The sequence below is a fragment of the Dipteris shenzhenensis genome, chromosome 32 (assembly GCF_047967505.1).
Source record: "Dipteris shenzhenensis isolate YYH24624 ecotype China chromosome 32, Dip_SZ_1.0, whole genome shotgun sequence".
Taxonomy (NCBI): Eukaryota; Viridiplantae; Streptophyta; class Polypodiopsida; order Gleicheniales; family Dipteridaceae; genus Dipteris; species Dipteris shenzhenensis.
The window spans coordinates 3,310,551-3,382,639 of record NC_141627.1 but is presented as its reverse complement, the minus strand read 5'-3'; the positions used below and the strand labels follow the sequence as shown (position 1 = coordinate 3,382,639).

The 72,089-nt window shown below is 43.9% G+C and overlaps 1 protein-coding gene across 1 annotated transcript; it reads left to right on the top strand.

The window, feature by feature from the left end:
* The first annotated feature begins 44,404 nt into the window (after positions 1–44,404).
* LOC147880187 (universal stress protein PHOS32-like) lies at positions 44,405–69,774 on the top strand. The gene is made up of 5 exons (XM_087370982.1): positions 44,405–44,879; positions 45,165–45,277; positions 63,926–64,044; positions 69,209–69,282; positions 69,478–69,774. The coding sequence occupies exons 1-5, from the start codon at positions 44,651–44,653 to the stop codon at positions 69,501–69,503; spliced, it is 561 nt and encodes a 186-aa protein (XP_087227108.1). The 5' UTR covers positions 44,405–44,650; the 3' UTR covers positions 69,504–69,774.
* The last annotated feature ends 2,315 nt before the right edge of the window (positions 69,775–72,089 follow it).

Sequence of the window (72,089 nt, the reverse complement as noted above, 5' to 3'; positions counted from 1 at the left end):
CTTTGCTTCTGGATCCCAGAGACGATAGCCCATCTCTCCACTTTCACCATAACCTAGAAAGATTCCTAGACTTAGGATCTAGCTTCTTTCGAAGCTCTTTTGGCACATGTGCATATGCCTCACACCCAAATATACGCAAATGAGAGTAAGAGGGCTTCTTGCCACTCCATGCCTCTTCAGGAATACCACCATCCAAACTCTTGCTAGGTGATCTATTGATCACGTGCATTGCAGTCTTCATTGCCTCAGCCCAAAAACCACCAGAAAGACTTGCATTGGAAAGCATGCATTGCAACCTTTCTTGAATGGTATGGTTCATCTTTTCTGCAACTGGATTTTGCTCTGAAGTACGAGGGGATGTGAGCTCCCTCTTAATCCCACGTGTATCACAGAAATGCTGGTGAGAGAGATACTCTCCACCATTGTCAGTCCGTAGGCATTTAAGCGTTCTAGCTGACTGATTCTCAACCAAGGCCAGCCATTTCTGAAATACCTGGAACACATCACTCTTCCTAGCTATAGCATAAGCCCAAACTTTCCTAGTTGCATCATCAATGAATGTCACATAGTATTCAGCCCCGCCTAATGACCGTGTAGGCATGGGACCACATACGTCTGAATGCACCAAATCAAGCATTTCAAACTCTTTCTTTCCCCTTCTTTTATGGGCTAATTTAGTCTGCTTTCCATAGAGACAATGCTCACAAAATTCAAAATCAAAGAAACTCAAATGCGGTACATAACCCAAACGGCATAAGAGTTTCATTCCATTCTGGCTCATGTGCCCCAACCTGCAATGCCACAAAGAAGTGCTTGGCTGCTCGGTTATTGCAACAACATGATCAAATACCCCTGATACATGTAAGGGATACAAAGTCCCACACTTGGCACCCCTAGCCAAAAGCATAGAGCCCTTTTGAATTTTCCAACTTTGAAAGCCAAAAGTGGTGTGAAAACCAGCATCATCTAGCTGACCCACTGAAATAAGACTCTTGGTCAGCTTAGGCACATGTCTCACATGTTTCAAAACAAATGCAGACCCATTTGCAAAAGAAAACTTTATGTCACCTGCTCCCACTATGTCACATGCATAGTCATTTCCAAGATGCACACAACCTGTCTTTCCACTGTCATAAGTGGAGAACCATTCCCTATGGGGAGTAACATGGAATGAAGCACCAGAATCCAAAATCCAATCCTGGGAATATGCATCATCTGAAGTGGTAAGCAACTCTGCAGATAAACTAGACATGAAGAGAACATCATTGTCACTATCACATGTGACTGCATTGATCTCCTCGATCTTCACTTTTCCTTTGTCCTCCCTTGGACTCTCTTCCTTTTGATTTGCACCCCAATTTGCATTCTTTTTCTTATCCCTTTGCTCTCTTTTCAGCTTGTAGCAATCCTTTTTCATATGGACCTTCTTGCCACAATGGTAACACTCAATGTTCCGTGCCCTGGATTTGCTACGAGACTTCCCTCTTTCTTGGGACTTCCCTCTGAACTGTGATCTGCCCCTTTGCACATTTAAGGCTGCATCCTGCTTGTTGCCATCCATAGACTTCTGTCTAATCTCCTCGGCCAACAAGCTACCCACAACATCATCAAATTTCAGTACTCCACCAGGTGCAGAGTTACTGACAGCTGTACGGAAGGTATCCCATGAGGATGGCAATGAACATAAGAGAAATATTGCCTTAGTCTTCGCATCAAAATTCATTTTCTGAGCCTGAAGCTGGCTGAAAATAATATTGAATTCATTCAAATGAGAAGCAATGGAGACCCCTTCCTTCATTTGTAGCTCAAATAACCTCTTCATGAGGTAAACTATTAGAGGCAGTTTCCTTCTCATAAGTGGCACACAGTTTCTTCCACAAATCTTCCGTAGTCTGCTCATTTACTACTGTGAAATAAACTGACTCTGCAAGATGAAGTCTAATAGTAGACTTTGCTAATGCATCCGACTCATTCCAATCATCCTCAGACATATCCGCAGGCTTAGCTTCAATACCTACCAAGGGTTTAATCTGCTTCTTTTGAATAAGCACATCCCTTATTTGTTCTTTCCACAAAGAAAAGTTTGTCCCATCAAACTTTTTAATGCTGAAAAAATCCTTTTCAGACATGGAAGAGGATGCCATGATGCAAATGAAAGCAAAATCCCAAATGCTAGTGCCTGCAAGAGAGAATCACACCAAATACCAAGTGCACCCAAATGTGTATGCCACAATAGAGTGAAATATTACCAAAAGCTCAAAGCTCAAAGCATCTAAAGATGCATCTGACTCATGTGCATATACTATGCATCCATATGAGCAAATCTGGCCCAAAAGAAAATGCCAATAAGTGCCAAATGACTCAAGCATAAACACCGTCCACTGGCATATGCATTAATAATGTCTCATCCAAGAGAGCATAGCACTATCAATGCATCACCTGCAATGTTTCAAAGCTGTCCCTCAGCTTAAAATAGCATCCATGTGCAAAACGTCCATAAAAAATAGCATCCCACAAGGCAATTTGGGCCTATCAGCGCATCCAACAAGGACCGCAATGCATCCAAATGGCCTATAAATCATCCATTGCAACCCAATGCATACCATGAATGAGCGCACACTGCTCAAACTGCAACCAGAGTGATCTGCATAAGGTATGCTCAAGAAATCATAGTCCCACGGTAATGAGCGCTACTGAAAATAGAACCTGAGATGCCTCAAAACATGGGCGCCATTGCATAATCGGAACCAGCAAGAAAATCTGCAAATATCTCTCTTCTGCCAGAACTCCAAAATCCCAACCGATGAGTGAGAAATGGGAGTCAATACTTATCCACTGCCATGTGGCATAAATCTAAGGTTTCAAAACCTTAGTATGAAAAATGCATAACAGAGAGACGAAATCGAATACACAGAGATTTATAACTCTGAAAATCCTCCACCAAATCGTGCAAGAACTGATAGGTAGGGGTTTTTGGGCGTCCGGAACGCAATGGGACAGACGGTTTTGGAAACCGTGGTCTCAATCACTGGGTCCAACACACGGACTGAAAAACGTTTTTGGAAACAGAGCTATCTGTAAACTCCACCGGAGTGCGAATGATGAGCAGCATAGAAGTTTTAGGACCTCCTAAGTCCACCGGAACTGACAGATCTGCAAATGGTTGCTCCAAACTTGAGTTCCAACACCCGGGCAAAAAACGCAGGAACTGACACAGTGAGTCAGAAATCCACTAAAATGATCCTAGATTCAAGAATGAAGGTGTTTCCAAGCTCCTGAAGTAATGTGGACACCAAAAGCAAGCAATAGTTGCCTCTACAAGTCAATACGGAGTCTCTGTCATCGAACGGAACAGGGAAAAGCTCAAAAAACGACTTTTTCTTTGAAAGCTCTTAACAGGCTCTCAAAACCACTTCGTAAAGCCAAAGTGACTTTTCCAAAGGTTCCTCCAAGGTCTCTGCACACTCGGATGCAAGTAAAGTCACCCACAAAGCTTCTCCTTCCTCCCACAGAGCTGCTGAGCTTCCAAGCATTCACGCACGCTCAGCTAGATCACCCGAGCTCTGATACCAGTTGAGAGTGCTCTCAACGGAAGCAAGAACGGAAGAAGGGAGAGAGAGCGAGAGAGAGACAGAGAGCCACACAAGTTTTGGTGGGTGCAGAACCACCCTAATCTTCTTTTTCATTCATTTATATATGTGTTTGAGTATTGTACATAACCGGGGTTAAGGCACAGTGACCTTTAACCCCCACATAATTTCACTCCTTCTAAAACCCTGGGACCGAATGAAAGCATCAAACTTCTGATACCATTCTCTAGGCGCTTGCTTAAGACCATAGAGACTCTTCTTCAGCTTGCAAACTAAATGTTCTTTGCCCTTTTCTTCAAAGCCTTCTGGCTGTACCATGTAAATTTCCTCATGCAAATCCCCATGCAAGAAAGCTATCTTGACATCCATCTGCATAAGCTCCATATCCTCTGATGCCACTAGTCCAAGATGCATCTAAGTGTGGTCATCTTCAAAACCGGAGAGAATATCTCATCAAAGTCCACACCCTTCTCTTGCTTGAACCCTTTAGCGACCAAATGGGCCTTGTACCTAGGTACATCATCACCTGTGACGATTTTGTAGACCCATTTACATGGCAATGCTTTCTTTCCATGTGGCAAAGAAACCAAGTCCCAAGTCTTATTCTTCATAAGTGAACTCATCTCTGATTGCATAGCATACTCCCACTTGCATTGATCCTCGTGCATCATAGCCTCTCTGTAGCAAGAAGGCTCCCCGCAATCAATAAGCATCACATAGTCTACCCCTAGAACAAACCTATCAGGCGGTCTAGACACTCTAGTTGATCTTCTCAAGGGCATTTCAGCTTGCTGTCCCACCTATATATTAGCCACATTTGGCTCATCATTTCCACCAATAGATGATTCATCATCTACCCTTGATTGTATACCTGTGGGAGTACTTGGTGGTACCATTTCTTGCACATTTGGTGCATGGACAGCTTGCTGTCTATCAACATATGCAGGTGGATTCACATCCTGGAAAGTGATTCTCCTCATTTCCACATCCCTCATGGATGCCTCATGCATCTTCTTCTCATTGAAGACTACATCATGGCTATGTATGATCTTCTTTACTTCTGGATCCCAGAGACAATAGCACATCTCTCCACTTTCACCATAACCCATAAAGATGCATTTCCTAGACTTAGGATCTAGCTTCTTTCGAAGCTCTTTTGGCACATGTGCATATGCCTCACACCCAAATATATGCAAATGAGAGTAAGAGGGCTTCTTGCCACTCCATGCCTCTTTAGGAATACCACCATCCAAACTCTTACCAGGTGATCTACCGATCACATGCACTGCAGTCTTCATTGCCTCAGCCCAAAAACCACCAGAAAGACTTGCATTGGAAAGCATGCATTGCAACCTTTCTTGAATGGTACGGTTCATCTTTTTTGCAACTGGATTTTGCTCTGAAGTACGAGGGGATGTGAGCTCCCTCTTAATCCCACGTGTATCACAAAAATGCTGAAAGTCATGAGAGAGATACTCTCCACCATTGTCAGTCCGTAGGCATTTAAGCGTTCTACCTAATTGATTCTCAACCAAAGGCCAGCCATTTTTGAAATACCTGGAACATGTCACTCTTCTGAGCTATAGCATAAGCCCACACTTTCCTAGTTGCATCATCAATGAATGTCACATAGTATTCAACCCCGCCTAATGATCGTGTAGGCATGGGACCACATACATCTGAATGCACCAAATCAAGCTTTTCAAACTCTTTCTTTCCCCTTCTTTTATGGGCTGATTTAGTCTGCTTCCCATAGAGACAGTGCTCACAAAATTCAAAATCAGAGAAACTCAAATGCGGTACATAACCCAAATGGCATAAGAGTTTCATTCCATTTTGGCTCATGTGCCCCAACCTGCAATGCCACAAAGAAGTGCTTAGCTGCTCGGTTATTGCAACAACATGATCAAATACCCCTGATACATGTAAGGGATACAAAGTCCCACACTTGGCACCCCTGGCCAAAAGCATAGAGTCCTTCTGAATTTTCCAATTCTGAAAGCCAAAAGTGGTGTGAAGACCAGCATCATCTAGCTGACCCACTTAAATAAGACTCTTGGTCAACTCAGGCACATGTCTCACATGTTTAAAAATAAATGCAGACCCATTTGCAAAAGAAAACTTTGTCACCTACTCCCACTATGTCACATGCATAGTCATTTCCAAGATGCACACAACCTATCTTTCCACTGTCATAAGTGGAGAACCATTCCCTATGGAGAGTAACATGGAATGAAGCACCAGAATCCAAAATCCAATCCTGGGAATATGCATCATCTAAAGTGGTAAGCAACTCTACAGATAAACTAGACATGAACAGAACATCATTGTCACTATCATGTGTGACTGCATTGATCTCCTCGATCTTCACTTTTCCTTTGTCCTCCCTTGGACTCTCTTCCTTTTGATTTGCACCCCAATTTGCATTCTTTTTCTTATCCTCTTGCTCTTTTTTCAGCTTGTAGCAATCCTTCTTCATATGGCCCTTCTTGCCACAATGGTAACACTCAATGTTCCGTGCCCTGGATTTGCTACGAGACTTCCCTCTTTCTTGGGACTTCCCTCTGAACTGTGATCTGCCCCTTTGCACATTTAAGGCTGCATCCTGCTTGTTTCCGTCCATAGACTTGCATCTAATCTCTTTGGCCAACAAGCTACCCACAACATCATCAAATTTTAGTACTCCACCAGGTGCAGAGTTATTGACAGCTGTACGGAAGGTATCCCATGAGGATGGCAATGAACATAAGAGAAATATTGCCTTAGTCTCTGCATCAAAATTCATCTTCTGAGCCTGAAGCTGGCTGAAAATAATATTGAATTCATTCAAGTGAGAAGCAATGGAGACCCCTTCCTTCATCTGCAGCTTAAACAACCTCTTCATGAGGTAAACTTTATTAGAAGCAGTTTCCTTTTCATAAGTGGCACGCACTTTCTTCCACAAATCTTCCGTAGTCTACTCATTTACTACTGTGAAATAAACTGACTCTGCAAGATGAAGTCTAATAGTAGACTTTGCTAATGCATCCAACTCATTCCAATCGTCCTCAGACATATTTGTAGGCTTAGCTTCAATCCCTGCCAAGGGTTTAATCTACTTCTTTTGAATAAGCACATCCCTTATATGTTCTTTCCACAAAGAAAAGTTTGTCCCATCAAACTTTTTAATGTTGAAAAACTCCTTTTCAGACATGGAAGAGGATTCCATGATGCAAATAGAGCAAAATCCTAAATGCTAGTGCCTGTAAGAGAGAATCACACCAAATACCAAGTGCACCCAAATGTGTATGCCACAATAGACTGAAATATCACCAAAACTCAAAGCTCAAAGCATCAAAAGATGCAGCTGACTCATGTGCATGTACTATGCATCCATATGAGCGAATCTGGCCCAAAAGAAAATGCCAACTCCATTGGCAATCCAAAATGCCAATAAGTGCCAAATGACTCAAGCATAAACACCATCCACTGGCATATGCATCAATAATATCTCATCCAAGAGAGCATAGCACTATCAGTGCATCACCTGCAATGTGTCAAAGCTGTCCCTCAGCATAAAATAGCATCCATGTGCAAAGCGTCCATAAAAATAGCATCCCACGAGGTAATTTGGGCCTATCAGCGCATCCAATAAGGACCGCAATGCATCCAAATGGCCTATAAATCATCCACTACAACCCAATGCACACCACAAATGAGCGCACACTGCTCAAACTGCAACTAGAGTGATTTGCATAAGGTATGCTCAAGAAATCATGGTCCCACGGTAATGACCGCTATTGAAAATAGAACTTGAGATGCCTCAAAACATGGGTGCCATTGCATAATCTGACTCAGCAAGAAAATCTGCAAATATCTCTCTTCTGCCGAAACTCCAGAATCCCAGCTGATGAGTGAGAAATGGGAGTCAACACTTATCCACTGCCATGTGGCATAAATCTAAGGTTTCAAAACCTTAGAATGAAAAATGCATAACAGAGAGACAAAATCGAATACATAGAGATGTATAACTCTAAAAATCCTCCATTGAATCGCATAAGAACTGACAGGTAGGGGTTTTTGGGCATCCGAAACAAATGGGACAGATGATTTTGGAAACTGTGGTCTCAATCACTGGGTCCAACACACGGATTGAAAAACGTTTTTGGAAACAAAGCTGTTTGTAAACTCCACCGGAGTGCGAATGATGAGCAACATAGAAGTTTTAGGACCTCCTGAGTCCACCAAAACTGATAGATCTGCAAATGGTTGCTCCAAACTTGAGTTCCAACACCCAAGCAGAAAAACACAGAAACTAACACAGTGAGTCAGAAATCCAATGAAATGATCCCAAATTCAAGAATGAAGGCATTTCCAAGCTTTTGAAGTGAAGTGGACACCAAAAGCAAGTAATAGTTGCCTCTACAAGTCAATACAGAGTCTCTATCATTGAATGGAACAGGAAAAAGCTCAAAAAACGACTTTTTCTTTGAAAACACTTAACAGGCTCTCAAAACCACTTCGCAAAACCAAAGTGACTTTTTCAAAGGTTCCTCCAAGGTCTCTGCACACTCGGATGCATGTAAAGTCACCCACAAAGCTACCCACAGAGCTTCTCCTTCCTCCCACGGAGCTGCTGAGCTTCCAAGCATTCACGCACGCTTAGCTAGATCACCCGGGCTCTGATACTAGTTGAGAGTGCTCTCAACGGAAGCAAGAACGGAAGAGGGAGAGAGAGAGACAAAGAGCCACATAAGTTTTGGTGGGTGCAGAACCACCCTTATCTTCTTTTTCATTCATTTATATATGTGTTTGAGTATTGTACATGATCGGGGTAAAGGCACAATGACCTTTAACCCCCACATAATGGCACTATGACATGGAGAATGGAATTGGTGCCAATCTCCCTATGAGTTTGTTTAGAATGACATTGGTGTCATTCAAATGGAGAAGGGCACCAGTGCCATTCTCCACAAACTTACATGTATTAGGATGGCACGAGTGCCAATCTCCATGTGAGTTTATGGAGAAATGGCCAATCTATTGGTGTCAAGCACATGGAGATTGGCACCAGTGCCATTCTCCACAAAATGACATGGATTATAATGGCACTGGTGCCAATCTCCATGTAGATACCATTGAGATTGGCACCAGTGCCATTCTCCACAAAATAACATGATTAGAATGGCATCATTGCCAATCTCCATGTGATTTCATGGTGGAGAGTTACACTATATGACCAAGCACATTGATGTCAAAGAGCACTTCATTAGAGAAAGAGTGTTACTTGGTGACATCACACTGCAGCATTGTGATAGCAAAGAGAATGTTGCAGACATCTTTACCAAACCACTCGATAAAGATCTTTTTGAGAAGCACCAAGAAGCTCTTGGTTTGACGCAGAGAAAGGACATTTCCATTAAAGGGGGGGGTGATGAATGTAATGCTCAGTCCGTCTTCGATTCTCCACAATCATGATCTTGAGGGAACGCCTACTTCATGATTTTGATCTTGAGGGAAGGTGTTGAGAAACCATGCTCAACATCATGTGATCATATGTGCATAGCACTAACCCAATAGAGTGCTATAAAGGAAAGGGTTAGATGCCCTAACCCTAAAAGGGTTTGTATATATTCTACATTTTCAACTATATCTAGTGTATAGTTAGTCATTTGTGGTGTACTCTCTAGAGGCTCCCTCTCTCCTCATCTCCACACCTCTCCTCTCCCCTCCTCATATCTTGTCAAGGTTGTGGTGGTGGCTAGCAGTCATTAGAGATGCACATGAGTTTGCAACGTAATGATAGTATTGTCTAAGAGCCAATGAATGCAGACAAGATGACTCTAAATCCAATTCTTCCATTGGACCCATTCCAAAAAATTGGGCCTGGACTTCATAGGTCCATTTAATCCAACAGCACAGTATACGGGCAACAAGTATGTGATGATGGCCATGTGTTGGCTCTTTCCCATGGCTTCCGTAGGAAGAGTAGGGCATTCTCAATATGCAGGGTTTCGAGGCTTTTGGTCACCTACAGATATATCGGGGTTGTCATTTGTAGTATATGTGTAGTTTAGGACCTCAAGTCATATTCCGATGAGAGACCTAGGCTTAAGTGTGGTAAGCAAACATAGTGCATGCATGTGTAAAAGGAACATGCATCATCATGGTTAAGGTAATGAAGGATTTTCCCTTCATTGGAGGTTGCAAGGTTTAGGAGGAGTTCAAGGGTTAGATGGAGGATTAGGGTTTAGAAGGAGGTTTCAGAGTTTAGAAGAGGTTCAAGGGTTAGAAGGAGCATCCAAGGTTTACGGTAGAGTACATGGTGGAGAACTCATCTCCCTCGTAAATCATGGAGGTTAAGGGTTGAGGAACTAAGGGTTTAGGGGGAGCATAGGAGTGGGAGAGGAAGAAGATGTGAGAGCATGGGGGAAAGAAGAGAGTGGAGGGAGGAGGAGGGAGGAGGAGGAGGAGAAGGGAAGAGGAGGGAGGAGGAGGAGGAGGAGGGAGTGTTGAGATATCGAGCTCCACTCGAGATATGCCAGGGTGACCGTTGGGTACTTATGTCACCGACTTGTTAGCTGGAGATGTGGTTGGTACACCGCCCACGAATAATAGCTGGATGACAGCTATCCTTATCTACACTAGTTCGTGGCTCAGTTAGTATGCCACCTTAGTTAGTTGAGTTTGGTTTGAGACCCACATATAGGGTTCTTCTATTTCTTTGTACTAGTGTTCTTTTGGCTTTCACAACTAAGAAGAGAAAAACTGTTTTCAGCCTCCACCTTCGTGTGTATTCCCCCATTGTGCATGTGAGAAAGCCTCAAGTGAGACTCCTTCCCTCTCTCCCACAATCTTCACAGGGAGGAGGAGAGGGAGAGGATGGGTTGCAAGGTTGGAAGAGGAGTTGCAAGGTTAGGACATGCTTTTGGAAGTGGAGTGCAAGGAAGTGTGGACACTTGAGACAATTGCTTGGAATACCAAAGTAGAACTCAACACAATGCCCCAAAGAGTGTGGGCTTCATTCCATTATGGGGTATTTATACAAGTTGGGGAGCTTCTCTCTCTGCATGTAGGAATTGTAAGACATTCCAACCCTCCATCTACACCCCCCCCCTCCATCTCCCTCCTCCACCCCCCCTCCCCACCCCTCCATCTCCGCCACCACCCCCCCCTTCCATCTCCTCCAAACCCCCCCCTCCATCTCCCACCCCCCCCCACCCCTCCATCTCCACCACACCCCCCACCCTTCCATCTCATCCACCCCCCCCTCCATCTCCATCCTCCACCCCCCCCCCCCTCTCTCTCTCTCTCTCTCCTTTTCCCCCCTTCCCTCTTTTCTCTCTCTCTCTCTCTTTCCCTCCCCTCTTCTTTCTCTCTCATTCTCTCTCTATTCTCCCCCCTCTCTCTCTCTTTCTCTACCCCCTCATCGGCCGCTCCACCCTACCCTACTTCTAACTAAAGGGCTTAAGCCCTTCTATTAAGCAAGGGCTTATAAGCCCTTATAGCCCCACAATGCCTCAAGGCGGTGCGTCTGTAGCGCCAGCCCATGCGGCACACTATCGGTGTAGTGTTGATCAGCGAGGTGGTGCAACCAGCCACCAGCAGCAGAGCCGTCAATGGCAGTGCACCTAAATCCACCTCCAAGCGGTGGCACCCACCACTCAGCAACGGTGCCCGCCCCACCTCCTTTCTCCAGGCCTTTCAAGGCCTTCTAGTACTCCTCTCCAATCTGCCCTTCCTCCCCACACTCCCCTCCCACTCAATCGGGACCCCTCCTCCCTCTCAGAAGCTGCCTATGCCGCCACGCGATGCCCCACCCCCCCCTAAAATTTCTTATTTTAAAACCAAAAAAAAAAGCCCTAACCTAACCTCACCTAGGACTAACACTAGTTAAGTTACTTTGAGTGTAGGTTAGGTTAGATTTAACCTAGGTTAGTTAGTTACAGTTAGGTTAGCCTAACTGCTAGTTAATTAGACTAACTAGACAAGTAGGTTAGCTCAACTAACCTTGGTTAGTTTATCTAACTGTAGTCAGTTTGACCCACAGTTAGGTTAGGCCAGATAATCTAAGTTAAGGTAACTCACAGTTAGAATAACTGGACAAGTTAATTAGACTAATTGGAAGTACCTCAATTACTCACCCTCATTTGGAATTAAAGTCCATTCGCACCAACCTTAAGATGAAGGAACCCCCGCCACAGAAAAGGTCCATTTTCCCCCTTTTTTAACCCCTTGTAACTCATCCGTTTGGGAGCCAAACTAGACACAGTTTGAACCAAGATTTCACACATAAAAACATCATGCTATGGGGCATTTTTCCAACCCATTGCACACCATTTCAGCATCCCTAGCACTCACTCATTCGTGCCCCCGTGTGGGCCTTGTTTTGCACTAATTCGCTCATATCTTTATACCATGACCTATGATTGACGATCCATCTACACCGACACATTTTGCTACACACGTGGGATAATCTTAGGCACATTATTAACACAATGGTACCTACAACACTAACAGCACTCTAACCCTCCAAACAAAACAACATCAACACCTGCACTTGCAGTAGAGACACCCTTTGCAACTCTTGCCCAATCTGCATGCAATTACGCTCTGGCCAACACGTCTGACTCCAATGCTCACCAAATCCACATACAACTCTGCTGCAACCACTGCCTTCGACAATCCTCTACCCCGATTCCCCCCCTAAAATTCAAGAAATCCCTTTAACTCCTCCATGCCACAACATGACTGGATGCCGTCGTGAGACAATGATGGGAATATTGATCTCGATGCAGAAGCTGATAATTTCTTTAATCAAAAAAATAATAACAATTAAGGCAAGCGCCCCCTGGGAAAATTGGAAGTTCCCAAATATAATGGTAGGGGAGATCCAAGACGATTCCTCCAGCATTTTGATGCCACATGCCGAGCAGGTGGAGATCAATCCCATGAAACCAAGGTGGCTTGGTTTCCCATGGCCTTAACTAATGAAGCGTTTGAATGGTACCTAGAGCTTCTAGTGGAAGAGCAAGCCACATGGGACCTGCTTCAAACAGAATTCAAAAGGCACTTTCAAACATAGAGGCTACAAGATGGATCCCGCTCTCCAACTTAGCAAGATCGAACAAGGCCATCGAGAAGATGTGCGCACGTATCTGGGCAAGATGAAAAGATTAATCGCCAAATGTGACCCATGCCTCGATGCAAAGTACCTCACGGCCTGGTTCATTACAGGCCTAAGGAAGAAAATCCAGAAGGATATGAAAAAGATTAGCAGCAGCTATGAAATGTTCAGTACTGCTCATGCAGCAACCATTGACATCAAGGATGGGATGACTGACTCTGATGCCAGCAATGATGATGGAAGATCCAGTGCATAGGATAAGCACTGTAAAAAGGAAAAATCCAAGTCCACTGCCGAATCATCAAATGAAGATCACCTAGAGGCCATGACCATGAAGCTAAAAGAAGACATGCTGCAGGCCATGAAACAAAGGCTTCACTTATCTCCACCGCCAACTCAAACTTATCCATGGGCAAGAGAAAGTAAGGTGTCCACATTGCATGGCCAATCATACAGCAAATGAGTGCCTGATCTAAGAGCTAGGATCACTGCACAAGCAAATCCACCACCAACATTATGGTGCCATAGTTGTGTCATCGGTGGCCAATGATGAAAATAATTGCATCTTCAACATGCAAAACAACCCGCCTCGACCTCAACAATACCAACCAGCACCCATGCCAGTGTACAGGCAACTGACACATGCACAAGTGCCCCCAGCTCCAAGGCTAAATCCTGTTCCCATTTGAACACAAGTTTCAGGAATCTGAATCCACGACCATATCCAAGAGCATCAAATCTAGCTCCTCAGGCAGTTCCAATACACATCATCTCCCGAGCCTCAAATAAAAGAAGCTCCATACCCAAATGCAGAAGTGGGGAAGGCTCATTTTCAAGCACTTCAACAATGGGTACAAAAGGAACAAGCTCAATTTGAGGTTGAGAAACAAGCTCAAGACCCAATCCATGACTTGGCCCCACAAAGTATTGATACTGTACTCAAGCCTTTGTTCCAACAACAGACTCTATAACACAATATACTGCCATGTCAACTTGAAGGAGCCGCACTCTCTAGCATCCTGATTTGACATGTGTCGATTCCCATTGGAATCCTCCTATGGAATTGTCCCAATCTCTAGGAGAGTTTCAAAGGATGGATTGAACTTGCAAATCCCCCTCCACCTATGAACGACATCAAAAATATCCCTGTGCAAATGGGTGAGAGAGATGACATACACAACATTATTGTGCCTTTGATCCACAAGGCATATAATGAAGTCCAAGCCATTGAGGATGGTGGAGCAGGTGTAAATGTCCTATCAAAGGAGCTCTACAATGAATGGGGTCTCCCACAAATGCAAAAGGCTAATTTCAACATATGCCTTGCCGGTGATTCATGGTTTAAACCCTTGGGAATAGTGAATGGCATGTCCACAAAGGTTGCAAGAGTCCACTTCTCCCTTCAATTCACAATCTTGGATCTCCCCAAAAAATCCTATCAAATCTTACTGGGACATCCTTGGTTATGGGAAGCATCAATTCTCCATGACTGGAGAACTGATAGACTGACAATCCAAAATCGTGACACCACAGTCAGGGTGAATGTGGGGAAGGAGCTATTAAAAAAATTGTGCCTAGAGCGTTAGATGACACATCTTCAACAACAATCTCAAGCAAATCAGCTCCCCTGTAATAGCATGCCATAGCAGGTGATTCACAAAGCAATGTCAATAATTGGATGCAAACATTGGCAACCATCGACAACTGCCATTCATTAGACCCCATCTTCTCACAGATAGATGCTAAGGTGCTACAAGTAGATCCTCCACTCACACATGAAGAACCAATCGATCCACAGGTGCCATTCTTTATGGCTAACCTCGAGTGGGATAATGAACCTGAAGAAGGTACCCATAGCAATTATGACTCTAATTTTCCTTGGGACCTTGAAACTGAGGCTGAGAATGCTGAAATTGAAGATCAAATCTTTGACAATGACCTAGCCATTCTTCATGCCCTAATGGCAGTCGGGCTCCCAAAAATTAAACCTCCAAAGTTGAATAATAGAGCAAAAAATCCTGCAAGAAAGTTGAAGAAGGAAATCGCAGAAAAGCCAAGGCCCAATACTTCAATGAATTTGAACGAAGTCCAAACAAGGATCGTCAAATTATATTTTACAAAGCTAGCTCCTTCAAAATCAAAACCACCACCTCTTGAATGGTCCCGTGAGGGACTAGAAGGAGTATGCGTAGCAAATGAACCCTTACTTGGGAACACCTTACTAGTGGAAAAGTTACCCCATAGTTCCCAACGTAAGAAGTTTCAAAATTATAAGCCACATGTGCAAATGAAGCTCGATCAGAAGACTTTAGAAAAAGAAAGTCAAAAAGAGCCTAACAAATTGGTAAATGAAACTATGCCACCTAATACACATGGCACATGTTAAGCTAGTTCAACACCATCAAAGGCCGATCTTTGAGAAGTGCCAGAGCACTTCAAGAATTACACAAGTGGCAGTGTCCCAATAGCAATTTAAGACCACTAAGAGAATCTAAAGTTCAAGAAATAGATAACATTGGAGAAACTCCAATCTATGAGGGACCGGCAAAACATGCACAATAAACCTCACCCTTGAAGGGGAGGAAGAAAAACTAGTTTTCATTGGGTAGGTAGAGAGAGAGAGAGAGAGAGAGAGAGAGAGAGAGAGAGAGAGAGAGGTGGTGGAGGAGGGAGATGGAGGGGGGGGAGGAGGGAGATGGAGCAGGGGGGGTGGAGGAGATGGAAGGGGGGGGGGTGGAGATGGAGGGGTGGGGGTGGAGATGGGGGGGCGGGGGGGGGGGGGGGCGAGGGAGATGGAGGGGGGTAGGGGTGGAGGAGATGGAAGGGGGAGGTTGGAGATGGAGGGGTGGGCGGGGGTGGGCGGGGTGGTGGAGGAGGGAGATGGAGGGAGCGAGGGGCAGGTGGAGGAGATGGAAGGGGGGGGGGGGGGGGGGTGGGAGGGGTGGGTGTGTAGGAGATGGAAGGGTGGTGGGGTAGTGGTGGAGATGGAGGGGTTGGGGGGGGGGGGGTGGAGGAGATGGAAGGGGGGGCGGGTGGAGGGGTGGTGGTGGAGATGGAGGGGTGGCGGTGGAGATGGAGGAGATGGAAGGGTGGTGGGGTAGTGGTGGAGATGGAGGGGTTGGGGGGGGGGGAGGAGATGGAAGGGGGGGGTTGGAGGAGATGGAAGGGGGGGTTAGAGATGGAGGATGGGGGGTGGAGAGTGGAGGGGGTGGCTGTGGAGGGGTGGTGGTGGAGAGGGGGGTGGTGGTGGAGATGGAGGAGGGGGAGGGAGAGGCGGGGGGATGGAGGGGATGGTAGAGGAGGGGGAGGGGGAAAAAAGAAAAAAAAAACACCATTGCTAGGGCTTCTCTTCTGTGGTAGTATAGTTGATCTCTGCATCATTGAGTTGTCGACTGGCAAAGTAGAATGGGTAGTCTTTCTTATGTTCACCAGGGTGACAAAGCGCACTCCCAATTGCTTACTTGGATCCATTAGTATGAACATGAAAATCAATATTCCAATTGGGAGATATAATGATGGTGTTGTGATTAGGTGCCACTTTAAAAGCTCAAAGGCTTGGTTGCACTCTTCTGTCCATAAGAATTCCACTAATACTTTGTAAAATGGTCTAGCTATCATGGCATACCACAATATAAATCTTCTATAATAGCCAGCATGTCCCATAAAGACCTGTACACCTTTGGAATTTGTAGGAGGAGGCAATTCCATGATGATTTTCATTTTGTCCATGTTAGTTGCAATCCCATGTTGAAAAACGATGTGTCCCAAAACAACTCCGTGGGTGACCATGAACTCACATTTTGTTGGATTTAGGGAGATGCTATACTCCCTGCATTTGATTAGTACTGCTTCAAGACATTTGAAGTGGTCTTTTTTGTTTGAATGGATACACAAATCATCCAAGAACACCTATAAAAACTTATTCAGAAATGACTTGAAAGGTATGAACATGACTCGCTGGAATGTGGCCAAGGCATTACAAAGGCCAAATGGCATGACTCTATATGCAAAAAATACCCCATTCTGTAGCAAATGTTGTTTTTGATTGGTCTTTAGGAGCAATTTGCACTTGGTTATAGCCACTGAAGCCATCCAAGAAGCTATATATTTCGAAACCTACCACCCTTTCCAATTTCTGAGCTTCTTGTTGCCCTTAGGCACAATGACAATGGGCAAAACCCAATTAGTGTGCTCTATCTTGTAGATGAATCCGGCATCTAGGACTTTTTCCAACTCATCATAATCCATGGTACCATACTTAGGATTAGTGTGATAAGGTCCACATACCTTAGGGTGAGCACCTTCCCTTATAGGTATCATGTGTATAGCCATGTCTGGTAAAATTCCTTTCATCTCTTTGTATGACCATGCTAGGCAGTCAGGTATTCGATTAGGAGTACTTTGAGTTTGGTTTCATCTTCCTGTCGAAGCTATTTCCCAATCAAAACTAGTTTTTCTTCCTTCCCCTCAAGGGTGAGATTTATTGTCCATGTTTTTGCCAGTCCCTCATAGATTGGAGTTTCTCCAATGCTATCAGTTTCTTGAACTTCAAATTCTCTTAGTGATCTTGGCATTGCTATTGGGATGCTGCCATATTTTATTTTTTGCAGTCCTCCAACACTTCTCGGCCTCTGATGGTGTTGAACTAGCTTGACATGTGCCATGTGTACTAGGTGGCATAGTTTCATTTACCAATTTGTTAGGCTCTTTCTTTTTCTGAAGTCTCTTGATCGAGCTTCATCCGCACATATGGCTTATATTTCTAAAACTTCTTACATTGGGAACTGTGGGGTAACTTTTCCATTGGTAAGGTGTTCCTAAGTAAGGGTTCATTTGCTGCACATACTCCTTCCAGTCCCTCAGGGGACCATTCAAGGGTGGTGGTTTTGATTTTGAGGGAGCTGGGATTGTAAGATATAATTTGATGATCCTTGTTTGGACTCGTTCGAATTCATTGAAGTGCTCGGCCTTGGCTTTTCTACGATTTTCTCCCTCATCTTTCTTGCGGGATCTTCTGCTGTTATTCAACTTTGGAGGTCCAATTTTTGGGAGCTTGACTACCATAAGGGCATGAAGAATGGCTAGGTCATTGTCAAAGATTTGATCTTCAATTTCAGCATTCTCAGCCTCAGTTTCAAGGTCCCAAGGAAAATCTAAATCATCATGTGAAGATAGTGGGAGAGAGGGAAGGAGTCTCACTTGCGGCTTTCTCACATACACAATGGGGGAATACACACACAGGTGGAGGCTGAAAATAGTTTTCCTCTTCTTAGTTGTGAAAGCCAAAAGAACTCTAGTACAAAGAAATAGAAGAACCCTATATGTGGGTCTCAAACCAAACTCAACTAACTAAGGTGGCATACTAACTGAGCCACAAACTAGAGTAGATAAGGATAGCTATCATCCAGCTATTATTCATGGGTGGTGTACCAACCGCATCTGTAGCTAACAAGTCGGTGACATAAATGCACAACGGTCACCCTGGCATATCACGAGTGGAGCTCGATATCTCAACACTCCCCCTCGAGCTCAATCCCAACTCTTGCACACCAAGCAGGTCTTTCAACTTGCGTGGCTTCTCTGTGCCCAATGCCTTCGTGAATATGTCAGCGACCTGATCCTCTATGCTGACATAAACTAGATCAATAAGACCTAGTAAAACCTTCTCCCGCACATAGTGATAATGCACCTCAATGTGCTTTGTTCTAGCATGATAGACAGGGTTATTTGCCAAGTGTATACTGCTCATGTTGTCACAATAAATGACAAATGGCCCATCTGTAGACTGATGCATATCATAAAGTAGCTTACGCAACCAAGCTACCTCACATGCAACCATTGCTGCACGCCTATACTCAGCCTCTGTGTTCAATAAGGCAATTGCAGGCTGTTTCTTGCTGCTCTAGGTGACTGTAGCGCTCCCAAAAGAGAACACATATCCACTGGTAGATCGTCTATTAGAAGTACTACCAGCCCAATTAGCATAAGTGTATCCATGCAACTGTATCTGAACCCCAGCCTCATAAAATAGTCCATATTGCAATGTGGACTTCACATACCTGAGTATGCGTCTAGCCGCATCCAAATGCGGGTTCCTTGGAGCCTGCATAAACTAACTTACCAATCCAATAGCATAGCTTAAATCTGGCTTGGTAACAGTCATATAAATCAAACTTCCTACTATGCATCTATACATAGTAGGGTCTTCCAGAAGCTCACCTACATCCTTGCTCAGCTTCACATTCTACTCCAAAGGAACTAAAATAGTCTTACAGCCTATCATCCCATATTTGGATAGCATGTCCAATCCATATAGCCTCTGCAAGAGCTGTATCCCACTTGGTGATCTAATCACCTCAATGCCCAAGAAATAACGCAGCTCTTCCAAATCCTTCATCTCAAACTTCTGCTTCAATAGCATTTTCACATGAAGGATATCTTCATCACTATCACCTGTGATGATCAAATCATCAACATAAATGACAAGCAGCATAATACCTTTCTCTGTTTTTCTCACATAGAGTGAGAAATATGCCTTGGAAATCTAAAAGCCAATAGTGACAAGATATTGTCCTATCTTGTCAGACCATGCTCTAGGTGCTTGCTTCAAGCCATACAAGGCTTTCTTCAACCTACAAACAAACTCAGGATGAATAGCATGAACATAACCTGGTGGCTGCTCCATAAAGACCTCTTCTTGCAAATCACCATGCAAGAAGGCATTCTTTACATCCATCTGATGTAAAGACCATCCCTTTGATGCAGCGATAGCAATGACTACTCTTACAGTTGCCATCCTTGCAACCGGACTGAATGTTTCTTCATAATCAATGCCATATGTCAGTGCATACCCCTTGATAACTAATCTTGCCTTGTATCTGTTCACAGAACCATCTCCATTGTGCTTGTGATCTTATAAACCCACTTACAACCGATTGCATTCTTGTATTTAGGCAAAGGCACCAATTTCCATGTAGCATTTGCTTCCAAGGCATCCATTTCTTCATCCATGGCTTTCTCCCATTTTTCATTTCCCATGGCTTGCTCAAAAGAAGTGGGTTCTGGTTCCTGTATCACTTTGACCATATAGGCATAGTGAATGGCTGTAAATCCATCATATTTTAGCCTATCCATAGGATACCTAGCTCTGGTAGACCTACGCAAAATAGGCTCACTTCCAGGTGCTCTCAAAACATCCCTGGTCTTCCTTATTCCAGGTGTAACAACAGAAGGAACACCCAACTCATCATCAATGCTCTGTTCTGAGCCACTGGATTCACCATCCACATAAGAGTGACCTACATTCACATCAAACATGGGCTGATCTACCTTCTCTTTTCCTTTTTGTGATACTTGCGTACCACTATCTACATTGCTTTGAGGAGATTCTCTTGATCTCAATCTGCCTGTCCATGGCGAAGTATGTGAACCACTGCTAGAGGACACTGTAGGTCCACTGATATTTTGTGATTGTTGCTGTGAAGTCTGTGCAACATTACCATTTTGTGCATCTACATCAATCATCACATTTACTGGTTTATACCAGCTGCTCATCTCATCAAAAACAACATCTCTGCTCACTATAAACTTACGAGTAGAAGGGTTATAGCATCTATACCCTTTCTGCTGCAGAGAATAACCAATAAAGACGCACTTCTCAACTTTTGGATCCAACTTGGACCTCAACTCATCTGGCACATGAACATAGGCAATGCAACCAAAAATTTTCAAATGAGAAATGTTTGGTTTCCTACCAGTATACATCTCCTCTGGCGTCATGCCATGTATTGCTGCAGTGGGAGTCCTGTTCATTATGTAAACTGCTGTAGCAACTGCTTCAGCCCAATACAATATGCCTGTTTTTCCTTTCTGCAAGTCCATTTTGCTGTGGGGTATGACTGCATGAATATTGCTGCTTTATGCCATGCTCCTGCAAGAACCTTGCAAACTCATTTGAGAGGTACTCTCCCCCTCCATCTGACCTTAGGCATTTTATTTGCAGGCCTGTTTCTTTTTCAACCATAGCTTTAAAAGCTTTGAAGTGCCCAAACACTTTACTTTTTTTTTCATAAAATACACCCAAACTTTTCTACTGAAGTCATCAATAAAAGTGACAAAATAGTGACAGCCTCCAATAGATGCAGCTTTAGTAGTCCACACATCAGAGTGGATTAATTCCAATGGCTTTTTACTCTCTTGAACATGCGTAGGAAATGGTTTCCTTGCCTGTTTTCCAAATTGATAGGCTTCACAAACCTTATGCATTTCTGTAACCTTGAATTTAGGCAATCCTGCAACAATATTTTGGGCTTGCATTGATTTAAGTCACTGTATATTAACATGACCAATGCGTTTATGCCAGATATCAATATCTGCAACTACACCGGTCCCATGTGCAAACATTGCTGCACTCAATTCAGGAATGTTCGCATCCAACGTAAACATCCTGCCTTTCTTCTTTCCTTTTGCTATCAAGCAACCGTTATTTTTCATATCCTCAACAAAGCATCCATGAGGATTAAATCTGACCTACAAGCCCTGCTCAACCATTTGACCAACAGAAACTAGGTTCTTGGTGATATTCGGGACATGAAATACATCAGACAGGTATTTCTTTTTCCCATCCTGCATAGACAAAGGAATTTTACCAATCTGCACAATAGGATGTGCATTATCATCACCAGTCTCCACAAATCCTGGTTTTTCCATTTTCCTTGCATCCTGCATCCATTCTGCATGACCTGTCATGTGGTTTGACGCACCTGAGTCAACGTACCACACATCATTTCGTTCTTCTGCACTTGTCACAGAATTGGTCATGTGCTGTACCATAAATAGATGCTCATTTCTGTCATCACCATGTCTACTGGATGATGCATAATTGCCTTGCTGCAATTTTCCATTCATAATGTCATTCTGCTTTTTGTAGCAGTCCTTAGCCATATGACCCATTTTACCACAGTAGTAGCATTCAACATTGTTGTTTGCATTTTGGCCTCTCTGCCATCTACCACGGCCTCTTTGGCTCCCCCTGCCTCTAGAGTTACCACGTCCTCCTCCATAGGACTGGTTTTCTTGAGTTTGCTGCATATTCTGATTCCTACCATGGCCTGCAGATCGGCCTCCTCTACCTTTGCCTCTACCTCTTCTAGCATTTGAGTAGAAGATAGTTTCTTTTGAAGTTCCTCATGAAGAAGATGCACCCCCATTTTTCTGCTCTTCAGAAATTAGAAGAGCAAACAACTCTTCAAAATCAGGAAATTTTTCATGGACAGCAATGGATGTCCAGAACTGTGCATAATCCTAGACCATTCAAGGTCACAGAAACTAGATCATCATCTTCCATTGGCGACCCAATGGAAGCAAGTGCATCTACAATTTTCTTGATCTTCATGTGGTAGTCATTTATGCTCAAATTTTCTCTCTGCACATTGTGCAACGCCTGTTTGAGCTGCATTTTCCTGGCTTGCATATTTGTGCTGTACATTTTTGCCAAAGTATCCCATACCTCCTTTGGCATACTTGCATCTTGAATATGCACAATCATAGAATCCGAAATACTGATAGATAGCCAGTACATAACTTTTCTGGCTCTCTCATGCCATCCTTTAAATGCTTGCATTTTTTGTTGATTGGGAACATTAGGAAGAACTGGTTCTTCTTCATTTCCTGTAATGAACTCCCAATAGCCTTTTCCCATAAGGAAATTCGTCATTCTAAACTTCCATGCCTGGAAGTTGTTTTTGTCAAGCTTTTCAGTGACAATCTGTGAAAGAGAATCAGACGCCATTACAGAACACTGCTAAATATTCTGTCACTGCAAAAAGACAGCTTTTGCCTCACACGGGCAGATCTGCAAAACTGACGAAAGTGGTATTTGACCACACGGTCACTTCCTAGTGGCGATTTTGCATCAATAGGCAACAAGCATGATTTTGCAACTCCTAATATCTCTGCACACAGGCATACGATGCAATTTCTGCGACAACTTTTCATCGACCAGCAGAGCAATGGTCGCACAGCAAAAACAGGGCCTTTTTTTTGAGTGCCTATGAAGAACTTCCGCCTTCAAAATGGGCCCTGAAACGGCCTCGAATCAGAAAAATAAAGTCACAAAGGGCATCTCAATTTGAGACAGTGCACTCTTGCACTTCTGGTTGTGCTACCTGCAGAGATTTGCTCCCAAACTCGAAAAAGGAAAGCAACACTGGTCCTCTTACCAGGACACCGTGAACTTGGTTTCCTTTCTTGAGCTCCTTACGAACAAGGCTCTGATACCATGTGAAGATAGTGGGAGAGAGGGAAGGAGTCTCACTTGCGGCTTTCTCACATACACAATGGGGGAATACACACACAAGTGGAGGCTGAAAACAGTTTTCCTCTTCTTAGTTGTGAAAGCCAAAAGAACTCTAGTATAAAGAAATAGAAGAACCCTATATGTGGGTCTCAAACCAAACTCAACTAACTAAGGTGGCATACTAACTGAGCCACAAACTAGAGTAGATAAGGATAGCTGTCATCCAGCTATTATTCGTGGGCGGTGTACTAACCGCATTTGCAACTATAACAAGTCGGTGACATAAATACACAACAGTCACCCTGGCATATCATGAGTGGAGCTCGATATCTCAACACATCATTGGTATGGGTACCTTCTTCAGGTTCATTATCCCACTCGAGGTCAACCATAAATAATGGCACATCTAGATTGATTGGTTCTTCATGTGCAAGTGGAGGATCTACTTGTAGCACCTTAGCATCTATCTATGAGAAGATGGGATCTAATGAATGGCAGCCATCGATGGTTGCCAATGTTTGTATCCAGTTATCGACATTGCTTTATGAATCACACGCTATGGCATGCTGTTGCAGGGGAGCTGATTTGCTTGAGATTGTCATTGAAGATGTGTCATCTAATGCTCTAGGCACAATTGTTTTTATAGCTCCTGTCCCCACATTCACCCTGACTGCAGTGTCACAATTTTGGATTGTCAGTCTATCAGCTCCCCAGTCATGGAGGACTGATGCTTCCCGTAACCAAGGACGTCCCAATAAGATTTGATAGGATTTTTTAGGGAGATCCAAGATTGTGAATTGAAGGGAAAAGAGGACTCCTTTGACCTTTGTGGGGACATGCCATTCACTATTCCCAAGGGTTTAGCCCATGAATCATCGACAAGGCATATGTTGAAATTAGCCTTTTGCATTGGTGGGAGACTCCATTCATCGTAAAGCTCCTTTGATAGGACATTTACACCTGCTCCACCATCCACAATGGCTTGGACTTCATTATATGCCTTGTGGATCAGAGGCACAGTAATGTTGCATATGTCATCTCTCTCACCCATTTGCACAGGGATATCTTCCATGTCGTTCATAGGTGTAGGGGGATTTGTGAGTTCAATCCATCCTTTGAAACTCTCCCAGAGATTGGGACAATTCCGTAGGAGAATGAATCGACACAGGGCAACTCAGGATGCTAGAGAGTGCGGCTCCTTCAAGTTGATGTGGTGGTAGATTATGTTGTGGAGTCTGTTCTTGGAACAAAGGCTCGAGTACAGTATCAATACTTTGTGGGGCCAAGTCATAAATTGGGTCTTGAGCTTATTTCTCAACCTCAAATTGAGCTTGTTTCTCAGCCTCAAATTGAGCTTGTTCCTTTTGTACCCATTGAAGTGCCTAAAAATGAGCCTTCTCCACTTCTGCATTTGGGTATGGAGCTTCTTTTATTTGAGGCTCGGGAGGCGATGTGGATGAGCTTGGCTGCTCATTGCTTGGCAAAGGTGGAGGCACTTGTGCTTTCTTTTTAAGAAGTTGCTTTGGTTGGATTGGAATGTTAGGGTCCTTGGTGGCCTCCTTTGCTAGCATGTAATTACATTCACAGGTTGCCGATTGAGATGTCAAGCTTAACCTCTATTTCTTGTGGGACATTATATTTCATGGGACAATCCATACAGGCATGTCCTATGCCACAATCTCTGCAAAGTGGTTGGAATGTAGCGGGGCTACCACGATGAGGGCACTCTGTGATTTAGTGATTTTCTCCACACCCGTAGCACTTGATTGGTGCTCAATATGTATTGGGTCAAACTTGATTTGGATAGACTAGTATTGGACCCTCTGCGCCTTCTACTTTCCTTCATACTTGAATGGCGAGTCTACTTCCTTGGCGTGCAGTTGATATATTGGAACTGCCTGAGGAGCTGGATTTGGTGCTCTTGGATATGGTCATGGATTTGGCTTCCTAAGTAGTTGCGGGACTTGTATCCGAATGGGAACAAGATTTAGCCTCGGAGCTGGGGGTGCTTATGCAAGTGCCGGTTGCCTATACACTAGCATGGGTGCCAGTTGGTATTGTTGAGGTCGAGGCGGGTTGTTGTGCATGTTGAAGATGCAACTGTTTTCATCATGGCCACCGACGACACAGATATGGCACCATAACCTTGGCGGTGGATTTGCTTGTGCAGTGATCTTGGCTCTTAAACCGGGCACTCATTTGCTATATGATTAGCCATGCAGTGTGGACACCATACATTATCTCGCCATGGATAAGTCTGAGCTAGCAGTTGAGATAAGCGAAGCTTTTGTTCCATGGCCGGTAGCATGTCTTCTTTCAACTTCATGGTCATGGCCTTTAGGCGATCTTCATTTGATGATTCGGCAGTGGACTTGGATTTTGCCCTTTTTAGAGCCCTTATCCCGTGCATGGATCTTCCATCATTACTGCTGGTGTCAAAGTCGGTCATCCCATCCTCGATGTCAATGGCTGCCACACATGAGTAGCATTGAACATTTTATAGCTGCTAATCTTTTTCCTATCCTTTTGGATTTTCTTCCTTAGGCTTGTAATGAAGCAGGCCAGGAGGTACTTTGCATCGGGGCATGGGTCACATTTGGCAATTAATCTTTTCATCTTGCCCAGATACGTGTGCACATCTTCTCGACGGCCTTGTTTGATAGTTGGAGAGCAGGATCATCTTGTAGCCTCTGTGTCTGAAAGAGCCTTTTGAAGCAGGTCCCATGTGGCTCACTCTTCCACTAGAAGGTCTAAGTACCATTTAGACACTTCATCAGTTAAGGCCATGGGAAACCAAGCCACCTTGGTTTCATGGGATTGATCTCCACCTACTCGGCATGCGGCATCAAAATGCTGGAGGAATCGCCCTGGATCTCCCCTACCATTATATTTGGGAAGTTCCAGTTTTCCTAGGGGGTGCCTACCTTGATTGTTATTATTTCTGCGATTAAATGGAATTGTCAGCCTCTCCATCAAGGTTAATATCCCCATCATCGTCGCGACAACATCTAGCCATGTTGTGGCATGGAGTTAAAGGGATTTCTTGAATTTCAAGGAGGGAATTGGGGTAGAGGATTTTCAAAGGCGGTGGTTGCAACGGAGTTGTATGCAGATTTGGCGAGCATTGGAGTTGGAGGCGTTGGCCAGAGCATAACTGCATGCAAATTGGGTGAGAGTTGCAAAGGGTGTCTCTACTGCAAGTGCGAGTATTGATGTTTTGTTTGGAGGGTTAGAGTGGTGTTAGTGTTGTAGGTACCATCGTGTTAATAATGTGCCTAAGATTGTCCCACATGTGTAGGGAAATGTGCCGGTGCATACGGATCGTCAATCAAAGGTCACGGCGTAAAGATACAAGGGAATTAGTGCGAAACGAGGCCCACATGAGGGCATGAATGAGCGAGTGCTAGGGATGCTGAAATGGTGTGCAATGGGTTGGAAAAATGTCCCATAGCATGGTGTTTCCGTGTGTGAAATCTTGGTTCAAACCATGTCCAGTTTGGCTCCCAAATGGATGAGTTACGAGGGGTTAAAGAAGGGGGAAAATGAACCTTTTTTGTGGGGGGGGCTTCCTTTATCTTAAGGTTGGTGTGAATGGACTTTAATCCCAACTGAGGGTGAGTAACTGAGATACTTCCAGTTAGTCTAATTAACCCGTCCACTTATTCTAACTGTGAGTTACCTTAACCTAGATTAATCTGGCCTAACCTAATTGTGGGTCAAATTGACTACAGTTAAATAAACTAACCAAGGTTGGTAGAGCTAACCTACTTGTCCAGTTAGTCTAACTAACTAGTAGTTAGGCTAACCTAACTGCAACTAATTAGCCTAGGTTAAATCTAACCTAACCTACATTTAAAGTAACCTAACTAGGGTTAGTCCTAGGTGAGGTTAGGTTAGGGCTTTTTTTTTTTTAATAAGAAATTTCACGAGGGGGGGCATTGCGCGATGGCACAAGTGGCTTCTGAGAGTGAGGAGGGGGTGTCGCGACCGAGGGGGAAGGGAGTGCGGAGAGGAAGGGTAGGTTGGAGAGGAGTATTAGAAGGCCTTGAAAGGCTTGGTTGAAGGAGGCAGGGCGGGCGCCGCTACTGAGTGGCAAGCGTCACTGCTTAGAGGCGGATTTAGGTGCTACGGGTTATAAGCCCTTGCTTAATAGAAGGGCTTAAGCCCTTTAGTTAGAAGTAGGGTAGGGTGGAGCGGCCGGCGAGGAGGTAGAGAAAGAGAGAGAGGGGGGGAATAGAGAGAGAAAGAGAGAGAGAGAGAGAGAGAGGAGGGGGGGAAGAGAGAGAGAGAAAAGAGGGAGGGGGGGACAAAGAGAGAGAGAGAGGGGGGGAGGTAGAGAGAGAGAGAGACAGAGAGAAAAGAGGGAGCAGGGTGGGAAAGAGAGAGAGAGAGAGAGAGAGAGAGAGAGAGAGAGAGAGAGAGAGAAAGAAAGAAAGAAAGAAATTTTATTAAAGGTCCACGAAAGGCCATACATGGCCTATGGGACACAAAATCATCCGAAAGGAAAATACATCATCAACGATGCGCCAACTAGGTGGCCTCATCGTAATATAGCTAAGATGCCAAAAATGGCTACAAAAATCCTAGATACAAAATGAAATGAAATAGAGTACCAAAAATGCCTAGATACAAAATGTAAAATATGAAATATGAGGAACATCGTCTTCCCTAAGGGGTCTGTGATCCAAAGAGAGAGAGAGAGAGAGAAGAGGGGGGCTAGGTAGAGAGAGAGAGAGAGAAGGAGGGAGATAGAGGGGGGGGGGGGGGGGGAAGGGGGGGGTGGGTGGAGATGGAGGGGTAGAGGGGGGGAGGAGATGGAAGGGTGGGGGGGGGGGGGGGGGTGGAGATGGAGGGGTGGGGGGGGGGGTGGAGGAGATGGAAGGGGGGTGCTGGTGGAGGAGATGGAAGGGGGGGGGGTGTGGAGATGGAGGAGGAGGGGGGGGGGTTGGAGAGTGGAGGGGGTGGTGGTGGAGGGGGGATGGTGGAGACGGGAAGGGTGGTGGAGATGGAGGGGGGGGGGGGGGGGGAGAGAGGGAGGGGGATGGAGGGGATGGTGGAGGGGGAGGGGGAAAAAAGAAAAAAACTTGATGAACGGAAAACTTTAACAAAAATCCAAACAGAGGAAGAGATGGTCACCTGAACGCTCTCCAAGTCTTTCTCGATGTAATAGGATTGTTGAGGACGAATGGACAGTGGGTGGATGGCTAGGTTATTGCTGCGAGATGGGCTCGAAGTAACTCACCATGTGAGGATGGGAGTAGGGTGGTGGTCGATGGAGAGGGAGGAGTGTCTTGCGTAGGGCTCGGAATAGGAAAGAGAATGGAGGCAAGATGTGAAAGATGAAGTATGAGGGGGTGGAGTGGGTTTTTATAAGAAATGGATGTAGGTTTAGGATTAAACCCTAAACTCTTCCCGAGTCAACTTTTCATGGTTAGCTTGGTTTGCTCTTCTGCAAAAAGGTAAAATGATCAAAATTGCAAGCTCTATGCATTCATGTCCACTACCTAGCATGATTGTTTATCAAGTGGCTTCGTTTTAAGAGATAAAGAAAATTTCTTAAGGTAGTAACCCAAGGTTGATGCTTGGGGTTGATATGTTTGGCTAGAGTTGGAAAAAAAAATTTACTCTCCTTGCCCTTGAGTGTTATGTTCGTGAAAATTCGTAGTAGTTTGTTTTTTACACATACCTGTGTATGTTTACTCGTTTATTTAGACACTAGTCTCCCTGACAGTGGCACCAAATGTTAGCTCTTTCCCACTACTTCTGCAGGAAGAGCAGGGTATTCTCAGTATGCAAGGTTTCGAGACTTTTTGTCACCTATAGATATATCGGGGTTGTCGTTTGTAGTATATGTGTAGCTTAGGACCTCGAGTCATATTCCAGTGAGAGACGTAGGCTTAAGTGTGGTAAGCAAACATAGTGCATGCATGTGTAAAAGGAACATGTCATCATGGTTGAGGTAATGAAGGCTTTCGCCTTCATTGGAGGTTGCAGGGTTTAGGAGAAGTTCAAGGGTTACAGGGAGGTTCACGGTTTAGAAGGAGGTTTGAGGTTCCAAAGTTTAGAAGAGGTGCAAGGGTTAGCAGGAGAATCCAAGGTTGAGGGTAGAGTACATGGTAGAGAACTCATCTCCCTCGTAGATCATGGAGGTTAAAGGTTGAGGAACTAAGGGTTTTGGGGGAGCATAGGAGTGGGAGAGGAAGAAGGTGTAAGAGCATGGGGGAAAGAAGAGAGAGGAGGGAGGACGAGGAGGGAGGAGGAGGAGGAGAAGGGAGGAGGAGGGAGGAAGAGGAGGAGAAGGGAGGAGGAGGAAGGAGGAGAGGGAGAGGATGGGTTGCAAGGTTGGAGGAGGAGTTGCAAGGTTAGGACATGCTTTTGGACATGGAGTGCAAGGAAGTATAGACATTTGAGACAATTGCTTGGAATACCAAAGTAAAACTCAACACAATGCCCCAAAGAGTGTGGGCTTCATTCCATTATGGGGTATTTATACAAGTTGGAGAGCTTCTCTCTCTCCATGTAGGAATTGTAAGACATTCTCTCTCTACATGTAGAACTTGCATATAGAAGTTGCATGTAGGAATTGCATGTAGAACTCACATGTTGCATGTAGTTGCATGTAGAACTCTATAGAACATGCATGTAGGAATTGTATGTAGGACTTGCATGTAGGAGATGCATGTAGGAATCGCAAGTAGAACTTGCATGTTAATGATTCCGAAGAGAGATTATTCCTAGCCTTATGCAAGTACAAGCGGAGCTTTTCTGCTACTCTACACACACATTCTATACTACCTAAGTCCATGTTGGCACAGAGACAACACCATGCAATATCTAACTAAATGGATCAAAGCACAGGCATTAAAGGATAATATGGTGGCCAATACAATAAAGTTCATATAGCGAAATATCATCACAAGGTTCGGCTATTCGATCGAATTGGTGTCGGATCAGAGGACTCATTTTCTCAATGCAACAATGAATCAATTGTTGACAAATGTGCATATGGTAGTTCACAAGATGGACATGATGTATCATCCTCAAGGAATGGAGATGTGGAGAGCAGTAACAAGACGATGAAGTGAATCCTGAAGATGACCGTATTGGAGAACCAAAACGATTGGGATACAAAATTGGACTCGGCATTTTGGGCATATAGAATGACTTTCAAAGTCACCACCACAAGCACAACAACATGCCGGTTAGTAATATACAATTTGGAGATGGGTCCGTTGGCACTGCAGGGAGCTTGTTGGAGTTTGATTTCGTGGGTGAGCCACTTGGAGGCTGACATCCCGTTTCAAGAGGGGCCTGTGAGTCATAGACCGAGGAGTAGAACTTGATCACTAGCTTTCAAGATCTACTTGCTACAGTTGCGCAATCATTGAGCAATCACAATTGGTTGGTTGCCTAGCTTTGCATTTGAATGGCACCAATGCCATTCTCCGCTATCTCTATTGGTAGTGAATTAGATTGCACTGGTTGCAATCTCTATTGTGAGTTTCAAGAGAATTTCACATGTGCAATTGTCCAAGTCAGTCATATGGAGAATGACAACAATGCCATTCTAATTCAGATTCTAGAGAGTGGCATTAGAATGGCACTTGTGACATTGTCCATATCAATCACATGGAGAATGGCACCAATGCTGTTATTATTTCAAACTCTAGAGAGTGGCACGTGTCATTGTCATTGCTATCTTATGAGGACCTAGAGAGGTAATGGCACCATTGCCAATCTCATTTGAAGACCAAGAGAATGGCACTAGTGCCAAACTCATATTACAAGCTAGAGATTAGCACTAACCTGATCCGAGGACCTAGAGAATGGAACTAGTGCCAATATCCATTTGCATTTGTGAATAATGGCACTTCTACGATTGTACATGTAAGTCATATGTAGATTGGCATCAATGCCGCTTTACATCAAACAATTGTCTTAGAAATTTGGAAATCATATTCTAGAGAGTAATACTTGTATGAATCTCTCCCAAAGTAATGCGGACGTTGGCACACTAATTTGTTATTGAACTTTTATATTTATTGTTTTTCAATGGCAATCATTCATCTCAAATTCATTAATTGCAAATCTCTTTAATTGAATATGTAGGAATGGCCAAGGGAAAGAGAAAGGCCTCAAAGGTGACACTTTTTGATGGAATCTCTGTTGGAAAGGGATGGTTCTTCAACATATTCAACAGTGGACTGCAATGGCTCAAGAAGATCCATTGTTTTGTTAATCTCCAAGAAAATTCATTTGAAGATGTGGGGGAGGTTAAAGAAACAGTGGACACTAAAGTACAAGAAACAGATTGGCTCAAGGTTGGTAGCAATGGTGTCATTGTGCATCTTTTGGATCCCACTTGTTAAGACAATGCCAGGATGATATCCAACATGGATGGCTTGATGGAATCCAAGGGTTGGATTTTTGGCCATGAAAATTTAAGTGGCTTCAAGAGGGTTAAGAAAGCTCAAACATCCCTCTAGGCTGCCTACCGTAACCAGTCGATTCGACCTCTAAGAGCAGCTTTAGACGGTACTCAAGTAGCCTCCTGAAAACTCACCTCCGATATAAAACTAGTAGTATTGAGAGATGCTTTTGTCATTCCCACCACGATGGGTTCATAAAACATCGACTTCTTTAATACACGATTCATTCGCTGCCCTTGTGATGATTCAATAAGCTCTCCAGGTGGAAAAACATTAGTTATTCCGTCTTCCGAAGTTACTACTCTCGATGTCAGTTGTCGAATGATAATTTCTATATGTTTATCAGATATTTATACTCCTTGAGATCCATAAATCTTTCAGATTTAGTCAATCAGAACCAATTGACACTGTTCCACACTTATTCTAGCACTCAGAAAATGACTCCGAAGATTCCCAATTAGTCGTATAACACCCCTATTCCATTTTCTAGAAATATCTTCGATTCCCGCTGAAATAGAAGCGATCGAACGAGATTCCAACAACTGCTCAAATTTCGAAAGACCTTGAATGATATCCCCAGATCTCAATCTGTCATATAGTAATGTTATTAAAGTATCTCCTTCTCTGATTATATCACTGTAATCTTTATGAATAGTTGCAAACATCAATAATTGTTGCGATCTGATCAAAGTTTGCAAAAGTGTCAATGATAACTATTGCCAACTCATAAGATCATGGACATAGTGAATCATTTTAGATATAATAAGATGTTATTTATACGCACTTTTATATTTCCATAGTCGTAATTCTTTGGAATCTTGCAAAGGCAAAAATTGTAACTACAACTGCTCGAAGATGTGTGAAGATGATTACCTTGATGGTTTTAACATCTTTGATCGTTGGATTGTGTATAGCTTTTGTGCTTGAATTTATCATCTTTAGGAAATTGCACATATGCTAACCAACATATCCAAACATGCAAAACATGAGGAATGCATATTGACTAATCATGATTGTTTTTCAGATTCCAACATTCCAGCAAAGAAATAGGCGACTTCTCATCGAGTTGTGGACGTCACAAAGGATACTCCACGTAAGTAGAATGTACGGTCATTTCAATTCTGAAATGTTTCTGCACTGTCTGTTGCTCTGGTCTGCATTAATGCGCTACACCTCCAACACTGGAGGTGACTATTCGAAACGGGGGGATGGCACGTTCCCCTATGATATATAATTTTTGGAGAGACATGTGCCGGCTCTCCACCATACATTACGTATGGTTTTTTTTTTTTACACCTCATCTTGAGCACGCACACTTCTTCGCACATTCTGTTTCCGCAAGGGAACATTACATTTGCTTGGTTTGACTATCAGAGGATTGTCTAGAAGTGACCTTCGATCGAGTGTGCCACGAGCAATCACATTTGCAGTCGTGGTAACTGAAATGGATATATCTATGATGCTTAGCAGTTGCGTGTGGAGGTGGTTTGTTTTAAGCAACTGTCGAGAGTACTGTGGCATCAACCGCACAATGTATCTGCTCCGCTGGGCATCTTGTGTGCAGCTTTGGCATTTCCAGTAAGTCACTTGCATGCCCATATTCTCGCAGGCATCCAAAAGTATCATGTTTCCGAGTGCGGTGCTGTGGCTCGAGATGCCTATGCCTTGCGAAGAAACGATCCTTTGGTTTGCAGACAGTAGCTTGGTTATGCCACAGACACCGCAGATTTGAAGGCTAGAGAAAATAGCCGTGCAATTACTAACCCATTGCTTGTATCTATCTGCGATGGTCAACCACGATGACGTAGCTGGCCTCAAGGACATCTTTCTTGATATTATATCAAGTTGAATAGCTCGACCTCTGGCTGCTCTGAGCGTTGACGAATGGTCATGTTCGAAGGAGTTTTCGGTGGTCATTTCTACATCGTGACATGAACCGATGTCTTATGTTCGGGTTTAAACACCTACAGGGATTAATAATAAAAACCATCCGAAACTTTGCTACAATTTCACTCACGTGGTCTTGTCTAAACGCAATAGGAAAAACAAAATGGACTGAACCTCTATCTTTAGAAGGTGAAAGAATTGATAAAATAACTTGAATTAAGCAAATACATTTTGTTGTGCGTACCTTTAGGAGAAGACACTCGTTTGGAGGCTGCAAACATCTCGAAAACAGAAGTGTTGCAGACATGATTAGTATGTTGAAAAGTGCCACGCATTCAACAGGACAGTCCTTCCAAGTGAATTGCGCATTATAATGTGTTGCGATGCTCTCGATCACATTAATTTCTTACCACCGTGTATCGATGACCTCGTCTGCAGTGAATGTCAGAAAGAAATCTGGGAGGCCCCAAGCATCGACCATCGTTATGAGGTCCTTCAGTTGCCGTCAATGCCACGATGGGGACCCCGGCATTGTTGATGGCATGCTATAGCGAAGCACGTGTCTCATTGCATCTTCATCGGTCGTGGTAGGGTTGGCTTTCCTATATTGGTCGATGTCTCGTTGCAAGCATGTAGAGTTGCTTGAATTGGCAATCATCACTGCCTGTTTTAACTAGAACATGATCAACAAGTACGGCTTGTAGAGCGTGTAGATAGAGAATAAGGTGCATATTCTCATTTTCACATAGTTGCTGAACTGTATGCAGCCATCATAGTATCCCCGTCCGAAAGAGAACAGGAAGGGGAACACTGCTGACTCCATGGTTATGTCAACGCACGCACTGCTAGCTGCTGCTACTCCGTCGACATGGAATGAAGCGACCCTCTTTGAAAGCATTTCTGTACCCCGTAGCTGTATGGAGGAAAACTCATGCTTGTCCCTTGCATCAAAGACGCGACGGTTCACGGGGTCCACCATGTTTTGCAAAAGCAGGAGCTCAGGCTGAGATTCCGCTATTGACATTAACTCGAAGGGAGCTATCTCATCGTGTAGTTCCAAGATACCTGCAATGGTTTGAGGACTCAAGATGCACATACCCATCTTGATGTCTGCACGCTCTGCTAAAGAATTGTACTTGCACAATATTGGATTGTTCTCGATGTTGTATGCGAGCACACCTGACAGCTCGTTCGTCACGATTTCTTGAGCCGAGCTTAGTGGGAACCACGCACGCTTCCACATGTTCATGCGCAAGCATTTGCTTTCATCCGACGGTCTGCTTGGCCGAATACAACACCATGTCGTTCGTTATGAGATACAAAACAGGGGCTCCCTACACGCCCATGTCATATTGTGGGTCCACCATGATGACTGTCAGCGAATTGCAAATGAGATTGCGGCTTACGTCCCCAGGGACGAGGCCCTGGATCCTCGAAACACAAGGCTGCGAGAACTAGTTCTCAGGAAGCAGTTGCACGTATGCAGGAAAGCGTGCTACATCAGACCGTCACACCACAGTTGCAAGCATGGCTTCCCTTTCACAACACAGCCAGAATATGAACCCATCCTCGACCCTCTGATGCAACGCTGGTTGTATTACCGGCCGGGACATGAGCACCGAAACGTCGTCCCTTACCACCCTTCCGTGTTACTGTTGTGGGGTGCACACATGAACATACAGCGTGTGACAAACTCTTCAATCTCTCACTACCTCCTCAAGTACGCGATGAAATCTAAACCAATGGGCAAACTGAACATCCGTTCAGAAGACGCCTCGCGTTTGGGGTTGCAACATCTCGACGAAGTAAAGCTGAAACTCATCGCCGCGAGCCTCCTATCAAAAACAACCTCTCCAACAGAGGCCGCGCTAAACTGCATGCAGATACCAACAATCACAAGGAGCGAGGCCGTTCACTATGTCGACTCCTCCCCACCATCTCTAAGACAACGCATCATCTCGCGAAACAACAATGTCACCCTGCACCCGGTCGACATATACTGCGGGAGACCGAGCGTCATTGAGGATAGCACGTTCTACGATAAACGTAGGCAATATGTGATCCGAAAGCCCAAGGAAACGCAACGTGGAACGGTCGGTCTTGACCTCTTAGGCAACAGGATCGCAAAATGTGAGCGAGTAGTCAGATTCACTGACTACCACCCTGGACATCAACCAGAGGGGTACTTCTACAACGTGCTCTTGCAAAAACTCAGCTTCAGGAATGAAACGGAGCTCATATCACCTGCCAACACAGCTGGATCCTACTTTGTCGAATGCCAAATGCGCGGCCTCATATTGAGCAACGAGGACCTCGAGATGTATGTGACCGAATACACGCAAAGAAACTTGCTAGCGACTGACCACACGGACGAGTTGATCAATATGATATTGCAAAAGGTTGCGATCATCCGAGACTGCCCAATGGAAGTGCCTAACATCGACCAGCAAACCGTCGAAGGGCCAACACGCGCGAGGATGTTGGGAAAAATGGCCGAGTTTCGCACCGTCGCCAATGCCGCATTGACAGTAGAACAACAAAGAGTCTTTGAAAGCCTAGCTTCAACAAGCTCAGGGCTGCATGTTGTCTGTGGAACACCAGGTAGCGGCAAAAGCTTCTTGATACGGTACTATGTTTCACATCTGGTAGCGCAAAACAAAACGGCAATACTCTGTGCATCAACAAGGGCGGCTGTGACGCAGCTGAGCGGGATTGCAACCACTGTACACTACCAATTCAAGATCCCTGTGTGCAGCAGTCAGTACCCACTGAACATCCATGAGACGGATGAGCGACACCTCGCAATCAAGGAAGCCAATCAAGGAAGCCAACACGATCATCATTGACGAGATGTCCATGCTAACAAGGATGACTTTCGATCTCGTGGTAAGACAAATCGTCAATGTGACTAATGGCACATTGCATGAGCCATTCAGACACAAAATGCTCATAATTTTTGGTGAGCTGGCGCAATTACCGCCAGTCTGCAAACACCGCGAGGATCTCTGCGAGCCGTGCCACATCACGTCCTCCGCGCACTGGGCTCAAGCAAAAATGCACCACATGCAATTCTCGGTGCGACATGCACGAGACATGCCGTTCCTAGCATTCTTGCATACCATAAGACTCAGGACGCCCACAACTGACGAGATTTCCGACTGTTTGGGGCAATGCATTGTCGACAAGGAAGGTGCATGCCACTTCATTGATGCCGAAACAACGATCATTTGCACGCACAGAGTCGATGTCGCTACTTCAACGATGAGCTTGTGGAGAAATTCAACACTCCCGAGATGATTGTGCATGTTCAAATACACAGTAACGCCGCGAGCGAACCAGCTCTCAAAGAATGGTTGGAGGACAAAAGCTTCAACGAGATAGGAAAAATTTGCGTGGGGGCGAAGGCAATGATAACGGAAAACATCGACCTCGCAATAGGTGCCGCAAATGGAGCAATGTGCAAAATCAAGAGCATCAATGCAACTAGCAGGGGAGAAATCAATGGTATCACTGTCGTCGTGGACACAACAGCTACCGTGCTCACATTACGATGCTCGAAGCATCAGCGAAAGGCAATAAATGGAAAATGGTTCCACAAGTCCACATTTCCACTAACGCTAGCATACGCTATCACGGGACACAAATCCCAAGGCGCAACCATATCCAACAAAGCGCTGCTCATATTTCGAGGAGTGTTTGCCCCTGGCCTAGCATACGTGATGTCGTCCAGAGTGACTGAGAGAACGAGGCTGCGCATACTACATTGCCCACATCTAGACATATTCAGGCCAATTCCACGAGAGTTCTCACAGCCGACAACACAACCACGCGCACAAAGGTATTCACTACCAGAGATTGAAAAAGGCAGAGGCAAGTCATGAATATGTTACGTCAAACATGCGTGCAAGGAAAATGGTTTTAATATCTTGTCTGTTGTCGAGAACAAGTGCAGAGAATCAGAAAGCTCGGGACATTGCAGCACATGGACACAGACAAGGTAAATTCCACCAGCATGAAAGAATCTTTTTTTCTTGAAGATTTAAAAAGACGGCTCATTTGAAAAGACGGTGTAATAAGTCATGCCTGCAAGCAGCTATTTGAGCTATACAAAAGCAACGCGAAAGCAACAAAACCTCCACCAGCAAAGAGGAGGTTCTTCCTAACCACAAAGCAATTCCGGCTAGCAAACAATGCAGGAGAACGTCCGGGAGCTTACATCAGCGGCTTCAACACGTATGCGGAACTACGCGACTTCATTGACAACTGTAATAGGCGTTTGCCAGCTAAAAGACAGCCGGGAGGCTTGAGATTCGCAAATGGTACGTAATGCTTCCGAAAATTAAAAAAAACCGCAACAGTTGAGAAAAAGAATTAACGAGTTGCAAGAACAACAAACTCATCATGGATTGCACTTCTCCTGCAGGACTCCTCAAAGAGATCCTTGTCGAGCTTGACATTGAGTTCGATGAGACCGATAGGATGATGGAAAGTTTGGAGGGGCAGAAGCTACTAGACACGAAGATGAAAGGGATCATAGCGTATGCGTGCGAGCTGCTGCATTACAAGTACAACGTATCCTTGGAGTTGCTGAGGGACACGACGTGCGATCAAGGAACGGCTATACTCGAATAATTCATGGAACAATTTGGAGGGACGCATGACGCGACGCACTCGGTGATGACAATGGAGAAGCTTACGTATATTTTCGACAGGGACTTATACGAGGAGCGCTTCGGTATTGGAAAGGATCCTTTCATGCCAACAGAGAAAAACCAGGGCAAGTAAATAAATGCATTCTATTATGGACCTCAAACGAAAAAAAAAAGACCGAAAACCTCGATGACTAACATAATTGTCAATGTTTATGCAGGTACGACATTGAAAGACGTGAGCCTCGAGATGAAGGAGGAGCCTCCACTGAAGCGCCCGCACAAGGGAATCGTGCTAGCCTCATCGTCTACTGCATCACGTGCAAGCCCAACAATAGAAGATACATAGGGAGCATGACGGACCTGCCGCGGAGGATCAAACAGCATAATAAAAAACCACCGGCGAAAATGAAAGAGGACTTACAGCGTTACAAGCCCTTCAAAGAAAATTTCGAAATCAAAGTTTTGGAAACAACAGACACTGTAGACAAAGCACGAACTTTAGAGCAGTACTACATAAGGAGCCACAACACAGTAGGTCCATTAGGTTACAACACGCTCGAGGGCCATCCGGCTAGAGCACGGAAGTACTATTTCCTAAAGCGCAGGAACATAATTTGACCCAAAAAATAAACATTTGTGCCTTCGAAAAAAGGGATCCAATGAAGTTGAAAATGGTGCTGGAACTTTTGTCGTACATGCAATGCAGCTTTGGGTTTGGATTATTCCTGTCACAGTTGCATGCTTCTGTCTCAATTTGGTTTTGATTTATTATTTATACATTTCTGAAATACATCTCCCCGTCATTCGCTCGAAGTGGAATGACAATAGATTTGCTTACAGTGCAAAGAATAGGAATTTGTCTGCCTTCGAAAAAAAGAAAAACTACGTTTTACTGTCGACATGAACAACATCAAGTGCAAGCAGGACTGGATGATAACGCAATCTCTACAAAATGTTGCATGCAATTGAACATCAATCTTCTGCATCATTTCTGACAACGTGACTCATGTGAACCTCAACAAGATAGCAAAAGAGAGAAGTATTCATCAAGAGCCCAGCTGGCCAAGCAATCTAGTTTAGAAATTCACCATAACCTCATAAGGGAATGATGTTATATATATATATATATATATATATATGTATGTATGTATGTATGTATGTATGTATGTATGTATGTGTGTGTGTGTATGCATGCATGCATGTATGCATGCATGCATGTATGCATGCATGCATGTATGTATATATATGTATGTCATTCACTGAATCTAGAATGGTACCTGTGCAATTCTCTACCACTTCGTATATTGAGGTTGTGCAAAATAAGAGCAATGTCATTCATCTCATTTGTATTTTTGATATTTATTTTATCAACCTTTATTGCATTTGTATTCATGTCCATTTCCTACAAGTTTTAAAAGTTTTGCAATGCATGTGTTGTGTTTTATGTGCTTCATTGTTGAGAAACCTCGTGATGTCGAGAATGGCACCAATATCATGGGGAAATGCACAAATGCACTCTCGATGAGGTGATAGGGGATATTACTTTTTGTATTTGTCTATCTCATGTGACATTCTCCACTACCTCATAGGAAGAATGACACTACTGTCATTCTCTACAACTGCATAGGGAGAATTGCACTAGTGTCATTCTCCATAAACTTAGAGGGGGAACCACGATAATACTATAAGTAATGAATGAATTTCTTGAAATTATACTCCACAAGATTTATTGATGCATGGAAGGAGAGGGGGGAAAACACTACAAAAGAAAGCATAATACCAGAAATGTGTACATTGTTGGAAGTGGTATCAAGAGAGAGCAACTTTGAGGTCAGTAAAGATATTGGAATCAATAATGCAAGGAAGGAGACGAAGACAATAAATATACAAGAGGACATGCCACAAAAAATGGGGACAACTACAAGCAACCTCATTAATAATATATTTTTGGAAATGGTGTCAAGAGCTATCAAGTTTGAGGTCAACTTGGATCTTGATGATGTTGGAATCCATGATGCTTGGAAGAAGGTGTAGACAACTACTACACAAGAAAACATGCCATCAAACATGTGGACAACTGCAAGCAACTTCAATAGCAATGCACTTTTGGAAGTGATGTCAAGAGCTAGCGACTCTAACGTAAAATTGGATCTCGATGATGTGCCAAACATAAATGAACACATAGAACAAGGCAGCTCGGAGGAGCTAAGATCTAGCAACTTTGCGGGCAGTTCAAATGTAATCCATCCAATTCCATCATCCCTAGATAAGCCAAGAATCACTGTGATATTGGATTTGAATGGCTTACTATGACCCCGTTGCTTCTTCAAATCACCAATATACATGTATGTTATGTAGGGCCACAATAGTTATATGGTTATTTGACCTAGGTGCATCAAATTTCTGAGGATGTTGCCACAAAAAGTTAATGTAGGTATTTGGTCAATAGTAATGGAGCATAATGTCACTGACATGGTAAAAAATTTTTGTATATATGCAAATGAAAACATCCCTTTCTTCATGATATGGGCTCAATAAGGATGCTAACTTCTCGCTAACTTATAGTAAGAGGAGGATAAATAGACCCGACAAGGTTGGTGTAGAGGCTATGTTCAAAACCTTATCAAAAATCTTGAAGGCATTTGGATGTGATGCTAGGAGGACAATACTTATTGATGACTCTCCATGCGATGCTTGCATCAATCCTCTATCAAATTGCATATGTCCTCATACGTTTAATGTGCAAGACAATGAAGATAACATTCTACTAGGAGAGTTGATGCCTTATTGACTACATCTTGATGAGGCCGATGACGTGTGCATCATGATCGAGAGTAATCGTGGTATGGACAATTACCGATGGTGGAGGGCCATAAATATTTCAATCTCATCCAAGAAGTTCTTGAAAAAAATCATCAATGGTCAATAATGGAATACAATATAGGAAAGCTTCCTCCTGTAGACCAACTAAGGTAGAGGGCTAGATGTCATAAGAGAGAATCAGAGGGCGCATCCCGTATGCCAAGTCACAGTGGTGGTGAATTCTTGACTCAACTTAACGTGTCACAAATAAATATGCTAAGGGCTACTCCACCCATCGGTAGTATGGGTGCTATGAAAAATTTTCATCTAGCTATAGATCTAGGATACAAAGGTCGCTATATCAAGAAGAAAAATGCTAAGGACTTTCTAAAGAGACTTCTAAATGCATATTTTCCATGAATGTACATGTGCCAATTTTCCTTTTGATTTTGTCTCAGGTTATTGTGGTTTTTGGGTTGATGGGGTTGTCTTTTGTCATTCGGACATATATACTTTAAAATCATGCCTGAGTATGTGTGCTCGAGAACAAAAATGCTAAGGACTTTCTAAAAAGACTTCTAAATGCATATTTTCCATGAATGTACATGTGCCAATTTTCCTTTTGATTTTGTCTCAGGTTATTGTAATGGTTTTTGGGCTGATGGGGTTGTCTTTTGTCATTCGGCAGATATACTTTAAAATCATGCCTGAGTATGTGTGCTCAAGAATGTGACCCACTTGGAACACCAAAGTTTCCTATCCCCATCAAGGAAGCCTTTAAGATTAGAAATGTGGATTTTGAGGTGCATGAGTCATCTATTATAGGCACTGGCCATGGCTTATTTGTGCATGATTCCATTAAGAGAGGGACTACTATACTCCATTATGAAGGTGACAAACATGCATATAGATATTGGAAAGAATTGTGTGAAGTTACACCAAGGATAAAGAAGTACTCTATCCAAGAGGACCCTTATGTCTCTATGGAAGATATGGTGTACATTGTTGGTGATGTTTGGCATGGCAATATGGCCGAGTTTATCAATAGCTGTAGAAATACAAATTCAAAGCCAAATGTTTGTTATGTATTTTTCCCTTATTTACCACCTTGGTCCATCTCCATGAGAAGAGCATACATTGTGAAATATGGAAACATTTGTGTTGAAACCATAGATGATATATGTGTAGGAGAGGAGCTATTTGCGAACTATGTTGTATGATTTTTTATGAATGATATTGTACTCATTTGTACATTCAATACTAGTCCAAATCATTTTTTTTCTTACTAATCCAAATCATTTGTACATTCAATACTAGTCCAAATCATTTTTTTCTTACTAGTTGTGGATATTGGGTCTTAAATGTTGTGAAGTACAAGTACATATCTGAGCAATTTGGTTGCGAGAAGCCCACAACCTGCCATTTTATAAGGCAGTTTACCGATGCATTGAGGAGACGAGCATCTCATGCCATTTGATGGCCCCAGACACAATCAAAGACAGATGAGGTGAAGGCAGGACTTTGTACATTTTGTGGGTTTCCAAATTATTGTGGCTCTATTGATTGCATACATATTCTATTGGACCTGCCACCAAATGAGAATAGTACACAACACTGATATGATAAAGATAAGAATTATAGTATGATCTAGTGCAAGCAATAATGGACTCCAATATGAGGTTCATGGAGATTTTGGCTAGGTGGGTAGGGTGCAATTATGACAACAAGGAGGTCCTTTGCAATAGTGCTTTCTTTAGGAAGTGCCAAGTTGGAGAGAATTTGGACGCCCTCGTCATTGGAAGGCACCATTTTAGAGAGTACATTATCAGTGATGGCTGGTACCCTTTACTATTGTGGTTGATGATACTGTTTAGGAGCGACCGTTTGCAAGGTGATGGAAAACGAGCACAGTTTAATTTTCTCCTTTACTGACACTAGAGCATGCTTTTGGACGGATGAAGAACATTTGGAAGGTGTTAATGTACCCAATTGAGAATGGAGGTGTGCCGTAGTTGCCAAAGTTCATACATGCATCAACTTGACTCTAGAATATAATGAGGAGTGCGATCAAGCTCCAAAGTTGGACATAAATGATCCTCTCATTCAATGCATGAATCTTGGCTATGTTGTAGACGAGGACTCACTAGAGGCATCCCAAATGTGAGATGAATTGATGCAGTATGTGCTAGGATTGGCACCCTGAGTATGTATTGTGATCGGCACCATGGAAGATGTGTTTGATTGACTTATAGCAATATTGTTTCATTGAAACCAATATTGCGGGGTGTGGTCAATTAGTTCAATTATGCCCCCTATTTCATTTGTGGCTATGTCAAGCCTCCAATGTCTGGCCAATTTGCATTACTTGTAGTGTTAATTTGTGGCATAGTTTGTGCGCAGCGTGTGTTGGTAAACTAATTTATGTTAATGTGTGTTAATTTTTAGTGTGAATTTGTGGCCGATTTGTGGTCAATTTACAAATCTGGGTTGCGAGTATTTTGAATCAATGGGGTTCGTTTGCTAAGAGGCTGATGGAATTGGTTTTTACATAAGTGCATCACCCTTCGATTTGTGTTGACTTTCATTTCCACATAGTGGGGCTTATCTATGTGAAATAGAGAAAAGATGTTAAGAGATAGGCTGACTTCGTGCTACACATAACAAGCTCATAGAGCTATATTGTGTATGCCTGCTTGTGGAAGCTTTTGTGGGTAGATGAAGGCAGGTTCCTAGAGACATTAATTAATTCATTTATAGACAAGACGGGCCCAACATTCAGAGTTTTGGCAGGTGTGTGGCGTAACATGGTCGTCATGGGGACGACTGCCAAGGAAGGCTAGGATGTGCTAGGGGGTTGGCCTTCTCTAAGAGAAACAAGGTGGGAATCCCACTAAGGCCCTGCCTTTTGAAATGTTATTGTAGGTATAAGTGTTAGTGTGCATTATGCGTAAATGTATGCAATGCAATTGTATGTCTAGTTTGCGAATGAGTAATTTGTTGGTTCTTTAAATTCTAAGTTGAAGCAAAAGTAGTCCATCAAGATTTGTAGATTTGTTGATTGTGGTGTTTTTTGAGAGGTATCTATGCCGAAGTCACCACTACGGCCTTGCTTTCAACAAGGGGTCACAATCGCTAAGTCCTCGTTTAGAGAAAATGTAAAGTAGTTCGGATAGATACTACAATAAAATTTTTCGATAACTTATAAAAGGGACATGAGAGGTTACTAAAGGGAAAGAGAAAAATGCACGTAAAAGTGAATGAATATGGGGAAAGATGGCGAACGGAAAGCTCTAGGCTTTTTTGCTGATCGAGGAGAGAAAAGAGATGAAAGAGGGGATAGGCCAGTAGATATAAGTGGGGACTTGTCCATTTTGGCAAGAGACCCTCATTTCACATGCTTTTAATAAGGTGGTGTCATAGAAGCTAAATGAAAAAATAATTCGCTACCTCTCATGGAAGGCCAAAAACTTAATCCACACAAAGCGACAAAATCATTTACAGCCTCTTTACGCGGGAGGGAGGGTTTGAAAACCACCGTGTTCCTATTGGGAAGTTGTTGCTCCTTGAGCCCCTCCTCTTCATTAGGGGCGAGGTGGGTAAATGAACCGGTTTGCAACTAACTGCCCCCTTAGAGTGAAGAGGCTTTTCCTAACGAAGGTCCACCTTGAGCATCTAAAGCAAACCAGCCAATGAGAGGCTTCCAAGCGGACACACACACAACTCAGCAGGATTCTTTACAAAGTCAACGAGAAATTTATATATTGCTGTGATGACGAGATGGCGCCTCGATGTCGACTGAATTTTAAAATTTGGATTTGATAACATGCAACTATTTGGAGTAGGATCGCCGTGGGAGAGCTTCAGCCAAGGTTTTTGAAAACAGTATCATGGAGCAGTTCACGGACGCTGAGTCCCAGGCGGGCCACACGCAGCACAAACTGCTTCCGGAGGAGCTTGTTGGCTTAGAGTTTACCCGGGAGACAGGCGAGAGACGACGTGGGCGACACATTCTTGTTGCCGTGGATCACTCTCCCAACAGCAAACATGCATTTAATTGGGCCATCGCACACCTCTGCCGTCTGGCAGACACTCTTCATCTTGTACACGTTCTTCCAAGTTAATATTCCTCTCCCCTCGGGTTTTGCATGCGATGCATTTGTATCCCACCATGGATCGTCATGCAGCGGCCTCCACAATGGTTTTCCTTCACCACTTATAAAGCTTCAAAGCATTTTCGGAGACAAGCTTTTTAGTTTCATAACGCCATTCCTTGGATTTTATCTGTAGAAAGTTCTTCTAGAACCAGTTCAATGAGGTGATTTCTCAATCGGGGCATGCCATATGCTTTTTAATGTTCTTTGGATGCAACTTTGCTGACAATTTGCCTATTACATGCCACAGATCCCCCAGGAGACACATTATGCAATTCAACTCCAGAATCTCTGCAAGCTCTGTTTGAGGAAACCTCTACATTGATGGAGAAATTAGCTGTGGAGGCATATGAAGTTGCCATGGTAGGTGATCTCCTTTTTTCTTGAATTAGATTTACATAAAGAATCATATTTGGTTGTTCAACAAGAATGGTATTTAAGTAGTATAGAGTTTTAGAAAGTGAACTCTTTAGTCTCACAAGATCTTGAGGATGCAGCAATAATGTCAATTACTGTGGGCAGAGAGGAGGAGTTGGTTGTTAGTTTGCCCGGGACAAGGAGGCACACAAGGCACGGGAAACGGCGAACAGTTTCAAGAGAGAGGCGCACAAGGCGCAGTGGAGTGGCTGTATTAGTTTTGTCCTTATGTTACCATGGGTGTTTGGGTTTAGTAGGGGACTGCATCTTCTTATTGTTTTCTTTTAAGTTGAGTCTATCTATTAGTTGGCTCATCCATTTGTTAGTTTTGCTAGTCAATTCTTGTTAGAAATCGACCAACAGAGGGTACGCACAGCGGAAGACTGATAGAATAGCCCAGGAGCTCACACATTGTGTGTGGGAGTGGAATCACAAACATCTTTAACTTATGTGCATCAAGTAGATGTGCAGACTCATCAATAGACAATAATCCAGCCCTATATAGAAACCACCAAAACAATATATTTCAGTCCAAAGCTATGGACAAAAAGAGATAGATCCAAAGTCCCACTAGAGCATGGTCCTTTGATCTTACCACAAGGTACTTCTACTATCTGCCGGATATCTCTAGGCTTTACCCCGCATGCTCCACCTCAAGCGTATGTGGACTCTCTGTCCAGATCACAACACCTTGCTGCCCTAGAAGACAGCCAAGGTCCAGCCCTTGATAAACTCAGTCTGCAGCAACTCCTAGTCTCCTCTGCCTCCCAGATGTAGGCCCGAGGGTGTGAGTACAGCTGCTCCTGCTGCTCCTCTGATGGATGAATTATGAGGCCCAGGGCCTCTCCTTTTATAGGCCCAAAGGCCTGGTCAAAATAGCCGACCAGTCAGGCTGCCTCTGGCTGACCCAAACAGGACGCCATGACCTGGTCTGCTCTATAAATGCCCCTTGGGGGCTCTCATTTCTAGGGCCTTTGGCCCACACTTCCAGGCATGGCCTGGCCTAGTACCAAGCCTACAAATAGGCCTGGTTGGCTGGCTATTCCCTGCCCAACCAGCCCACTTACACAGGCCACTTGTCTGCTGGTTTCTCCCGCCATCATTGCGCCATATTTTGGCTCTGTTGCAGGTCGCCTTCCTGCCCACAAACTCCGTCTTTTGGCTTGCCACACAGGCGCTACTTCCTTGGGATATCCTTACCATGTTTGCTGCTCCAGATCTGCCTCTTCCAGGCCAGATCCATGCTCTGTGCATCTCTTTCTTCTCCTGGCATTCAGCTCCATCTGTTACAGCCATTATGGTCCCTCCAGGTGCATCTCTTTTCTTTTCTCTTTGACTCTTGCCCCCATGGCAGACATAACCCTGCCCATGTGTCAGTCTCTCAAGACCCAATTTCACCCCCTCCCATGCTCTCCTCATATGGGGGCTTACAGATGGGGAGGTGACCTTTCCAACAATTCTTTCATTTTGTCTGTTGGTTTTAGTAGGTTTAGTTTGTCCAATTAGCTCTTTTTAGTTAGTCTTGTTAGTAGAATGTGATTTTTTCTGTCTATTTGTAAAATCATTGTTTATTAGCACTAGCTCTCCTAGAGACAGTGCTTTAGGATTGAGTTGGGGGGTTTTGTGATTATTCTTAGTTTTTAAGGAATTTTAATTAGGAATTTTTAAAATGCTTAACCTCTACTTTTAGATGGCTGTTGGCTTTTCAACTTTTAGCTTGTGTGGGGATGTTGGCTTTTCATTAGCTTGTGTGTGGTTTTTACCCCTCTCCAAGTCACTTCAAGCTTTCCGATCACTCATCTAGGTCTCGTGGGCGCTAAAGCCGGTTTGCCTGTTAATTGCTGAAGCCGTTGCCTGAAAAAATATTTGCTATCCAGAAAGCCGTTTGCCAGAAAAACAAGTTCGCATGTTTAAAAAAATCCGTTTTTCTTTTTAAAGGGCTTTATGCCAGCCAAACGGGCTTTATGCTTGCCTAACGGGCTTTATGCTTGCCGGTGAAGAGATTGTCCTCTATTGGATCTATTTATAAAAGTAAAGCCAAAAAAACCCTCAGAAAGTTGACATCAAAACTTTGCAGGTATCATTCGTAAAACCTTCAAGGAAAAATAACGTCGATTTACCTTCCAGCTTTAATTTATAGTTTTTTATAAAAAAGGCAATGGCTTTGCAGTCAATGTGAGAGAATGCAAATAACTAAAGAACCTTGGCAAATCCTAATGGATCTTGTGAGTCCTCAAAGCGTTTCTTTTTTATTATTTCTCACTCAACAATTGACAATGTCTAAAGACCCGTAAAACCCACAAGTTGGAGCCAAGTGCTTTTGTGCATACATGCACCCTTGTTAAATATTTTTCATGAATGCCTTATTTTAAACAACTATTTTAAGTGCTCCTCCACCTTTCGCTGATTCTCCTTAAGTATGTCATCCCTCACTACATCATCAATTGCCTTTGCATACTTTCCACCCTCACAAGGGTACCCTAGTGTCTCTCTTTGTCGCCCTACTAAAAGTAGATTCCCATGTGTAGCCAGTCACAATAGGAGCCCTCTCTTTGGGCTCTTGTGTGTATGTGTGTCATGGGCATCCATCGACCATGGCATGCTTCCTACAGGCTGCAGCACCATCAAATACGGCCAGGAAGCCTCATAAGACAGCGCAGTTCCGTTGTGCCTCGATTATCATCAAGTGTCCCAAAGCTTGCTTTTTGTGTATTAGGTGAGATCTCATCTCTTGGCACTCAGCATCAAATATGGGTCATGGGGCGTCTTCCTAGCTAGGGGGCGTGATGCAAATTGAGTCATGCGTGGATTGATCTGGTGGCAACATCTTGAATTGTTGTTACAAGGGTGTTTGAGGCATGGGTGAGGTTTGCATCATCTCCAAGGGAGGTCGGTAACTCTCGAGTGAGGTGGCTCGCATAGATTGTATTGGCACCAAGGGCATGGTCAAAATGTATTTGAACATGGGTAGGGACAAAAGGATTGTGCCTTGTGTCTGGCATAGCAATCGAGATGTTGAATGCCAGGTAGGAATGATCAGTGCCAATTGCGGGGGAGGGACTATAAAGTCATGCACCAGTGACACAGAGGCTAGGAAACCCATCAAATAGTCGTCCCTTCACCATGCAAGACACAAGTAAGCCTTTCTGATAACGGCCATCTTTGAAGGCCGTTATGTCATCTCTAGTAGATGCCTCACTATCATGAGAACTGTTGGATCCATCTTTGGTACTATGTGGGGATTTGATTCAAAGTCTAGTAGATCCACTTGTCTGCTCCTTGTACATGCATTGAAGTCCCACCTAGGAGGAGAATCTCCCGTCTAGAGAACCCCACGATTTCATCATGTATTGTCTCATATGGGTTGTGGCCCTCTATGGTGATCTCATGCGCATAGAATGATGTATCCGAGGGAAAGTAGCATACTGTAATGAAAATCAGCCATGTGATCATATCAAGTGATTGAACACGTATCCACATGTGTCTTGCATGCTTCTCCTTTCACATCATAGATATGAGCGGTCTTAAATGCAATGTGAAGAGAATTGCTATGCCCCTAGAGCCTCATATCCCACTCTCTCTCTCTCTCCTCATCTCCTTCCTGTGAGCTGACTCCCCTCATCTCCTCATCTCCTTCCTGTGAGCCGACTCCCATGTGTATCGCGTCACTATGGGTGGCACTCTCTCTGGACTCTCGTGTCTTAGTGTAAAAGACAACATCCATGTTAGTGTAAGTCTCTAAAAACCCTCCTAGATTAGACCCCATCCCGTAGGTCCGACACCATCATGTGCTGTCTGCATCCCTCTTTCTTCTTTCTTCTTTTCTTGGGTAATCTTTACTGTCTCTATATGCAGCCCACATCCCTTCCCATCTTGCTACTTGAGAGAAAGAAAGAAAGAAAGGTGTATTAACGTCTTTAGGAGACCTCGCGGGTCTATGAGACAAGGTACAAGATATATGTAACCCCTACAAGCCACTGTGGGCTGAAGCAAAGGGCTCACTAAGGCCCTTGCTAAGTACTAAGTGCTTAAAATGCAAAAAGCTAGTACAAAATATATAGGCAATCAATTGCTAAGAAATAGAGCTCCAAGTACATGTGGAGGCTCTATAGAACCCGGCTCCCTAATGGTCCTCTGATGTGATGCAAAGAGCTCATGTATCTATGTCTGTTGGGTTGTCTCCTGCGGTGGCGGTGGGCGCACTCTCCTGGATCTCTGTATCTGATGGGCTACATCGAGAGTAATGCCTCGTTTCTGGCGGTCTCCTCTGAAGAGGGCTGAGATAGGTCGAACCTCGATCGTGCGTGCTCTGGTCATCCCACGTGTCGTGTGTGGTCTCCATGTCTCTCGTCCAGCCACATTGTGGTGACGGGCCTCACTACTAATCCATAGTGCTCTCGTCTCCTCGAGCTCCTCCCCCTTGATCTCATCTGGTGCTGGCTCGTATGCGTAAAAATCAGTGACGCATGTCTGTGCTCGGTCTAGCTCGGTGTCTTGAGGCATTGATTGTAGCTGATCTATGGCCTGCCGCACAAGGGAATCTCTGTATCTCTGCATCTCAATCAAGTAGAGCCCAATGCAAACCTAGTCGGGGAAATGTATCAGTCGAGTGAGTGGTCCGAAGCCGAGCCCCTCGTAAAAGGGACAGTGGTATCGCCCTTGGATCTCATAGTAGGCCAGACAAACACATAGAAAATGCTCCTCTGTCTCGACCTCCCCCATCATGCATAATTTGCAGACCCATTGCTCTCTACGTATGCCGGTCGCTCTCCTAGCCTCAATCCGTAGTTGGTGGAAGCATCTCAATTAGGTAGAGCCCAATGCAAACCTCGTTGGGGAAATGTATCAGTCGAGTGAGTGGTCCAAAGCTGAGCCCCTCCTAAAAGGGACAGTGGTATCGCCCTCGGATCTCATAGTAGGCCGGACAAACACATAGAAAATGCTTCTCTGTCTCGACCTCCCCCATCATGCATAATTTGCAGACCCACTGCTCTCTAGGTATGCTGGCCGCTCTCCTAGCCTCAATCCACAGTTGGTGGAACGAGACTCATATCTGTCTGATAGCAATCCGCAAGGCGTGTGAGACTCTCCTATCCTTGAGGTACTAGGGCCTTGATGATGAGACCATGCTCCGATATCCTCAAAAAGTGGTCATGATAGAATTGGGTCTTGGTGGGGAACACCTGATCCCCCCCCCCAGCCCGAGATGTGTGAAGTTGGAGAAGGTCTAACCGTATGATACGGTTAATCTCATCATGTGGAAGGAGCTTCGGTGGTGCATCCATGTTGTACTAAAAGGGGGGGAGCCTATCCATCTGGATACTGTGGCTATCAAACCATGTGGACACCCACGCATACCATGCTGTATCAAAGCCTCTCTCTACTAGGCATTGGGATGACTCTAGTGCCAATCTCGGTAATCTCCACTGAGGTGTCATGGCGAACTTTGCTTGCATGATCTGATGGGGGAGGACTGAAGGCTTACTTTGAATCATCCTAGACTCCATGATCTTGTGTAGCCTCTCAAATCCCTTCCAGTCAGTAGCTGAAAGGTCACTCCCCCAAAAAGGTGCTGCATACATGGCAATCGGCCTCATGAGAGTGTCAAAAAGCCAGCCCTTCATTGGTGGATCTTGAAAATGCGCCTGGAAGTACTGTCTCTCTAATCGGGCCGGGCCCCCTCCCTCGTGTGAGTCGTGTTGTGGCAGCATGGGTCATCGTGAAGCCTGGTCTCGTGAATACTCCCCCTAGGTACGTGTAGGACTGCACTATCTCCACTGGCTCCCCACGGTAAGTGAAACTATGTTGACGTCAATGTTGATGAAGCACTGCTTTGGATGTGTTGAAGATCATAACCTTGGTTTCCCCAAGGTTGACTGTTAGGTCCCTCTTTCTGCAAAACATCTCCAAGGCCTCCAAGTGTTTCTGCAAACCCTTTGCTGAGGATGAAATGAGGACTATGTCATCTGCATAAAGTAGTATCTGTACCATCAAATCAGCCAATAGGGAGCCCTCTCCTCCTAGGCGATCATTAAAGGATGTGATCTCATCAATGTATCGTCCGAAGAGAGTCCGTGAGAGGGGGCAGCCCTGCTTCACCTCTATGATAGTCTCAACCCAATCTGATAGCCCCCCAAGAGTGCGGACTCGCCCTCTGACGGACTCGTATAGACTCATCACTCCCTAGATCATGATCTCTGGGGGATGCAGCTCAGGTAGTCGCCTGATCATGCGAGAGCGAGGGATGCTATCAAACGCTTTCGGAAAGTCCACAAAGCAAGTGTAGACCTTCTGGCTTCTCGACTTCGCCTCCTCGATGATGGCTCTTAGGGTAAAAATATGGTCCAGTGTGGAATGCTGTCTCCGGAAGCCTGCTTTGGGCTCTTGTGTGTCTCAATGTAGAAGACCATATCTCTGTTACTGTATGTCTCCAAGAACCCTCCTGGGTCGGACCAAAGGGTGCGATTACAATTTCACACTACCATTTTCAAATTGTTTTGCATACTCGTTCCATTGTTCAAACACTGTCATGTGCTGTCCCCTTCTCTTGCATCTCGTACTTCTCTTTCTGTGCTCTCTCGAATGATCACCTTGCCATCTCTGTAAACTGCCCTTTTCCCCTCTTGTCTTGCAGCCATCACCCGCACCATTTCTTCCCTTCTATGCTCTTGCTGTAGGAGTGTGAGGTCTTAATTAAGATAGATCTTGGTCCCTTGAGGGCAGATCTATCTGTGGCTGTCCGTAACTTTACAACCAAGGGCCTCATCGGTGCATCTGCTTTACCCACTCTCCAAGCTGATTCACAAGTAAGGTTGATTCCCATCTTGTCAAAAAGGGTTTTGGCATCTGACATGGGGCTATCACCTTGTTACGCTCTAGCCGAGGTAGCATGACCTCGGAAGAATCAGTCGACATTTCCCTTAAAGGATCTATATTTGTAATATATTTATTTGCGCTTTCTGTAAATGATCGGGAGGGAATTAATGTCAAGGTCCTAGGTGAGGGTTGATAGCACTAGACTAGGTGGATCTAAGGCTAAGGGTCTAATGCAATAAATGTGCCTAGGGGCAAAGGAAACTAAAGCATCCCAAGAGAGGGGTGAAATGTTGCATTAGTAAGGCCCTATAATGATGACATGTGGCATCTAGGTCCATCTAGGGAGATGGGGCTTGTTGAAGCTAGAGAGAGATGAGAATGAGCTCTCACGTATGTTTTGAATTGGAATTCTCAGTTGGCTCTCATGTTTCGGCAAGGTTGGCTGGGTGGAACAATAGTGGTGCTTCTCCCGTGATTTGTCTGTAGTTAGAAGTTAGTGTGTTACAATTGGTATCAGAGCCAAAAGGCTAGGAGAGAGAGAGGATCTGGGTGACGGAAGATAAGAGGTCAAGCGATGGACGAATTTTGATCTGACAGAACGGGAAGGGGTTCGTGAGCTGTGACGAGAGCTACGAACGTATCGTTGATTGTTTGTAGCGGACGAAAGACCAGAGCCCTCAGGTTGAACGAGGGGTTGGGTGAAAGACCTGCGAGACAGGCAGTGATTGGATGGGATGCGTGAAGTGCATCGTGAGCGTGATCTCTGCAGCGTGATCGGAAGTGGTGGGGTACAAGGAGTGCGTGACGGTTCATGAGGTTCGATCAGACTTCTAAGCTGTTGCTGGAGTGGAGGGTTCCCGCAAGGATGGTTGACGAAATCAGACAGATGAGGAGTGTGGGACGATTCGGCTACTCGTGACCTCCACGCGATGGGCAGATTTGATCGGCGTTGACCAGCGAAGTGATACGTGAACAGTCCACGATACGTGATCGCGAATTTAGGTGAGGATTGATGGGAGACCTTCGAAGCAATTCGTGGTCATGGAATAGCCCGTGAGCAAGGTGTTGGCGTTGCCCGTGTTTTACGACGGAATGAAGACCTTCGAGGTGTTACGTGGCTGACTGGTCTGAAATAGGTGTCGACCTGCTTCCCTGGTGGACTTACAGTCAGAGCCCTCCAAGGCCACGCAGACAGCTTGTAGGCTCAGACAGATTTCGAACATAGAGTTACGCCTTGACAGAGAAAAAAGAGGAGCGAACAAGACCAGGGAGCACTTTACTCATTTTCCCCTTTGTTCTGTCATTCCTGTTTTGTCAGAAGCAGATTAGGCTTTTGTGGTTGTAGCAGTGTTTGCAGTTTACGATGCTATAGCAGGGAATGATTATGCCTGTGTGCTTCAGTCAGAGTTAGTTTGCAGGAATTTCCCTAGTATAGGGAAAAGCGCTATTTGGGTCATGCATGTGTCAAATGCCTAGTCAGTGTGCATGTGGGATTACAGGTATTCCCTAGTATAGGGAATTGTGTCGGAGTATCAGTACACTGAATCGGGTCAGTTTGTAAATACAGTGTTTTAGCGGTGTTTAAAAAAAAAAAAAAAACCACAAAACAAAACAAAACACCTATTGAACTAAATGGAAGCAGAAGAAGGGGCTTCCAGGAGAGACCCTGGTGAGTCAGGAGTCCGGCCGACCCAGCAGGTGTCGCGCCCACGAGCTCACACCTTATCTGGTAGGATTGCATTACTTGAGGATGCCTTGCAGCAGTTATTAGTGCAACAGCTACAGACAAATGTAGAGCAGTCTGAACTTAGAAGAGCAATACATAGTATGTCTGCCAGACCTTCGCGAGAGGAGAAAGGAAAGGCTCCAATGGAACCGGAGTCTAGTGTCCATACGGTCGAGCCTAGGAAGGCTAAAGTACCAAATATTGCCAATTACAGGCCGGAAAAGTATTTTGGTCAGATGAGCGACCGTAGTTCCGATGTCATTGAGACCTGGTTACACAAATGGGACGAGGCGTTCGCCATTTGTGAAATCAGGAATGATATCAAGAGGATCCGCGAGGCCACCCATATGTTTAGTGAGGCAGCGGATCGGTGGTGGATTAAGCAACAAAAAGATGGTATAGCATCCACTACCTGGGAGGGGTTTAAAAGAGAATTCAGGAAACACTTTTTACCTCCTGACGAAGCATCCCGAGCTTGGGATCAGTATAGGAACCTTCTGTCAGTGGCAGAATACACTAATAAGTTTCGAGAGAGCGTAATGAAGGTTGATGAACCCTTGTCTCAATCAATCCAAGTGAAAGATTTCATATTTGGATTGAATGATCGGATAAAAATGGAAGTTCGGGCTAAGTACGCGAACACGTTAGATGATGCAATAGCCATAGCCCTGAACTATGAGGATGCCAAGGGTAGTAGGCCAAGTGGGTTTGCACAGGTCGGAACCCAGTATGGGTATCCGAAGAAATCTGGGTTTAAGAAAAAATGGATTAGTAAAGGGAGTGGTTCTCAGCCGAGTGGTCAAGCCAAGCAGGCGAAACCAGCTGAAACTCCTAAACCAAGTACCACCATTGGAGTGAAGAGGAAAGTAACCCCAATGGCAGCCTGGGCTTGGTCTAAGTCTCCCTTAAACTCAGAACAAAGAGAAAAGGCGAGGAGAGAAGGCTTGTGTTTTGGATGCCTTCAGCCTCATCAGTGGAAGGATTGTCCACGGAATAAAGATCGTCGGATGGCTGAGATGGTGGTCTCAGAATGCGACGTGGAAATGGAGGGAAGTCCCAGAGCGGAAGAGATGCAGATTCAGCTAGCGGGATCTTCTCAGAGGTCAGTACCTTGTTTGTTATGTGTGTCTGTTGCTAAGCTAGTAACGAGTGCACCTGATAACATCCTATCTAAGCCCGCAGCAACGGGATATACAGCCTTTAATGATACGGAGTTAATTAAAATGAAAGGACAAGTGGCCAATCATGATGTCATTGTGTTGTTTGACTCGGCGTCAACTCACAATGTGATTAGCTCCAAGCTCGTGAAGAGGCTGAAGTTAAAGACAAGTCCATCCGACTATGCGTATACAGTCAAGATGGCAGATGGAAGTTCAACTGAAGTATGGGACCAAAGGGTTACCCAGTTGGAGCTTCGTATTCAGGACTATGCTGAGAAGCTTGATTTTGAAATGACCAAGCTTGCTCATGCAGATATAGCCCTGGGTATGGTGTGGCATTCTAGGAAGAATCCAGCCATTGATTGGAAAAATCACGTATATCAATTCAAGATGAATGATGTGCTTTATGTCTTGTGAGGTGAGAAAAATATACCTCAGGGACCGTTGGTTTCCGTGATGGAAATCCGAAAAGCTCAAGAAGAGTTTTTATTCATTTGCACAGCATCAGTAGAACCGGTTGATGATTCTTCGGCTAGCACTGATGTTACGCAAAGTGGGGAGATGGCCAAGCTGGCTAAGCTTATAGTAGAGGAGTTCTCTGAATGTTTTAGGGATGAACTACCTTATGGGTTACCTCGAGTGCGGAATGTTCAGCATAAGATTGAACTGACTCCGGGGGCAGAACCTGTAAATAGACCTCCCTATAGAATGAGTTTTACTGAAGAGGTGGAGGTGCGTAGACAACTGGAAGAATACCTCAAGTTGGGGCAGATTCAACCAAGTTTCTCACCTTTTGCTTCGCCAGTGATATTAAAGAAGAAAAAGGATGATACGTTTCGCCTCTGTATAGATTACAGAGCATTGAATAATATCACTGCTAAGCACAGGTATCCGATGGCTCGGATTGATGATTTGCTAGATGCATTACATGGAGCCGTGATTTTCAGCAAGATAGATCTTAAGTGTGGCTACCATTAGATCTGGATTAGAGCCGAGGATGTGCATAAAACTGCTTTCAGAAGCAGGTTTGGTCATTATGAGTTTTTGGTAATGCCCTTCGGACTTACCAATGCTCCAGCGACATTTGTCATGCTTATGAAGGATTTACTACGTCCGTATATCGGAAAGTTTGTAGTACATTTTATTGACGATATTCTAGTGTTTAGTAAAAGTATTACTGAGCATCGTGAACACTTGAGAATAGTGTTCAGTACTTTGAGGAAAGCCAGTCTTTATGTAAATAAAAATAAAACTATACTGTGTATGGTTAGGCTTGAATATTTAGAATTCATAATTACTCCAGAGGGGTAGAAATGGATCCGAAGAAAGTGGCTGCGATACTAACTTGGCCAATCCCTCGGAGTTTGACTGCGTTGTGATCATTCTTGGGATTTGTCCAATTTTATAGAAGGCATATCAAAGGATATTCCGAAATAGTATCGCCATTGACCAATTTGACCTCAGATAAAGTACCTTTTATATGGAGACAAAATCAACAAGAAAGTTTTAACACCATAAAACAAGCTATGGTCGCTGGACCGGTGTGAAAAATAGTTGATTCCTAGAAACCGTTGTTCCTGGAAACCGATGCAAGTGGCATTGCGGTAGGAGCAGTTCTCCTTCATGAGGGAAGGCCAGTAGCCTTTGAAAGCAAGAAGCTTTCTCCCTCTCAAAGGAATTGGCCAACTCATGAATTAGAGTTGTATGCTGTTATCCATGCTTTGAAAACATGGAGGCACTATTTATATGGTTCAGAGTTTTATGTGGATGTGGATCATGATACTCTGAAACATTTTTGTAAACAGCCTGACTTGAGGGGCCGCCAAGCTAGGTGGGTAGAGCTCATGCAGGAGTTTAATTTAATGATTCGGTAACGAAGAGGGAAGGATAATAAGGTTGCTGATGCGTTGTCTCGCATTATGCACAATATGAGTTTTACGGTATTAGAGAGTGCTCTAATGACCGAGATCAGAGAAACTCAAAAGGTGGACGAGTTTGTCTAGAGCTTATGGCCTAAAGCTCATGTGTTAAAACCCGAGAAAAATAAAAAGGATGACCTGGCATCCAGAAAAGGCCAAACTTATGCACGATATACCATAAGGGATGGTATGTTGAAAAGAAATGGCAAGGTTGTAGTACCTAGTCAGAATGATCTCAGGCAAAGAGTCATTTGACAGTGCCATGATGGCCCATGTGCAGGACATCCAGGGGTCGAGAAGACATATGATCTCGTGAAGCGAGATTTCTTTTGGCCAAAGATGAAAAAGCATATTCATGAATAAGTGACACGGTGTTTCTCGTGTCAGGTAAGTAAGGCCGAGCGGGTGAAGCCACCCGGACTTTTACAGCCCTTGGAAGTACCACTAAGTAAGTGGGAGAGCATTTCCATGGACTTTATTGTAGGGCTGCCTACAACACAAGGAGGGTATGATTCTATCCTTGTGGTCTTTGATCGTCTAACCAAGATGACTCACTTCATTCCGACTAGAGAGTCTGTTAGTGCCTCGCAAGTAGTGGATTTGTTTATTGGACATATATTTCGTTTGCATGGACTGCCTCGATCCATAGTGTCAGACAGAGATGTCAGATTTACCGGTCATTTTTGGACAGCGGTATTTGAGACACTAAGAGGACTGAGTTGGGAATGAGTAGTGGGGATCATTCTGAGAGGGATGGTCAGACGGAGAGAGTCAACCAGACTTTAGAGGATATGCTGAGGGCATGTGTCATTGAGGCAACATACATGGGACAAGTGGTTGCCATTGTTAGAGTTTGCCTACAATGATAGAAAACATTCCTCTACCGGGTTTAGTGCGTTTGAGCTGAACTATGGTTATAGACCAGCAAATCCAACTATAGTTGGAGTACCTCAGAAAGTGCCTAGTGCCGCGAACTTTGTGGTTCAGATGCGGGAGATGCTAGCACTTGCGAGAGCTAATATCCGCCAGGCTATGGATAGAGCCAAGGTGTATGCGGATGAAAACCGGTCTATAAGAGTATTTAAGGAAGGAGAAAAAGTTTTTCTCAGAGTTCCTTCGCACTTGAAGTCGTTAACTTCAGGAGAGTGTGCTAAGTTATCACCTCGATACTGCGGGCCGTGGTTAATTCTAAGGAGAATAGGCAAGGTAGCCTATAAATTAGAATTGCCACAGGGGTGTAAGGTGCACTCGGTTTTTCATGTTTCGCGCTTAAAGAAATTTTTACATACAGGTGACTCACTAATCGAAGGTGTGGTTTTGTTTGAGGAGATAGAGGATAATGCGAGGCGCAAACCAACAAGAATCCTGGACCGAGGAACAATGCAAATACGAAATTGGAAGATACCCACGGTGTTGGTTGCATGGCATGGTCAGCCTCTATCCGAAGCTACCTGGGAATCCGTATACCAGTTGCGGAGAGTGTTCCCAGACTTTATCATCGAGGACGCTGATGTTTGAAGAGGGAAGGAATGTTACGCTCTAGCCGAGGTAGCATGACCTCGGAAGAATCAGTCGACATTTCTCTTAAAGGATCTATATTTGTAATATATTTATTTGCGCTTCGTGTAAATGATCGGGAGGGAATTAATGTCAAGGTCCTAGGTGAGGGTTGATAGCACCAGACTAGGTGGATCTAACGCTAAGGGTCTAATGCAATAAATGTGCCTAGGGGCAAAGGAAACTAAAGCATCCCAAGAGAGGGGTGAAATGTTGCATTAGTAAGGCCCTATAATGATGACATGTGGCATCTAGGTCCATCTAGGGAGATGGGGCTTGTTAAAGCTAGAGAGAGATGAGAATGAGCTCTCACGTATGTTTTGAATTGGAATTCTCAGTTGGCTCTCATGTTTCAGCAAGGTTGGCTGGGTGGAACAATAGTGGTGCTTCTCCCGTGATTTGTCTGTAGTTAGAAGTTAGTGTGTTACACACCTACAGGTTAGGCCTCTGACCAGTACATTCAAAGTCTTGCTGCCCCGTCGTTTTTCTTCTTCAAGTGTTTCAGAGATGAGCTCTCTTTTCTTTGGTGTTGTGTCTTTCTTTAGCACATCTTTCCATGCAAGCATATCTGCCCTCCCCTTCGTAATTTGTTGTATGAACTCAGCATGTTTCCCTTGTACCGTTGTTTGCAAAGCTGCCATTTCCTTTTTCAGCTGTTCATTCTCTGATTTCAGCACATCAATGATCTTGCATCCTTCCTCTGGCACCCCTTTTGCATCTTTGAGCCTATGCCCTTCCCCTGCTCTCTAAATGGAAAAAAAGAAGGGAGTGCGAACCATAGGCTCAAGTGTGCCCTCATTAATTGATACAATGGAGCTGGATGTATCTAATTAATCTACCTCTAGATTGATCTTGAATGTTGAGGATTTTAGAATGTAGGCCGATGGACTAAGTGAAAGATATGGTGTCGTCCTTTCTTTAGAGAATGCCTGCGATTTGCTGCTATCATCATGCGACCCTTTGTCTATGACACGCTTGTGGGCATTTTGCTGCACTAGCGTGTTGGATGCATTGATGCAAAACCCTCTATTGGCTGATGTGTGAGGATAGAGAAGATCTTGGCCATATACATGTGGATGAGGCAGTGCATGAATAATTTTCAACCCCCTCTTGACCCTGGGGTGGAGCCTATGTGGACATCAACACCAATACGAATAAAAAATAGCCATAATCATAAAGACCCAATATACAAAGAGAAATCTCTGAGCTCATGGAGAAGATGGGAGCTGGCAGCACCATGATGGTCATCTGGAAGCTGGTGGAGAGGTCAGGCCTAAGAGGGGGTCAACGATGTGTGAGGCCTTGGTGGCATAATCCTGTGATGGAGCGCTGATGGCTGTCTATATGTGGTCCGTTGTGGTCTCCTAGCTATGGCCCTGCATTGAACAAGTGCCATTGTCACTCCCATTGGCCATGTGTCTGTTTTGGTGAGCATGGAGTGTCTGTTTTGGGGAAGGTCCCCTAGTCTGATCTATGGCTCATCTTGCCTGTTTCTATGTCTCTCGCTGTGGTCCTCGGGATCCGTTGTCTCCATGAGCTCTATTGTGTTTGTCTTGTTAAAACTCAATGATTATGATCTGAGTGCAGCTTGGCTGTACACCGTGATCTCACTTGTGTCCTGAGCAAATGCTCCCTGTGTCAGACGGCCTCATGGATGAAAGTTGCGATGCATCTCTGACCTGGGTATAACCATAATCATTTGGTAGTCCCTATGGGCACTAATTGTGCTGTCTTTTTAGCGAACTTTTATCTTTTCACTTATGAATTTGAGTTTATGCAACGTCTTATGTCTATCAATACCTGCCCCATCATTTTACATAAGCTTAGCCAAGCTAGGCATTTTATAGATGATTTAGTTGTACCGGATGTTCATGACTTTCAAGACTTTATGTACAGAGACGCTTGTGCTTTTGGAGAAGGAATCTATCCTCCTGACTCTTGTGAACTGAACTGCACTTCAAGAGGGGACTCTTGTGTCTTCTTAGATCTTAGACTTTCTCAATCTATCAAAGGATTAGAGGTTGGTATATATGATAAACGTGAACAACCTGAATATAGTGGTTTACACTTTATGAAAATGCCTCACATTGACTCAAAAATTTGTGATTTGGCAAAATATGGAGTCGTTTCTTCCCAAATCCATAGATTTTCCCGCCTTTGTAGAACTGATTTTCCTGCCTTTGTACAACTAAGGAGTATTCAATGTAGTAATTTGATTAGTTTACTAATACACAAGAGGTATAATCCAAGAAAAATAATGAAAAAAGTACACACAATCTTAGATATGAAGTCTTTTATCTATGGTGTATCGGCCTTAGGCATGTTTAGAATGATTGAATATAAAAGCAAGGAGCCGTTTTTCTTTTAGTTTCAAAAGAGAGGGTGATTTAGTATGCATGTGCTTTCTAAGTTAAGAAAGTAATTTGCACCTTTGTAGGAAGCGGTACATAATACATAATTCATTCCTTCTGTAATTTCTTTCTTTCATTCCTACATGAGAGAGAGATATTTTATACCTGTTTTTTGGGAAGTTTTTGTTTCTTGATTTGCTTTCTTCTTTTTTTGTTTTCCTTGTTTTCTCTTTCTTTGTTTATGTGACGTAAGCACTGGGTTTTCCCAAGAGACTTCGCGGGTCTTTAGAAACCCAGTATAGTTGCTTATGCTTGGGCAGTGATGACAACAAAAGTGTTGCTTTGCTTTGTAAGTATGTGTTCCTTTTGTTTTCCAAAATTTTGTAACCTCTTTTTTCTTCTTTTCATTTTCTCTTTAAATTTTTGTGTAGATTTTTTGACTTTAAAACTGTTAGAAATCTAGCATGGTATCATCCTAAGTTAGAACATCAGGGAAGACAGCATGAGAGATGAAGCAAACACTGAAAGATGTGAGATATATTCCATAGGTGTGACCCCTGAATATATAGGGCCAAGTACAAGACCATGAACAAGAGTGCTTATGGGATAATTGTAGAGGTGCCACATGGCACACACTCAAGACACAAAGACTCAACTGAGACTAGACAAATGTAGACTAGGGAAATAGTACACCTAGTGTGCACTTATCTCCAACACCCTCCTTAAGTGGACACTAGGAGGAAGACAGAAAGACAAGACTAGAAGACAGACATAAAGACCTATAGACTGAGAGACAAGACATAAGACATGATAGACAAAGATCCTGAGACACCCTCCTCAAGTGATATCCTCATATGGGTCCACGAGGGTAGGTACAAAAGTGGATCATAGACAGATAAAGAGAGAGACAATCAGCCAGTAGAGTGGTCCCACAGAGAGAGAGACTGTCAGATAGACATGAGAGAGTCTGACAAATAGAAGATAAATGGGGACATAGACAGAAAATGCCAAGAGAATGTGGGTAGCTAATCCACAAAAGATAGGCATATAGATTGATAGACAGAGTGTCAAAGACATATGACTGTAGATCACACTGATAGACACAAGACTGAGAGACTGACTGATTGTAGATAGACAGAGAGATGGACCTTGACTAATAATCCCTCCTCAAGGGCAATCCTCCTGTTAGAGTGAGTAATGCAGGGGTGCCTCTTGGGTAGGTACAAAGATGAGTCCATGTAGACAAGTAGACATGACATTACCCCATGATCTACATCATCGGTGATCATTGGTGGTAGATAGCATGAAAGCATAGATAGATATGAGAGATGGGAAGGTCTTACCATACTTGGCAGTGTCTAATCCCGTACAAGAGAGAGAACAATTAAGAATAGAACTGAAATATTGCAGCATAAGAAGATAATCCATTTTGTTTTTGCCTCAGGTCTTCCACCTTTTCAGGGGTAACCCGAGAGAGAGACAGCTGCAAATCGAGATTGCTACAGATAGAAAGAGATGAAGTACAAAAGCCACGATACCCAGAGGGAGACAAAGAGAGCAGAGATGCAGAATTTTGGGGTAGATCTTCGTGGGCAGCTGCTGGAGAAGTGCAGCAACTGAAGGTGCAGCAACTGAAGAGGTAGACAGGCAGAATGCAGAAGAAGTTGCGGCCTGTTGAAGAGGTGGCGCACAGCATTTGAAGAGATCCTCCGCAGCAGCAAGAGGGGAAGAGACGGGGCAGGCAGAAGCGGCCAGATATGGCGGGGCTATCATAGATGAGGCAGCCTGGATGGCGCAGAAAATGGAGCAGATGCCGGGCAGAATGGCGGGGCAGAAGTGCGTGCAGCTGAAGAGGTAGGCGGCGGCCAGCAGTAGGAGCAAATGTTGAGGCAGAGCCAAACTAATGGCGGGCAGTAGCAGAAGAGGTGCGTGCAGCAGCAATGGCGGGGAAGACATCGGAGAAGAGACGGCCAGCAGGAGCGTAGAAGAGGGCGATGCAGACAGAGATGGTGGGCAGAGGTAGAGGTGCCGCCAGAGGCTGAAAGAAGATGCGTAGACGAAGCTAGGGTTCCAGCAGAGTGAGAGGAGAGGAGAGGAGAGGGATCTTCATGGCTCTGATACCATGTTAGAAATCTAGCATGGTATCATCCTAAGTTAGAACATCAGGGAAGACAGCATGAGAGATGAAGCAAACACTGAAAGATGTGAGATATATTCCATAGGTGTGACCCCTGAATATTTAGGGCCAAGTACAAGACCATGAACAAGAGTGCTTATGGGATAATTGTAGAGGTGCCACATGGCACACACTCAAGACACAAAGACTCAACTGAGACTAGACAAATGTAGACTAGGGAAATAGTACACCTAGTGTGCACTTATCTCCAACAAAAACAACAAAAAATCTGAATTTGTATGATTGGATATATTCTAGTTTGACTAAGGTAGATATAGTTTGGTAGTGCTCGCTTTCACTTTATGTGTGTATCCCAAATGTGCTGGCACTTGTGAGATTCAATAGGACCATGTGGCAGGAGTCTTCATGTGGAAAGCATGTGATGTGTCTATCCAGCCTTAGTTATGGGAATGCCAATACAAGTTTCACTTGTAAGAAGTCCTCAATCAACTCCATTTTCTTCTGCAATTTTCTCTAGGCATCATTAGATAATAAATTGAACATATTCTTGTCCTCTTGACCTTAGAGACCCCTAGTTAGTATGTTCATTGGTGATTGGAAGGCATACACTCAAACTATACCGGTTAACACATCAACACAATGTGCAATATTAACCATGTGTCTCATATACTCTTGTTTCATGAAAATTATACCATGCTATATTCTTGCTGTAAATATGCTTTTTGACTGGAAGACAGTGTGAGATTGGCCATAAATATGGTAGGACGAACGGTGGAGTCATGGTGTTAGTTTAATTTGTATACTGATGAGAGACATTGTGACATCTGAGACGTAAGTTGTTCATGTATGCTTGTAAAGTGTTTTCCCTTTTCAGCTTTGTGGACGATAATGTAGCACCTGTGACCTGAAATAATTTTCCCGTGGACAGGTCAAGACAGAAGTACAGATAGTTAGTGGAGACGTTGGGAAGATAATTGTCGAAGAAGCGGCAAGGATTCATCCGATAGCTGTGGTCATGGGAAGGCAAGGCCATGGAGTTTTCAAAAGGTGGGATACTGTATTTTATCTCATTGGTGAGGACATTAAAATCTAGAGCTATCGAATATATTTGTTAAAATCCTTGTGGTAAAGCTCTTCTTGTAGCTTTTAAGGTTGTAAGCTATGGCATTTACCTTTTGTCCCTGTTATCAGCTTTGTTGGGACTGGGTAAAGTGACTCAACTTGTACCTAAAAGGAATCAAACATTGTGTGGATAAAATTGTAAATATGTTTTTTACTTGTTGCATGCTAATGAGTAGGCACATAGCTATGTACATAGCTAGTGGGTGGTGGCTTTGAGTTATGGACACTCTCATAAAAGACTCTACACTGATGTAGATATTTTCTTGAGATGGTAGATACTTCTACGGGGACTTTTGGGATATGATGAGATGCAGTGTTGGGTGCGCGGACTCCAGAGCATGGTTCCTATGTATTTATAGTGTTATGTTTTTGGGTTGGGCATGATATTTGTCATTTGTAAAATTTTCTTTGTCGTATGTTCTGTTGTCATGATGTCCCCAATGGTTATCAATTGTGAGAGTCCTCTAGGTGTCGGGATTGGTTCATTATGTATGATAGTCTGTGAGTGAATAAGCATGAAATGCTTGCATGGAAAGAGTGTGCATAAAGTTCGTATTTTGGGGCAATTAACGCTTTGGTGTGTGATTTGGGAGAAATGTCTTAAGAGTGGTAAAAATGTCATTGATGAGGTGGCAAATTATGCTGAGGTGGCTGGACTGATTGGGAAGGCATCCTGCTCATGCAAAGGTGGCTACATAGGAAGGAATGGAGAGCTTCTAGAGGAGATCGATCACGTGAAAAGGAAGAGAGAATTTTTTGAAGAAAAAGGAGGACACACGTAACTACGAGGAGGGGATCTCAGAAGAGGGAGGGGAGCTTGGTTACAAGAGGCGCAACTAGGAGCTGTTGGAGGTGGGTCGTCATGTGTGAAGAGGAGAGGTAGTGAGAGCAGGGATCATTGTAAAGAGAGAACGTAGTTCTTAGTGGGAGCTTCAGGATTTGTACTGTTATATGGGCTGAGTGATCTTGGGTCAAGGAGGCAACCGAGCATGTAGAAGGTGGTCGTGAGATTTGGCCATGGCTCTCTATTGTGAGTTCTTGATCGGGGGTCAGATTTTGCTTTGGAAACTCCTGGACAGTGGAGGCGTTGCTAACATGTGGGCTAAGAGAGCCTTGGAAGAGCTCTGTGTGCCCTGTGAGCAGGAGAGGCCGGGTGCTGACTATGATCACGTGGCAAGATACCGGCTGTTGCTCGAAGACGTGGGATCTCTGCGGTAGGAGGCGGCTTGATTGGCGACTATATGGGCTGGGACATCCTGAGACAGAGATAGTAGTTTTGAGTGTGAGCTCAGATCCGGTTGGAGAGGGGGGGCTGTTGCTCTGGTCGAGAGTTACTGGACAGAGGCATGGCATCGCTATTGTGTAGTGGGGTGCCTTGGATGAAGGAATGCGTGTGAGCCAGGTCCCGGAGAGAAGCCGCGACACTGCAGTTTCTTGAGAACACAGAGAAGAACGACTATGCAAGCGTGAAAGAGAAGAGCGATGCATGAACTCCGTGTGGAAGTGCTAAGCTACAGTTCTTGGATTATCACGAAAAGGTGGTGGATCCTGCTTGGAGGGGGATTGTGCGAGTTGAAATCTTGGGAGGGACTTGGCTGTGGCGTCGCTAATGTGTGGGCAGGGAGAGCCTTGGAAGAGCTCTGTGTGTTTTGAGAGCAAGGGAGAAGTTGCAGTGCTCAGATCCCTTGAAGGTGATGCGCGATGGGGGTCCTGCTCAAAGATTCAGTGATTGTAGTTGCAAGGAGTTTGGGCTGGGTGTGTCTATTGTGCTGTTGGAGGTCCTTTGGGGAAGGAAGTACGTGAGCTTTGCATGAAGGCATCGCCTGTTGCTGTCGATGGGAGCTTGAGATGGGCTGTGGGAATCTCTTTTGAGAGAGCTTTGGGTCTTGGCTGTGGCATCTCTAATGGCTGCGGGTCTCTACTATGCGAGTCCAAAGTTCTTGAGACAAAGAAAATGTGCAGTATGGGAGAAGCCACGAGGTTATGATCACTGTTTGAAGGATAGACAAGTGCCATCATTCCAAGTGAGACGTGAATAGTCTGATGCGTTTGAGAACCCATGCACTACTGAAAGGAGTACTGGATCTCCAAAGTTCGAGATTATCAAAGGACCAAGCATTCTCAAAAGGCCACAAAATGCATGTAGGAGAAGAGTATTTACTTATTGACATGCTTGATGAGCGTGGCGGCCAAATCAGAGGCGATCATGATGTGGGATTTCCTAGCTTGACACGAAGGAAGATTGAGTTCTACATGGATGGAGATGTCTTGTCTTAAGCAGCCTGTTTCCTGATGAGAAGACAGTTCTGAAGCTGCTGTGATTGTCTGTTCTGAGCAGGCACAATATGAAGCTATCACTGTGGGCTGTGTTTTGTGACAATACATGGTTGTCTGGATGATTGCTGGTCAGTGAAGAGGGGACTTCAAATGACAGTGGAACAGATATGAAAATCATCAATCTTCTGTGCATCCTAAATTGTGGTTCTTTTGTATGTTCCTGAGCTTGAGCTCAGTCAGTAGGAGAGCTTGTCTTGAGTGTGTAGAGACAAGGATATTGAATGAATGCCTTTTACCTTCTGATGGTGTTGTTCACTTGCTTTAAATGTGGATGAGGGTGGCTGTGAAGGTGGACTAGGCTCTATTGCTTTTGTCCATCCAACGCATACACCAATTGGGAGGCCAACCGGGATGGGTCTCCATCCGAAGCAATATCCAAGGTGAAGGTATATAGTGCCACCTCTACCATACTAGAATACGTGCAAAATGGTACTGGAGTCCCTGAGAATTCTCTTACTCTGCCAGTGGCATCTTTGGAACCACTAGTATTGGCTCCATTGAGTGTGTATGATCTTCAAGCAACCTCCTTATCATGAGGCCATCACGACATGTCTACAGTGGGCACACCACAACCCTCCAGGTTGCGAGAATTAAATAGTCTCCCATAAGGAATCCTGTAAAGCAGCAACGATAAATCGAATTGGGAGGTTTGTAGAGGAGATATCATGGAAGAGCCAAGACAAGTCAGTCTTGATTGGATGTTAGCAAGCAGATGAAAGAAAGTCCAATCTTACATATAATTCCGGAATTCATACAATAAGTACTGTTTTGTTGAAGAACCCTAAATAGCTAAGAAAGATCTACAGCTATAAAGTGGAAAAAATATAAAAGGTAGAATAGTCAGAAAAACTTCTGAGTTTCGGAATAGTGAGGAATCAGGATACTTATGAAGATGCTCATCCTTGTGATCTTAATGACAACCATGATTTTCCTTTGTCCATCAATCTCTTTTCTTGTCATCAGAGTTTAGTAGTGTGGCAATCCCTCTATTGACAGCGAGGTCTAAGTATTTGTGAGGTCTAGTCCCAAATATATGAACTTGGCTTCTATACCCAGGATGTCAATTCTCGCAGATATGAAAGATACAAAGGGAGGTGTTTTTTGAGGGACATGATCCAGATCCAGCTTTCATTGTACGGTGACTTAGTGGAGTCTTGTTCCCTCCAGAATGTTCCCCTCACTCCTTTCAGAGCTACTCATGCCTTAGTAGACACGTCTTGGGAGATTTTGGCTAGCATTGTAGCTTAGCATATTTGGAGAGCCAGGTGTACAGAGGCGATGGAGGGTATCCAGGTTCACCCTTCCTAGACTATGGCCAGTATTTGGACTGACAAGGTACACACTCTGATGGCCATTTGGGCGAGCATGCAAGGATCCTCCAGAGAAGCCACTACCAGGAGAGTTACTTTTTTCAGAGTTTGGAGGGGATCTCCTTTCTTCTCTGAGTTTCCTTTAGGGTTGAGATGGCATTTTCAGCCTCTGCCTTGGTTCTTTATTAGCTCACTTCGAGCTGTTTTTTCCTCATGCATTGCATGATGTACTTCCGCATTTGAGCTTGCTCTTGCAGTTTTCATTCATACTTAATGAAGTAATTTTCTTGAAAAAAAAAAAGAAAGATACAAAGGGAGTGCTTCCACTTCTCGAACTTGTTGATTGCCTCTATAAGGCTGACTCTTCTCTCCTCTCCTCGCTCAAACAAAGTGTGTGCATGGGGTAGGTATCACCAGACACTTGCGTATCGGTTTACATTTAAGCAATGACGCTTTCTAGATGGATTGTGCATGGGTGAACTTGCAGACAGATTTGCTACCTTGTTGGAAGCTATGCATCACTTCTTAGCACTATCCTTGAGAGTTTGCAGTACCTTATAAGCCCATCCAGTGAGTTGGGGCTCGGTCTTGCACGAAGGAAAGCTCATTGGCCCACTCATGCTTATCCTGCACTGCCCTCATCAAATGCTTCTTGATCGCTGCAGCTGGTTCTTCCATTCTTTTGCCATTGGTGGCTGAAGATGTGATGCTGGACTGCCATCTGGTGTATTAAATTCTCCAAAAATCAGTTCAGGTTAGTCGATATTGTGCAGCAGTGGCATAATTATGAATAAATAAGAGGTCCACAGCAGGTTCATTGAAGGACAATTGTCCATAATGGATTTTTAAATTCTAAAATTCAACCCTTTAGACTTAAATTTCAATCCTTTTTACTAAATATGAAGCGTTTCTATTCAAATTTAATTCTTTCTACTAAAAACATGAAGCCTGTCAGTAATTGGTACTCGCTGATGTCAGCTGTGTGGAGATATGATATCCCTTGTGAGTGCTTTATAGACTACTGCTCAAATGTTTCAGAACATTTATCACATTGATAGTGTGATTTATGCTGATTCAAGGTTGGTTGTATTGCAATTTTCAGCAATTTCAATAGATCTTGCTGCATAGTAGGCTTCACATTTTTCCCGTAAAAAAACGTAAAATTCCCATGGAGCTAGTGTTACATGCCTGTCATCAACTTTCATCAAGGAAGTACAACATTACCCCGAGGAAGTGGTGAATTAACATTTTTATTCTTTTCATTGTAGCGTATTACAATATTGCAAAGATATGGCTTAAAATGGTGCAATAGCCTCTACTGCTGCCGTCAAAAGCATGTTTTTTAGCTTTGGTTCCTTGAATGAATAATTTCTCCAGAATACTGATTCCACCTCTTGTCTGGATATTTACGTTGAATATCTCCTTGTTGTTTTCTGAAACAGTGTGCTGCAAGGAAGTGCGAGTGAGTACTGTTCACATCATTGTCCTTGTCCGGTTGTGCTTGTTCCACCATCAGGTAAATGGTCATATTGTTCGCAATTTTCCATTACAGTGATAACTGCCTACTGCTTTCTTCTTAATCTATCAGTCGTGTGAAAAACATGAGTTTAACAAAAGATGAAGGGATTTGCTTATGAAAATTTTGAAGCTTTAATCCGTGTTGCTTGTACCTAGTCATGTACTTCACATTCTGTTTACTGTGCTGGGACAGAACTTGGTGATCAATCAGTGCTGTAATTCGTGAAATAGTTCTACAAACCTGCCTACAAATCTGGTGCATCCTGAATTCTGGTTCCATGTATAAATGTGTTACATGTCGGGTAGTTTATGAACTTTGAAAGCGACAATTCCATTTTGTACCAGGGTTTACAGGCTATTCAAATTTGCAAGTGACAGCTCTATAGCCGCCAATGACTTCAGCCATGTATATGAGCCTCATTGGGCCTGGGGTCGAAGAGCTATGCAAATGTATGATATGCCTTGTACTTTAATTATTTTTAAATTAAGCTAGTCCAAACATTGGAATTTCTTTCCTCTTCCATCTTCTGCTACAGGAGACTTTGCATGCATTTGCACTCTTCGTTGGCTTCTATAATTCATCTTGTCCACCTGTGGGGGTAAGATTTGTTGTGCAACTCATCATCATCCTCGGAGTGTTTACTTTTGGTGACAAAGGTAGGGAAACCTCCTCTTCCACTTTCTCATCTTCACTGATCCCAAAGTCTGGCTGCCTTTTTGAGGCACCAAACTGACTTTTCCTCTCTCTGAAGATGACGTCCTTGCTAATGATTATGTTGTATCCTTTTCTTTGCTCATTGTACGAAATGAAAATGCACGTATCTGCTTTGTTGTCCAACTTCTGCCTTGTTTTTTAGAACATGTGGATCATAGATACAACTAGGAATTCTCAATTGCATGAGACTAAGTCTCTTTTCTTACCAAGCTTCATAAGGTGTGACGTTCTTCACCGCTTTGGTGGGATACCTATCAAGCACATATGCAGTTGTAAAAACTGCTTTTGCCCAAAAAATGCTCATATCTGTGGAGCATATCTTATCGACAAACAAGTTCCTCACAAAAAGAAATAGGTACAAGCAAATTAGGGGCGTGAAGCACAACTCTGATTTCAAGAGAACTGCACTTAAATTCAAGGCTCACCATGTTAAAAAGCAATTCGGCTCTAGCCATGCCTTCACTTACATTGTTTGGCCTAATGTGGAGCAGTTTATTCATTCTTGCTCTAGCGAGCTTGTTCTATGCTTATAGTCATTTTGTATGAGAAATAACATTGACCGCACAATGAAAGATTGGTTTGAAAACATGTGTCTGAGTACTTGTAGAGAGATCCTCTCACTGGAGAACTATGTGGAAGCACCTTTCACACTTGCGCAATTGTCACAAAATGACCACAACAAGCCAGTATTTTTGAAACGTGTGACGGACTTGATTACGAGGCATCATGAGTGGGGAACGTACGAGGTGTTGATAGTTGAGGATCCCAAGTATAAATTCGTCTTTCTTGGTCATTTTGTGCGACATCGTTCGACCCAACGGACGATGAGCAAGACCTCTTCTTCCTCACAAACACTCTATTGCCATGGTTGCTTAAATGGAAAGAAGCAAAAGATCCAAGAGCATATGTGCAACAGAGTATGCTATGTAATGAAACGGATAAGGAGTTGTATGTAATAAAAGCATTGGTAAGAATTGGAGTCACGTCGCAATGTAACGAAGAAGCTTACATTTTGTTGATACTCCTCTCTCGGGACTATGTGATCGAAAGCCTTGTATTTCACTAATACATGAATAAATGGTGCTTTATTGGCCATCTATCAACATGTGCTATTTAATATTCTCTTGAAGAATGTATGTGTTACATTGTTGTGTACAATTGATCGGTATACATGAATAAATGGTGCTTTATTGGCTGTCTATCAACATGTGCTATTTAATATTCTTTGAAGAATGTATGTGTTACATGGTTGTGTATAATTGATCGGAAGACTGAGATATTTGGAAATGTAGAGTCTTTGGATTGTTTGTTTGCATACTTTTTTTGGAAGGGGTTTGAGTAAGTGAATCAAAGAGGTTGAGGATGGGACTCACTATATGAAGGTGATATACAAGAGTGATCCACGATTTTCAAGTTTTGAGAGTATTTTTGAGCAAGGTGGGAGTAGGAGAATACAAAGACCTACGCAAAGTTGAGAATCGAATATATGATAGGCGGTAGGTAGCAATTAAGTAGCTAATAGCTACCACCATAATTTATGTCACGTGGTAGCTAGTGGCTACGTGGTTGGTAGCTATCATCATCATATCAGAGAGTAGCTAGCTATTAGTTCACACACTTTTTTAGTGAAAATTTCGTTGCTTTATATTACAAGAGAGCTTCCCAAAAGGGAAAGCTGGACAATACATCAACAGAAAATCTCAGTATAAGAAAGATATACATCAGAATCTATGAAGTGAGTTTGCAGACAATCAAAGAGAGATTGTTGCAAAGATTTGCGGAAGAAAAAGAAGTGGATTACTGAGGATCACCAAAGATCCTATGATTGCGATCTATCCATAGAGTCCAGAGTGCCCAGTATCTAACCCAAGTAAAATATCCGGTCGCCATGGATGAATGCCAAAGAGCTAAAAGAAATTTCCAAAAACAACATTTAGAAAACGAGCTCTCAGATACTGTCCAATGATACCCAGCAAATCACGAGTATGCGGACAAAGTTGGAAGAGATGAAGCATAGATTCTCGCGGAGCATGACATCGCTGACAAACAGCAGGAGCAATATGCATGCGTGCCACAAGTTGCTCAAATGG

Bases quoted from the DNA above. Each gene is read 5' to 3' on its own strand.
- LOC147880187 (XM_087370982.1), top strand. From the start codon at position 44,651: ATGGAGCAGTTCACGGACGCTGAGTCCCAGGCGGGCCACACGCAGCAC. The intron at 45,278-63,925 runs GTAGGTGATCTC...TCCCGTGGACAG, and splicing joins AGGCATATGAAGTTGCCATG to GTCAAGACAGAAGTACAGAT. The intron at 69,283-69,477 runs GTAAATGGTCAT...GTGCTGGGACAG, and splicing joins TGTGCTTGTTCCACCATCAG to AACTTGGTGATCAATCAGTG.